The following is a 71,030-nucleotide window of genomic DNA, read 5'->3' as shown; positions in this document are numbered from 1 at the left end:
TTCTACGCAGGCGATCATAACGAGTGCAGGATGCAGTGGCCGGGGTGCTGATGGCTGTTCCTTGACACATATGCACCCAGTTTGGAACAATATGCATTCGGCTGCTGATTCATTTCTCTACCCAAATCAAGAGCGGCCATTAATCATCCCTTGTGAGTAACTGGATTCTGTCCCACAAGAATATCCTTCCTTGATTAAGACAAATGTCCTCTTTTGCATTTCTTGAGAAATCTAAGCCTGTCCTTTTCAGAAGAGACAGGGTCACCTTATAAAAATACAAATTTGATTGGCTAAGATGCATGAGGGTGTTTGCCTTACATCTGTAGTGGGAAATTTAACTGAAGTGCTTCATGATCTCCTATGATTGTTCTTCACTTTCACCCTTTTGTTATGTAATGACTTTCGGGCCTGCTGTTTACTGCTGAATCAGAACAAACGTCAGTCAGGTTTTCTGCGGATTGGCGTTTGTTCTGATTCAGAAATAAGCAGCAGGATTTCCTGGGGAAAGCAGCAAGACAATAGAAAAACCTCTCAGACCCATGCCTAGAAATTATGGAAGAACCGGAAGTGTGGCGTGAGCCCTAAGATGCCTTGTTCAGCTTTTCAGAATGCATCCTAAACGCTGCACCATGCTGCTCTGTTTCAAAAATCCCATAAAGCCTGGCTGCTTCGTTATCATGTCTATTATATTTCTTTTTGGAGCTAGTCAGGACAAGGGACTAGCTAGCAGATTTTTGTTTTCATTCCTGCTTCCTTTTACTAGAATAAGAAAGCTCAGCAGAACCCAAAGTAACATAAGGAGATACTTAAAAACGAAGGGAGGCTCTTGAGGGTCCTGGTGGATTAGGGGAGGCTTGAGGGGAGAGACTGCTGGTGGTGGTCTCCATTTAGGAGGAGAGCCCGACCCTGTTTTCTCCCAACAACCCAAGAAAATTGTGACTCTTGGAACACCAACTCTACCCTGGCTGTGAGAGTGTGCTGCCATGTTGCCATGAAAATCCTCCCCCTTCTTTTTGCTTCTCTGCAGTTACCTTACAGCAGGACAGATCACATCCATGTCTCAACTCTCACTTTTTTCTAACTTTCTGATTTCACAGTTCTTGTCCAATTCTAGTTCTCTTAGATCTGATCTCTAGCGTTTTACACCCTTCCTAGTCTTCAAGTCTCCACCTCAGATTATCATACAAGGTGATTACTGCTAGATTCTCTGAATTTAATCAGTGTTGGTCTGAATGTAATCAGGCCCATTGGGACAAGGTCTGTGGTGTGCAATACTGTCCAGCAAAGTTCTAAAGACCACAGCCATGTGTGCCTTTGGCATACAGTCATAACTCGGGTTACAGACGCTTCAGGTTGCATTTTTTCGGGCTATGGACTGCCAAAACCCGCAAGTACCAGAACGGGTTACTTCCGGGTTTCGGCAGTCGCCCATGCGCAGACGTGCTAAATCACGCTTTGCGCACGCACAGAAGTGCTGAATCGGAACCCACGTGTGCGCAGACACGTCGCGGCAGGTTGCAAACGTGCATCCCACACGGATCACGTTATAATAATAATAATAATAATATATTATTTATACCCTGCCCATCTGGCTGGGCCTCCCCAGCCACTCTGGGCGGCTTCCATAAAAACAAAAAATACAGTAAAATCACACGTTAAAAACTTCCCTGAACAGGGCTGCCTTAAGATGTCTTCTGAATGTCAGGTAGTTGTTTATTGCTTTGACATCTGCTGGAAGGGCGTTCCACAGGGTGGGCGCCCCTACCGAGAAGGTTCGCATCCCGAGCGTCCACTGTACTAGCAAATCTGGTAACAGCACACTTTTTTACTTGACTTACTTTTCTTAGTTCTTTGAATGCACTCACTGCATGTATCCAGGCTAGGACAGGTCCTTTGTTATCTGTTGCTCCACGCCCATAAAGGTTCCCTCCAGATAAAGAAAGCTCGTATTAAACTTTTAAACTTCTGATAATGCTAAGAGTAGAATTGAAATGGTACAACACAACAACAACAAAGAGACTAAGCTATGAATCAGGAAGTCCCTGGTCTGACTCTTGCCTCTGTCATGAATTTAATATATTCTCTTCAGCCTCACTACCCCTCAAACAATGCTCAAGGGAATAAGGGTGGCTCAACTCCAGGTATGGTTGTTGTTGCTGTTGTTAAATTTGTATACTGCCCAATCCCTGCAGGTCTCAGTGTGGTTCACAAGAGGAAGCAGATTACCCACATTCATTTTACTCTAGGTTTAGGTTTTGATTTAGCTCCGAAGATGGCCTTGGTAATCAGTGGTGACCTCTTTTAGGAGAGAAACAGCGGGGGAGCATAAACTTGTTGGGTTTTCATGAGACCATTAATCCACAGCATCTGATTTTATTATTTTATTAATGAAATTTATATACTGCCCTTCATCAAAAGATCTCTTCCAGGAATTCAGCTAACGCCATTAAACAGAAGCTGAATTATGAAACAAAGTTGGGGAAGGGGTGTGGGCGTGTGAAATGCATACAACATTAAAATAACCGTGTCAAAAGCAATGGTGATGTACATACCACCAATTTCAGTCAATACATAGGGATCTGTTTCCCACCCATCTGACTTTTTAGCAGGCATCACGTCTACATGTCCATAAAAACACACAGTGGGCTTTAGTGGATCTTCTCCAAGCTCTGCCAGAATGACAGGAGGTAATGGAATATCTGTGCCATTAAGTACCTGCAGAGGTATAGTGAGGCATTGCTCCATTAAATTCAAAACCTTAGGAAAACAGGAAGGCATTATGTTTTGAAACAAAGGCTTGGAACCAAAGAATGATGAGCAGAATCCTTCTTGCTCATGGAATGCGTCTTCTGAACCAGCCTTGCCTTCGCACTATCGCAACTTGAAGGTCAATCCCCCAACCCACCATGATGTGTACTGCACGAGGAGCTGCAGCTGAGGAGGAATAAGTGGAAAACTGATATATTCCCACCTCAAACCCCTTGTTACCTGCTGGACGGACATATTGACCAACATCACATTTGCTCCTAAGTCCTGGAGACGACTTTTAGCTTTTTCTACCATTTGTATCACTTGTGATCTTTGCTCTGGTTGTATGGAATCACTCTCCACAGCTACCCATTCCTTAAGAGTCTGAAATAAAAAATCAGTTATCATGTATGGTGTTATGAAGTGTCATGTAAAGCTTTAAATGAACTTTGTGGTCATTTTTTTCCTTTGTGTTCATTTTTTCCTTGCTATTTAAGAATTCAGTAATTAGATAGAAATGGCCTCTGGGTGGGACCACTATTAAAGGTGCGGCAATCCATCTTGGTAAATCCTATTTCCTTCTAATTACATCTAAGGGACCCGTCACTATAAAATCTTCCCTTTTTAAGAAGAAGAAGCATGGAAGAATCAGAGAATCAATAAGGATGTCCACCCTCACTATTTTCTCCATCCTGAAATTTTGTTTGGATTATGTAATTGCATTTATTCTGTATTGTCAGATAACCATTGTCTGATTTCAGGAACACCCATGAACACAACAGGTAATGCAAGTGCAGTTAACTTAATTCTCAGAGCCAAACTAATAGTGATGGAGACAGCTTTGTCTGTTTAGTTACATCTCTGCTATGTTCTGGTCTAAAAGATGGGGTGGGGGAGCCTGTGTTTACAAAAAAAAAGAAAAAAGAAAAGATGTGGCTCTGTAAAATTCTCTTCCCTGCCTTGGGTACTAAGAGAAAAGTATCTGTGATGTCAGTGTGTGGGCATGTAAAGCCTAGAGGTGAATGTGCCTATGAATGTGCCTTTTGTTATTAAAAAATAAAAATAAAAAATAGAACCCCACTTCATTTAGGATAGTTCAGCTGGTAGAGCATGAGACTTATTGAACTCATGATTGTGAGTTCAAGCCCCGCACTGGGCAAAAGATTCCTGCATTGCAGGGGGTTGGACTAGATGACCCTCTGAATCCTTTCTAACTCTATGATTCTTTCTTCATACTTGAATGGGGAAATGTTGCAAAATACCACATCTAGTTTGCCCCTAGAAGGATTATTTATAAACAGGGTTATTTATAAACTGTTGTGTTGTGCAACAAAGTACCATTGAGTACCTATGCCTTGCCTGTTGGTATCATTTGGTGTTGCCAAAGGAAAGAGGAAAAACAACATTTTTGTCATACCTTGCTTATAAACACCAAGCACCTTGGTAACGAAGTAACTGCCTAGCTGAGCAATTGCAAAAAAAGAGGCAGAGGAGGTTACTCTCTGCTCTGTGGTTCAAGCTGGCGCTGTTATCCTATGCAAACTCGACTGGCAGGAAACCTTGTTATACAAAAGGAATTGCTTCCAAGTAAGGAACAGTGGGGTTGAGTGGCACATTTTTTGCTAGCAGAGTTCACATTTGGCGCTGCTTTTACCTCAACAAATTTTTCTTGATGGTCGTCAATGTACTGGAAAAGCTGGTCCTCCAACGATGTGGAATTTAAAACAGAGGAGCTGCCCACACCAGAGAGCAGCATGACGAGGAAGATATGGAAGACCTGCAGGTGGTGAGAGACAAGGTTCGGCGTGTTAAAGAGCACCCTCAAGCACATGCAGCATAATAGACTGAATACTGTACACTGTTGACTGTATGGCCTGCCGTCCACATGCTACTGTTACAGAATGGAAAAGACAAGAAGGAGGAGGAATATCTGGACTGCTTTTAACACAGAGAGGGCAAATTGCTGGTTCATGGGCTGGGTTTCGCCCTGAGGTAGTGATGGGTAATGGTTTTCCCCTGTGCATTTGCAAGAGCGTTTAGTACCCATGACTGATTTTTTGCCACATGCAGTCCCTGAAGGAGTTACAAGCAGACAATGCAGCCCTCAGGCCAAAGAAGGTTATCCGCACCTGCTGTTTCAACACACACAGTAAAAATGAAAACGATTTAGCAATATTTCTACCATTACCACCCTAGTAAAGTTTATGTGCATGAGTCTTTCAGCATGGATTTTCACCAAAAGGTGAAATCATGTAAAAACATCTACTCAAGGACATCTACTCATAAGTCATATTTCACTTTCAAAAGAAAAGGGGTGGTGGTGGCCCAATTCAAACAGTGCTTCTAATGTTTTAATTTCTTTCAAGGACCATATTTCATATATCAGGCAATAAATAGCTTTGGCAGATGATTAAATTACAGGGCAAAGCCAAAACATTCTATAACTCTAAAACCCTTGCATATTCTTACTCCAGCAGTATGCTTCTCTGCAATACAAAATAAAAACGTACAGCTTCAATTATCAAGTATACTAGAATTCATAGTACAAGGGTGCTGAGATAAGACATTTGTAGTCTTTCTAATCTGTGTCTACCAGAGTTGAGAACTAGGTTCTGGGAGGAAGGAAGTATAATCAAGTTCCACACAGAGTCCAAAGGTACATCACACAGCAAGTCTGCTAAAACAGCACAAACGGGGTCTCCTGATAGTTAAAATGGATTATTATTTTTTCTGACACAGCAAGTCTCTGCACAAATACAGAGCAAGGAGTGGAACAGATTCATTATGCTTATACAGTTATCAGACTATTGATTCCTGGATGAGGACACAGTGCAAGGATAAAGACGCTCCCATTGATCTCTAGAGAACAAAGCCCCTGACTTCCAATTGTAAGAAGATCACTATCTTAAGAGTGTTTTTTTTCCTTTTTACATTATTCTCCTGAGAATAGAGAGTCCTGTTTGGCTCATGTTCAGCTTGTGGTCTACTAAGACCCCTAGATCCTTTTTACATGTACTACTGGCAAGGCAAGTGTCCCCAATCTTATATTTGTGCAGCTGGTTCTTCCTGCTTAAGTGCAGAGCCTTACATTCGCCCCTATTTAAATCCATTTTGTCAGTTGGAAGGGACACCATGGGTCATCTAGCCCAGCCCCCTGAAATGCATTAATCTCACGACAGATGGCCATCCAACCTTTGCTTAAAAACATCGAAGGAAGGAGAATCCATCACCTCTCATGGGAGTCTCTTCCCTTGTCAAGCAGCAGCAGCAGCATACTTATAAGTATTTTATTATTTATACACCGCCATCTGGCTGGGCTGCCCTCGCCCCTTGTGTGGAGCGAAAGGGTGAGCACCTTGAGCAATCCCTCTGGGCAGCTGCTTTTGGACTTCGTGGACTACACAAAAATGCGAGTCCCAAAGACGCTCCCGACGGCAAAAGAGCACAGCACGTGGCAGCTCTGACCTGGCCGGTGGGCAGCAGCCGCTTTAGACCCCCCTCAATACCATTTACGAAGTTGCTGCGCGAGAAAAAAAAGAGAGAAAAGCAGCTCGACGCCTCTGAGGGAACTTGCCCGGAGAGAGAATGCGGCACTTACTGAGGCGGGAGCCTTAAATAGAAACCGATCCTCCAATCACAAACCGAAGCCTGGCGCGGCTGGCTGTTCCCCGCTTGCGATTGGCTCCCGCCGCCTCGCGTTGGGGAAAGGAGGCCGCGCAAGCGCAGGGCTTGCTCGGGAATGACGAAGATGTGCCGCTGTCATTGCGGGCGTCCGGCGGGGCAGGGAGCCTTATGAACAGGTCCGTGGGCAGGCGGAGCCCAGGGAGCCCTCGGGCAGGGACGGCCTTGGGAAAGGCGGCTGCCTTCGGCTGAGAAACGGGCTGCGAGCCTTTATCCGCTTCCCAGTGGGAGCAAACCACTGAACTGCATAGCTTTCCGAGGAAGTATCAGAGCCCGCCCAAGAAATTTGGCCGACTGAGGAGCAGCAACAACTGCGGGGGGGGGGGGGGAGACACACACACGTATCAAGTGCAGTGCCAGATTTACATATAAGCTAAACAAGCTATAGCTTAGGGCCCCCCAAAAAACTGAAATAATTTTTTTAAATCTACATTTCCAAAATATAAGATAAAAAACAAAGTAAAACCTACATATAGCAACAGTGTTTTGTGTTGCCTAGGCTCCTACTGCATAAGTAATGGGCCCCACCTGCTAGCCTGCTCCCTAAAATATTGGTTTGCTCATTTCTATATATAGGGTGCCTACATTGTGCATGGCCTGGTTGCATGGCAACATGTGCAAATGGCTTTAGGTCTATAAATTACCATCAACACAACAAAGAGACAATTTGTTGTTGACAAAGGACAGCTGGACATATAAAGGGCCCCGTTACCTTCAGTCGCTTAGGGCCTCATCAAACCTAAATCCGGCCCTGGTCAAGTGCATACAGTATCTACCCCACACTGCTCAAAGATGTAGGTTTTGGAGTGCCTGAGGTAGTCACCTTCACCCTGACTAACCTGAAAATGGATTACATTGTTAAGCCTTGGAAGGAGCAGCATTTTCTTCTCTATATTCTCTATATTAGCTTCTCTATATTCTTTGTTTTCTGTTTTTGCCCAACACAGGAAGAAGCCTCAGACTATCTGGGTCACCCAGCTCAGTACTGTTTACCCTAACAGCAATTCCCATGCTGCCCCCACCTCCCGTGGGGAAAAAATTTGGAATTTAAATGGTAATACAATAAAAGACAACATAAGAATATTTAATGTGATCAAATAAGAATATTTCACATGGTCTTCACAATTCCATAGGTGACGTCGCCAAAGCTTTTGGTCCGCAGGCCACATTTGGGGAACTCCTGCTCTAGCTGGCAGTAGGTATCCAATGACTCAGGCACGAGAAACATCAAGAGAAGCCGGACACATCTGTATTGGAGGAGTGTGACAGATTCACCCGTATTGGGGACAGCCAAGAAGGGGCTGCAAAGGGTGCTGCACCATTGGAAAAATGGAAGGCGGGCACCAAATTCTGGTGTCACACAGGGCACCACTGAAATTTGAAAGCCCCAAGTCCACACTGTGTTTTGGATAATGTGTGAACACTGATTAAAACCCAGCACTGGAAAAACATTGAGAACCCAGTAAAGATTCAGTAGTAGCAATAAGTCTTCAAGTCTTTCCATTAATCATTTGTTCATCCCATATTTTCAGTGCATTTCTCAGTCACTTTCCAAACCACAAACGTCATTCTTCAAAAAGAAAAGAAGTGGATTTGTTGCACTAGGGCAACAGATCACTTAACCCCGTTTAAATACACCACTCTAAAGCCCCAGTATGCACGTGAATCTCTCCTGCAAAATATTGACAGGGGGGTAGGCACCTTAAATTACCCCAGCCCAGTGAGAGACCCCCATGTAAGAGGCACTCACACATGAATGTTGCACATCTGCATCACAATGCTTATCCAGACCTCATTGTCTTGACCTTATGCCATGTTTGGTGCACACAGGGACACACTTCTCTGCCTGAGGCCATTGCTTGCTGTATATAACGAGCTGGATCAGATGTGTGCCCCTCCCTCCGTATTTTAATTACTCAAGTAACACCAAAAAGTTGTACAAATCAAAATATGCTGAGTATTTTGCTGAGCAAAATAATCACCCTGTTCACTTAAGAGTGATTAATACTTTGCTTTCAGTTAACATCAGCATTCACAGAGCCATGTGGCCCATGAAAAGGTATTGCTATAAGCAAAAATATAAATATATAAATACTTACACAGCACTTTCCTTCAAACTCGATAGGAAGTTGCCCAAGAAAGTGAGGCTCAACTATTATTACACTTCAACTAATTACTAATCTAGTTCTGGTACACTTTCACAAAAATACATTCCGGATGATACATGCAGAAGAGAGAGACATAGAGACAGAGAAGATGGACTCCTTTGATAGCGTACAAGGTGAATATTTTAAATTTCGCACCCAGATGGTCTACACTAGTAATGAGGAAACTGTGACCTTCTGGATGTTGTCAGACTACAACTCCCATCACCCTTGATCTGTGGCCATGCTGGCTGAGGCTGATGGAAGAAGGAATCCAGTAACTTCTGCAGGGCCACAGATTTCCCATCCCTGTTCTATATCCAAACCCCAAGTATGGAGCTTAAAGACGACATACCATGATGAGGAGTTCTGACAGCAAAGAAGCCGCTTGGCGGTTCAGCATACAAAGCAATACTATTTCAATCTCCTGTCCTGACTGCGGATCTTCTTTCAGGTTTCTGCTAGCTTTCTTATAAAACCAATCCCACCCTGTCTTTTTATTTGTTGATTTTAAAAAAAACATTCTTAGCTCCATGTGGGAGCAGGACAAAGGACATGTCAACAAAGGCAACTGGACACACTCCCTTGTTTTATAAGGAAAGGGGCCAACATTCTATGTTCAAGTTTCAAAATAAATGTTCCTAAAACATTGCGTCTCTCGTTCCTGTTCTCCAACCCCTGCCTGTTTTTAAGGCCATCTCTTGTTTGTTCTATGTAAATACACCTGCAAGAGGGGTGAGGACCCATTTAGCCTCCCCAAAGTTGAGTGTTTTCTTTGACTTGGCCATAATTTTGATACGGAAGCCTTATTGGGACATGGACACTTGAAGTGCATTCAAAAATTGATATAAAGCAACGTTAACAATTATAAGAAACAATTTCACATTGTTCTTATGTTTCAGTCTTTGAGGATAGAAGATTATGGGAATGAAGAGCGGTCTCCAGGAAAAACAACAGCAGATCAAATAGAAAGCTCTAATGCACCAGCATCATATGCCTCTGGCAAACACTTTAAGCAGCTTTTGCAACAAAAATTCACAGCAGAAAGAGCACTGAAACCAATACTGAAGCAAACTCACCTTAGTATTCCAAGGTTCACAGGTCAACATGGTAATACATAATAGCACAATCAGGCTAGCTGCTGAGAATCTCTCTCATTAATCTCTCTCAATATACGGTACATTTTATATGTTGGTTGACAAATGGTTTAGATTCCCAGAATAATTTTATTAATGAGCAAGTGTTTTAGTCAACAATTCCTGTCACAGAACTGTGGAGCTGGACATGATCCCAAGAGTCATCTAGGTCAACCCCCTGCAAGGCAGGAATCACAACTTTAGAATCCCTGGCCTCTGCTGAAAAACCACCATCACTTAAAAAAACAAAACAAAAACCATAAGCATTAAATCACAAATTCATTACATTTTAATCGAATTTATTCAGCTCATAGATTGAAAGTAACTGTGGAGCAGATAGGGCATTTTTTCTTGATAGCCAGCAAACATTTCCACTCATACACTCCCCATAAAAGGACAGCCTTGGTTAGGCCGCAATTGCAAACACACTTACTTTGGAGTAAGTCATATTGAACTGATCTAGATTTACTTTAGAGTAGATAAAACCCGCAGAAGCTTGGTGACCCAATGTGTGCCATGTGTACCAAGAAGCCATAATTGAAGCCGCATGGACAGTGTACCTTGCCAGTAGCAGCCGGCAAGGTACAACAGGGGTAGTGGAAACACTGCCATTTGCCAAAGTAGGGATTGTCACCGCTACTTTTCTAGAAAAAATGCCTCCCTTGTTCTCTTATGACAAGGGTGTCCACCTGAGATGGAAAAAAAGCCCTGGGGATTGTGTGAGTAGGCACCAAGGATGAGGGGTTGTGGTCCAAGATGTAGGGGTCCAGAGACTCCCCATTAACTTATCCATGCCACTCTGCTCACTCACACACTTCTACTGCACTTTGCACACGGAGTTCCTGAATATGAAGCATTTTACCCTTCAGAGGTGGGGGAACTTGTGGCTTCCCCTATGTCGCTACACTCCAGCTTCCATCAAAGCCAGCGAAGATGACCAGAGGTCAAGGATGATGGGATTTGTAGTCCAGCAACATCTGGAGACCACTTCAGATTCACTTCAACAGTGCCTTTGGCAACCAGTCAGTTCAGCAGCTTGAGACATAGTACACTAACTTTGGTTAGAGCACCAGCTAAAATACAACCCTGCCGAAGTAGAGCTAATTCAATTATGGATATGCTCTGGTAACATTCTTGACTGCTTGTGCACAGGTCAGCTCTTGAAGGCTGCCCAAAATATGGTATGATTATGAATTCAGTCTTAGGACTGCTTGAACAGAATACCTCTTGCTTGTCTTGAAACAACTGCAGCCCCTACCAGTATACAATTCAAGATATTGCTTCTCATCTTTAAATCCCTATACAGCTTAGAAATCTGGTGCCTGGAGGGCAGTCTTTCTCCACATGAGTTGGCCCAAGATGTTCAGTGGAGGGCTTTGGGGGGACCCCTTCCCTACCTGAAGTGAGGTGGGTAATGGCCAAGAACATGCCTTCTATTTTGTGGTACCACAAATGTGGAATGCTCTTCCCACTAGGAACACTTGCATGAGACAGACCTTGATGCCTTTCTAGCCCTTGTTAAGCCACTCAGGCTTTTTCATGGTTTTTATCTCCGTTGATCGCTGAAATTCTGTGTCTTACTGTGAAATTATGCAGCTGCTGTTCAATTATTTCTGATTTTCGTTAATAAGCTGTAAGCCACGCTGGGAGACTTATGACTGAAGAGCTGGGATGACAAGTAACAAATAAGCAAGGCTAATTTTTTTTGCACATCTACTCTTATACTAAAGGGCCCTTATATGCTCTCAGCCATAGTAACATATAAACACTCCCAGAGTCAAATATTCATTCAACACATACCTGAGATGCCCCCAGCATGTGCTCGTATACGTATAATAGTTAAAATACTTAAGTGTCTTGTTCAGTAGTTAAGCGGGTGGAAACCACTAAACAGTTCTTGAAGTTGTTGGATGTTCAGATGACTCGGGCATATGCATCAATAGCCCAGATCCAACAGTATCAATGCATATGATCAACCCACACGTTTGGGTCAACTTTGGGGCCTTAAGGCTGCAGAGAATGCATGCCACCTGCATGTGTGGCCAAAAATGTGTGCAGCCACCACACACACACACACAACCCCACTGTCAGCTGATCTGTGCAAGGAAAGTTCCATTCGCATCCCCTGAGCTCTGCCCAGGTCAGGACTATATCCACATCACCTTCCTTTCATTTTGCCAGTGCTGCCAACAATAGGTAGGGTCTTGGACGGTGCAGAAGAATTTGCTTGGAAGTGGGGCAAATCAAGTTCCTGATCTGGGGATTAGTGACTTTAGAGCTAGTATAATATTTAAAGAGATTCTTTAGTTTCGTTGCATTTAGGAAGCAGAGTAATAAAATTCGCCAAACTTTGTACCTTGTTCTCTTACCTTCCACAGTTTTCAAGAAACAAATATTCACTTAGCATTTTGACAAAAGGATCTTTTTATGTAAGAATGTTCTTATTTTTGCTTCCTTACCTACTACACCAGTGGGCTGTATTCCACATTACCTTCAAACAGCTGAAACAAGCCAGCTTTAAACCATGGGCCGTGAAGCTAGCATGTTTCCACAGATTACTGTTAAAGTTAACCACAGTTTATTGTTTTGGCATAATACTAAGCTGCAGCTCATCGAAAAGAAAAAGCAGCTAATCTCTGCCTCAGATCCATGTTGGAAAAGGAAGGAGTGCATGGTCAATCATGATAAACCATGGCTTATGACATTCACACGAAACTCCTCTCTCATCACAAATATATGCACACACCCATGAAGATGTGCAGTCTTGCCTTTCTGATGCACTGATCACCTAAAGCTTTCTCCTTTTTAACAAGGCTACCACAGAATTAGTAGTGCCAGAGCTATTTTTTTATTTAGCAGCTTTCCACATGGAGTACAAATAATGCTTTAGAAAAAATACCAGTTCGTTGTTATTAATAGCTCAGAATATATGATGTCTTCAAGGACTGCAGAGATTCCTAACGGGCACAGGTGTCTGACGAGACACAGCCTCACAGCCAGGAGTATCACAGTGGGGAGGGGATGGATTTGCTCATTTGCCACCCAATGAAGTCCTCGCCCCCCCCACCAGATCATTAGAAAAAGAAATAAAGTCATCATGAAAAGTTTTCAAAACAGAAAACACAAGGGGTTTTGCCTTGTAAAAAAAATCTGGGAGCTGCCCTCAAATTCTGGTTTGGTAAAATTTAATGTGATAAATTTAAAGAGAAAATGATGATTATAGGAGGATGTAGAAGTGAGAGAGGTTGGGTGAAGCATTACGGGTCATTTGCTGCTACTTTGACACATCAGATTACGGAAAAATAATAGACTTCCTTTCTCCCCCACCCTTTATCTTCCGTTTGAAACAGTACATAAGTAGGTTAGGGCCTTATAGTCCTGTGGTTGTACTTAAAACTGAGCACACTATTTTTGTCGTTTGTTGATCTGCCGCTATAAAGTGCTCGATATGGAGTCAAAAATATTTCACCAGGCATCTCAGTGTGTATTAGTCTGGCAGGAGAAGAGGAGACGAAAATAGTGCACTTTTTTAAAAGTTGCAAGGAAGTAACTTTCAGGTCCCAAAGCAACTTTGGTTGAAGGAAATATAGATTCAGTCCTTCAGCTGGGAAACTTCATGAAGGTATGCACCCAAGAGCTTGACACCTTGAATATAGTTGTACCTAGGAAGAAGAAATCTAGGATTAATGGATGCAATGAAAATTCACCATCACCACTGCAAAAAATGCAGGGCACAGAAATACAGTATTTGTGTCAACCTAGAAGACCACAGGTACTTACTGTTCTGAGTTACCTCTCTTAGGTCTAGACAGGTGCACCTATAGAAACGTAAATAGCTGCCTCTCTTATGCACAATATGCCTTACCTGTTGAGTTTCTCATTCTGAGAATGGGCTCCATCGTCTGCAGAGCCAACAGGAAGCAGCATTACATTCTTGCCTGTTGCTTCTTGGAAGGTCAGGGTGACAGGAATGCTTCCTCCTTCTCTGGTCAAATCTGGCTCTACGCCAAAGACTAGCAGGGGAAAGAAAACACAACACTGTGTGCACAACACTGACAATTTTTCATCTTTAAGTGAAAACTTAACAAACGGGTAGTCAACAAAATGCCATCCAGATGTTGTTGGACTGCAGGTTGCATCACTTGCAAGCTAGCAAGAATGATGGGATCCCAGCTTAACAAATCACCTGTCAGTCAAATTCTCTCTCTTCTGATTAATATCCCTCAAGTGCTTTTCTATGAATGTGTAGAAGCACCAAGAGAATAATGCTTGCCTCTGGGACAAAGCAATAATTAATCACAACAGCATTACAGCTAAGCAGGGCATTACAAAACTGATAAAAGGTTGCTTTTCACAACACAAGAAACCCATTTTAATCTCTCTGCTACATTCCAATGGGATAGGTCTCTTTCTTATTGGGGCCATTTTGATTAAGATTTCAATATCTCACCTGTTTTCATAGCTCTTCTTCCAGCCATGTAGTGGGGATGGTTGAAATCTGAAACCCAAGGCTTTCCACCATGGCCCAAGTACACTTTGAATTTGTTGGGGCTGTGCAGTTCAGCAAACTTTTTGGACAAGTAATCTTTGACCTTTAATAAAAAAGAATAAACCTTAAGACTTCTAAGAAGAGTGGAGCAATTGCATTGGTGCTCAGTTCTTTATGCATGAATTCACCTGCAGTCAGGAAAGCAAGTTTTGAAACTACATCTGAAATGCTAAGCATCACCTTTATGCAGTTAGCCCACTTTCAGAGCAGGGACAAAACAGGAATTGCGTAGGCACAAATATTTTATATCCCAATTATGCATCTGTCTCACACTATCCTAGCATAAAATCCACAATATGCCTAGCTACACAGAAAACAAGTGATTCACCTGAATAAATTTGTGGATGGGGCTGATGGATATGAAGGAAGATTTTTTAAATAAAAAACTCCAAACCTACAAAAAACACTTAACCCATGAGGGAGTGCCTTTCTCTGTCACAGAAAAGGACCTCTGCACCTGTCCAATTATAAATTTAACAGCTGCTCTTGCTGCTAGAATAGTGCTCCAATTAATAACTGTTTGTCTAATGTGCATAATTAGTATTTTCCATATCAAGGAATTAACAGAACAATTAATTTCAACACCATTACTACCAAGATGTTTGAGAGCTGCAGCTTTATAAATACTGGAGCTCTGTGAAAATGAGGGCCTTTTTAGCATGAAGGTCCTTTACTGCCAGTCAGAACAGACAGTCCTGGAGAAGATGGACAAATATAAGATTGAGTATAAAGCGAGGAGGGACACTAAACTCAGGGGACCCATGTTTACTTTTTGTCCTATACAGAGGTACATGTTTCTGCTTCCCTCCCCCTCCCCACAGCAGAGATGCATCAAATGTTAATTATATTCAGAGAAGACCCCTTGAAATAAGTGGGCACGACTAGCTGTCATCCATTCATTTCAAGGGGTCAACTCAAAGTAGAACTTCACTGGATGCAACCTGTTCTTTCTGCTTTCCTTTTTTTCCAATTTTTTTTTATTGGTTTTCCAAAATTTTCAAACAAACAAACATACATACATCTTAATTGTACTTAATCCAATCATAGTAACATGGTTAAGTGACTTCCTCAAATCCCCCTGGCTGAATTTCAGTGCATATCATTGTAACAGTTTTCCAAAACCAATTTTCTCATAAAATTAACTTAATCACTTAACATCTTTCTTTCTTTTCATTTTAACATGTTATTCTCTAAGATTACATATTTAAATCCTAAGCCTATCTGATATTTGCAAATTTTTCCAATTAAGTTATCTTAACATATTTAGATAAATAGTCTTTGAATTTCATCCTGTTCTTTCTGCTTTCCATCCCATCGTCTTCTATTTAAGATGACTAATTTTACTCAAGAGAAGTCCTACAGAAATTTATGGGCCTAACTGACTATGTGCATTAATTTCAATGGGTCTACTCTTGAGTTACACCTGGATGAGTACCACCCATAGTGAGATTCATCTCAGGCTGGCCTTAGACCTGGATTATATCACACGCACACACACACAAAACAAACATACCTGCTCAGTCACAACTTCTGGAGTCATGTCTGGCACCAGTCTGATTGAAAATTTGCCAATCACTTTCCGCGGAATCACAGTTTTAGCTCCTGATCCAGAGAAAGCGCCTTCTATTCCATGCAGAGACAAGGATGGGTATCGCCACCTGTGCATTAATATATCTTTCTAGAAAAGGAATTGAAGAAGAGAGATGATAGGATTCTGGAAGCAGTTGTGAGTATTCAGTCTAGAGCCAGAATTAAGTCGAAAAAAACTATCAACTTACTGGGCCAATTTGAATAGAAGAAGAATGTGTAAACCATTGCGTTTGGAAGCTTACACACTCTTCCACCTTTCTATGCTAATCTAAAATGATAGCCATTATGTACCTTCTATTTTTTACATGGCAACTACTGTCCACTAAATGGCATATATAGAATTGCAGAGTTGGCCTGAGGGAGTGGGCACAGATGGTGATCTGGTCCACCAGGCCAAAAAGTTTCCCCACCACAATTTTAAAGACCTTCAATGAAGGGGACAAATTCCTCCCAGAGGGAGTGAGTTGACAGATGGGGAGAAGGCACCACAGAAAAGGTTGCAGTAGTCCAGTTAGGAGGTCACTATAGCATGGATGGTTGTCTTCAGGCCATCCTTAAAATCTTACATTGCTGGGGCAGGGAAGTGTTATGGGGAAAAATATGTAACAACACTGATTCTTCATTGCTAGAGGAAATGGATCCCAAAGATGAAGAGACCCATCACACCTTTGTTGTATGCAGCAGTCGTGTGGCTCCTACATCTTTTGCATATTCCTCCATATCAAAGTCAATTTGGTCATAAAGTTTACACTCTTCATCAGTGAGGGGAGCCACTGCATCATTTATGCCAGGGATGAGAATCTTCCCTTTCTTATCCACCAAGCAGCCTGCAACAAAGAAGACATAAAATACCAAAGGCAGCCAGAGAAACCCAAAATCTTCAAATATTGCTTGCGGATATTCATAAACCTCTTGCTTCCATGTCACATAGCTATAAATTGAACTGAAATAGCAGCCTAGAGAGTACATAGAAAGTACTATAGGCACCTGATCACCGAGGGCTGATAGGACTAAGATGGGAAACATGATCCATCCAGATATTGATGGACTACAAATCCCATCATCTCTGACTGTCGGCCATGCTGGCTCAGGCTGACAGAAGCTGAAGTCCCAACACCTTTCAGAGAGCCACAAATTCCTCAATCCCTGTGACAGAGGGAGCACAGCCAGCATCCTGTTTTCCAAGTGGTTTTAACTTCATCAGCAACTTTAAATCAAATAAATAAACTGAGAAGTCTTCAGTGCTGATATTTTCGTTGGCTTTCAGCACCGCCAGCTAAGCTATCTTCCTTACAGCCAATTCACAGAGTGGTTGTTTTGGTCAAGCCCAGACTGAACACCGTGGTGATAGTCATCTGAGCACTCCGCTGTGCTCCCACCTCCGATTTTTAGGACATTTCTGCTGACTCACTTGGCTGATAAATTCAGAGACTGAAGCAGTCATTCATTTTGCATAAAACAATGAAAGGCCTCAAATATTTCCCTTTATTTTAAGGAACCTCATTTTTAAAAGTCCTAATTCACCTTTAAGCTTGAATTAGAGCATAAATATGATAACTGCAATGTGGATTCATCTTTCCCAGTGCAGGAACCTACAGGAGGGCGGAAAGTCTTGCCAAGCCATAACAACAACAACTACTACTATTACTTCTATACCGCCCTTCACCTAAAGATCACAAGGTGGTTTACAATATAAATTAGGTTATCTGTCCACCCACCTAACCATTTTAACACATACAAACCAGATTTCTTATTAAATGCTGTCTGCCTTGTGCAAGATTTGAGTAGCAACCAGAGTCCAGACTCAACTGCATGCTTCAGCATAAACTAAAGCAGTATTCAAAAAGGTGAGAAGAAACTTGTGATTGTGCCTTGTAGATAACATTTACACTCTGATTATTTACGTATACCTTTGCCCCACAAACGGATCTTTGCCCTCATTAACACTCTGGCTAGTCCATCAATTGTTAACCTTGCTATTATCATAAACCCTAACTTGGCAGGGGTGGGGTGTTGCTTTTATTTTATCCCCAGTGAGAAGGCCTTTGAACTGCAAGCACATTGCTATTTCTTCTGCAGTTGCTAGAAGATTCCCATTTCTAAGAGCAGAACTAGGAGGTATGAGCTACTTACCCATCAAAGCAATGAGGTCCGTCATAGCCTCATGCACTGAGCCACCATAAACTCCAGAGTGAAGGTCTTTGTCACTGCATTCCACCTGTATGTCAGAAATAAACAAACCTCAAACACAATCCATTAACAATCACATACACGTCATTATTTCCATCTTTCAGAATTACCTGGTAACCACCAGCTTATTATACCATTGGGTCCAGGTAAGAATTAGGCTGTTTGGAACTTTTGTTTCAGATAATCTTTTTTTTAAAAAAAACCTACTCATTTTCAGTATTCTGCTTATGCTTAAAAGTGAAATCGACTAAAATATCGCACTGGTGGTTCTATAATTATTCAAAGCTGAAAGAATCGTCCCAAGGAACCAAGCCGCTAAAAGCACTTTTGTGGTGACAGGAATGAGCCACATTTCTGCTCAAGGATTTTCTTTTTCATTTCTCTTTGCATGGAACAGAAAACAAATTTAGAACAAATAGAAATACATTTGTCCTTTTATCCAGTTTATCTGCTCTTGAGGTACATTAATGGTAGGTGGCTGGCATGCCTTTCAAAGTTGGACCTACAGTGATGGTTACCAGGTCCACGTTTTTGCCCAACAAACAGTTTTTGCAAGGCTCTACCTGGTTTGTTCAGCTTGTACAACAGTCTTTGAAAAATCCAAAAACTTCACTGGGGCTTTCCCCCCTCTCTTCCCATGGAAAGTGGTGGTGGTGGGGAGCATCAGGAGAACCCCAAGAACAGCACATGGGGGAGGAGACAGAGGATCATTCCATTTGACAAGCTGAAATGCTTGTACACATGCTACATTTGTCAAAGTGTGACATTGAATTCCACGTATAATGTTTGATAGACACTAGAATGCCATTATTACTGTGTTACAGATGCACACTTATAATTGTATATAAATAATATTCATAAGCCAAGTGCTATCGCATTTTCTAAAACTACGCAAGATTTGGTGTTCTGCATACTTCTGTTCAAACAAGTCAACCACACAGATGTCGACTCTTCAACAATTAAAATTAGTATCTTAGTCCAAGTATGTTTTTCTCACGAGTAGATCTGTTGAAATTAATGAGCATAATTAAGTTAGGTCCTGGAATTTCAACTGGTCTGTTCTGAGTAAAACTAAGTTGAATACAACTCATAAAGTATACTTGTCTTCTTTTATAGGAATATTTGTTCTTTTAATCTTTACCTCTATGAAGTAATAGCAGATGCCCCTCAGGCCATAGGTGATACAGGGCTTCTTCTTGCCCAGCCAGTAGTTGTCAGAGATGCAAACATAGTCTACACCTTTGAAGAAGGCATCTTTCTGTGCAAAAATCAAATCATCAAGGCCTTCAGAGCCAGACTCCTCCATACCTTCTAGGCAGAACTTGACATTAACCGGAATTTCCTGTATGGAGAAAATGAAACAGGATGAGCTGAAGAGGGTGTGCACAGTGTTTTTCACAATTTAAGCTTGCAGCAGGTATTAATCAGTCAAACACATGGTTGAAGAGAAAACTTTTCACCAGGCAAGCCTCCTGGGGAAGAGCATTCCACAAACTTGAGGTATTTCCATTTTTTTTCCTAGTACCCCAAGATCCAGCAGCTGGAGCAAAGTGCAAAATAGTGGCTCAGAAAGAAGGGCAGATAAGACAGGTCATCCTCAAGTACATCAGAGTCCAGGAATCTGTTTTCAGTACCAGAATTGAGCTTACAGTCCCTTCACACAAAACTCTATTCCTGGTTTCCCCTCCCTCCAAACTTGTAGCAGCATAATTCGGGAGGTGCGAGGTGAAGGTTGTTGCTATTGTTTAGCAACTGGAAATGAGGAATGCAAATCATGTAGGGCCCAGACACCACCCCCTGGAAACTCTGTGAACTTATTAAGAGTAGCTGGCAGGTTTGGTACAGGATGGGTGATAAGGAGGACTTGAACCCTTTAGCCCCTCTGCTATGGTTCTGATCCAGATTGGGGGCGGGTGCACATTACTATTTCCATCAAGACAAAAGTTTTGTTTGCAACATTTTTTGTTGCTTGATGTACTGATGTGGCTGTCTTATATTAGCCCACATCAAAGCAGCCCTTGACTGATTTGGGTGGTTCCAAACCTGTGGATTAGAATAGGAGTGGAGAACCTTTGCCAGATGCAGCCCTCTGTGCCTCTGTATCTGGTCCTCTGGATACACTTTAGGGCCAGGGGTCAGCAAACTTTTTCCGCAGGGCGTCAAGCCCACCGTCCCTCAGACCTAGTGAAGGGCCGGACTCTAAAACAACAAATTCCTATGCACACTGCGAGGGGGGCAAGTAGTCCTCCTCCCCACCCCAGCCCCAGCTCCAGCTGCCTTCTCAGTTTGCCGCCTGCCTCATTCGCCTAAGGGCTGGCGGCAGTGTGCAAAACAAGCTTCCTCCCCATCTAGAGAAAGAAGACGCTGCGCTTACCTTCCCAGGGGTTGCCGCTGCTGCTGCCACCACCACTGCTGCTTCTTGTGAAGCAGGTAGGCAGAGCGAGCTCGTCTGCTCTGCTCTCTGGCCCACAGGAGCACCAGGGCGGCGGTGGCAGCAGGAGGAAGAGGCCAAGCAGTGGGAGCTCTGCCAATCAAACACCGCACCTGATTTACCTCAGCGCGGCATGGGGACGTCTCTGCCAATCAAACGCCTCTGAGGTAAACCAGGTGCAGCGTTTGATTGGCAAAGACGTCCCCGCACTGCACTGAGGTAAACCAGGTGCGGCATTTGATCGGAACAGCTGCCACCGCTCGGCTTCTTCCTCCCGTTGCCATTGCTGGGAGCCTTGGCTTCACGGCGGGTTCTGGCTTCGCGGCATGGGCCGGATTATGACCCAGGTGGGCCTGATCCGGCCCAGAGTCCATAGTTTGCCTACCGCTGCTTTAGGCCATATCTCTTCACTAGCCACCCCCCTCACCGGCCTTGAGAGTTTTTGCCTGCCTAGAATGTGTCCTTGAATTCTGATAATGCTGCTTGCTTGCCTGATGGAGGATACAGAGGGGTGGGGGCTGTAGAAATTAGGCTATTGTATAAAGATAAAATCGGTTGCTTCACTCACTTTTATCTCTGCTCTACATGGCAGCATGTGCCCAGAAGGTTACACATTCCTCTGGCTGAAACAGGTTTTCCCCCACCCCTGGATTAGAGGACATAATGTCTGTACCAGTCCTTGAGCACATCAGCCCGTAAGTTACCGCTCTTCTGTTATGAATAGCAAATGCCCCTGGTGGCAAATTACTCAGGACTAGAACAGCCTCACCTTCCTCCAACCTTAAACAACTAACAGAATGGGCAGTGCTTGTGTGTTTCAGGGGACATGTGCTGTGGGAGTCACTCCCCGCTGCCAACCCTAACTCGCCCTTCTCACTTATCCAGTACAATAGCATTCACTAACTTGGTCGCTGGCTGGGGCTGATGGCAGTAGCACTCCAAACCCATCCAGAGGGCAGCAGGTTGGCAAACGTTAGGGTAGCTCAGTTGGTAGAGCACGAGACTCTTCATCTCAGGGTTGTGGGTTTGAGCTCCACATTGGGCAAAAGATTACTCCATTACAGTGGGTTGGACCCCTTCCAACCCTACAATTCTATAGAACAGAACACTGAGCAGGAACTCAGGCTTGGGACCAGAGCAGCTCCTGACTCAACTGGTGCTGAACTTCAGCAATCTAGTGCTATGTGGCAATTGCAGTCATTCCACCTGGCTGCAGCTGAGCAGGGGGGAGAGGCAGCACAGCCCCTTCCACCATCTTCACTGAGACCAATTGTTGTTTGGCTTCTCCTCCATGGCCAGTCTACTCAGCCATGATGCAACTAAAAGTCTTGGGTATTCATGTCTGATTGATTTCCATCTTCCCTTCCAATACTTGTAAACCTGAGGACCAGGTCACTCTCATTTTTTCATCTTTGTATAGTGCCTAGGAAATTTTCAGAACTAGATAGGTAATGACAATGATGAAGACTAAGAAAGGGGTAAAAGGAGCAAAGCTAAAACATAGCCAGCCTAGTGTTGCCTCGTTGCAGCCTTGGAGAGCAGAACAACCCGGGGGGAAACCAAGCAAATACTTCCAGTGAGTCAAAAACCTTGCCATTCAGCAGATAACAAACCATGGCTCTTGGACTAATTCTGCATCCAGCAGGTTTAATCGTTATCTTTACTGATAACTGCTGTAGTTTAAAACAGTGAAGGTCAAAAATTTAATCTTTTACTAGCGAAGCAAGCTGAAAGAGAATTCAAACCATACCTGTTTAGTTTGTTGATAAGCCTCCAGGGCATTCAGCCAGGCAAGCACTGGGCCTTTATCATCTGTCGACCCTCGGCCATACAGCTTTCCTAGGCAGAAGGAGTGACAATACTCTTAATTAAAACCATTCACAGGCCATGCAGTTCCTTCCAAAACAGCATACCATTATAAAGTAATAAAATTAGTTATTATTATGAATAATAATAATAATAAACTCCAGCAAAACAAAAGCAGATTGGAGCAGAAAATTATTTCTAGTACATGAGCCAGGACCAAAATTAGTAGCAAATTGGTACTACTGAGGGCAAGATCTAAACCCTCAGTAGTTGGAAAATATCTGGAGTCCTTAGTTATCATAGTCTTATACATTTTTTTATGATTCTGAAGTTTCAGGTTCCCAGTTCCTTATTCAATAAAGAGCTCTGTGAACAACCTAAGTTTATTTGACCCTACACCAAAAAATGTGAATAGTGATAGTCCAAATCATGCATTTTCATCATTGGAAAACACTCCACTTCAAGCTGCATCATCATTCTCTGGGGCAAAATGTTATCTCTGTGCAATGGCAACAGCTGCCACAAATCAATAAGGGAACCCCAAAATAAGAATTGGGCCAGACCAAGTGACAGATTTGTACCACCAGGAAAATGTCCCATACAAGGAAATGGTCACTGAAGGAACCTTAGATGGAGAGCTGAAAGGAAGCTATTGTTACCATAGTGTCAGTTTGTGAAGGCTGGAATTAGCTTAGTCATTAGCCTTTGAATCAACAACCACAAGCCTACTTATTACTATAACGAACAAAATGAAATATTTCCTGGCTACTGAGCATTCTCAGTCTTTACTGGGGTTTTTCTTTGGATGGGTGGGTGGGTGGAGAGCAGGTCCATTGCACCATTATTGTATTTTTCACCATTATCTGCATTTAACTGTGTGGTTGGAATTCCTGCTACTTTTTTTTAGAGTAATGTCTAGCTTGACAGGCAATTTATATTTGCAGGTAAAAATTCATAGAGAGGCAAGCCAGCTGTCTGCATGCCTTACCGTCTCTTTCCACCAAGGTGAAAGGTTCGCTGTCCCAGCCATCGTCTAGTGCTGCAGGTTGTACATCCAGGTGTCCATAGATGCAAACTGTCTTCTTGCGAGGATCTGAGCCAAGTTTGCCCAGAATGATTGGAGGCAGAGGAATCTCTGAACCGTCAGGCAGCTAGAATTAGAGATGCAAACTGTAAATGGCAAAATGCATCTAAGGGCCTTTATTATTATTACCGTATTTTTCATTTTATAAGACGCACCAGATCATAAGACATAGTTTTTGGAGGAGGAAAACTGTGTACTGATACACAGCCTGAGACAAAGGCAGGGCTACCAGAAAACAAAGACCAAGCCTGCCCTTGAAGGTAAAAACAAAACAAAATCACCCACATAAATAAATAGAACACGCTGAGCATGATACAGCTTGCTTTGAAGACAAGGCTTTAAAGAGCAAGCAACCCCCAAGACTCCCTCCAGATCGTACAGAAATTTGTCCCCCATCAGCAGCCAAGCCATGCTAGGTCTTAGAAAGAAGACAGCAAAAGCAGCAATCTTTATAAGATGTGAAGCAAGCGCACAAATGGAGATCTTCAGGCAGTAAACTAAGCAATTGTAGCACAATTCTGGCAGCTGGGTGCTATTTGCTTCTAAGCCGCCGCCCCCCCCAGGACCAGACAAGTACAGCAATTGTCCACAGGCAATAACAGGACATAGGAAACACCCGTAACCCAGGGTGCTGTATTCAATTGAAAGCACTACCTTGGCTAATCTACCTACCTTCTGTTTTCCGATATCCTTCAACTCCGTTGTGCCACCCAGCCGCTCAATGTCCTTGGCAGCAACTTCCATCATTCGTTTGATTTCTCCCCTCTTTTCCGGCCATGCCGACACACTCTGGATAGCCACCCATTGGGCCAGCCGCTATAGGTAAGTAGTTCAGGAAAGAAGCAGGACCGGAGATGAGAAAGATAATAGAACATCTGAGGCTTTTATTTTGCTTGGCTAGGATTTTAGAGGAGGCAAGCTGCAAAGGTGGGTGTTTTGGACGACGAAACACTAATGCTCCTCTCCATTTTTCAACCGGGTGTGCGCGCGTGCAAGCACACACACACATGCCCCGTTGCCCCATTACTGGAGAGAACCAGAGACACCCCCACCTAGCCAATTTTGGGAGGTGGGGTGCAACCCAGAGTGGAAAAAGCCAGGTTTTTTTGAACAATGTCATGTGTTAAATAGTGTTTTCACTCTATTCTTACCCAGCGGCTCCCAACCCTTTTACCATTTAGCACACCTTCTGATTTTAAAGTAAAGTTGAAATCTATCACATTTGGTTATGGGCACACTCCAGCACTCCTCTTTGCATTTGCCTAGTTCCAAGCACAATGCGGGAGCGAGTAAAGCCCACTTCAGAGCCACAGCACTGTAGCAGACCACCTGATTTGCACACTAAGGATCATAAGCTCAATCCTCAGTGTCTCCAAATAGAAGTGGTAAAGACGCCTGTTTGAAATCTTGGTAAGCTACTGCAAGTTAGTGTAGACAATATCAGTTAGCCAGATAGACCAAGGGCCTGAGTCGATATAAAGGCAGCTTCCCATGTTTCCTATGACTACACACAGGCTTTTTCGATTCAGTATGGCTGACAGTCAAATGGCCCCATGAAAATGGCCGTTTACAAGGGCTGTTGTAGCTTCTGGCTTCTGTCAACAAACAACTTGTTAGTCAGCACTTAAATTGTGCTCAGAAGCTACACCCAAGGCATGACTAGGTTCAGTTCCTCCAGCCAAGTGATAGTGCTACTCACAATATATGTGCGTGTGTGGATGCAACTGCAAAACGCTGCTACCATTTCCCAGTCTTCCATTCATTTCACAAACCATCCAAGGGCCTCTAAATGAGGCAGCAAACCTGTGTCTAAGCTATACCAGTTCAGACTGCTGCTAAGGAATCATATGAATGAATGCTCATCCACACAAAGCGCGTGCGCGCACACACACACACACACACACACACACACACTCTTGTAGTCTGAACCAATACTGTCCAGATTCAGAAAATGTACACTCTCCTCAATCTAAGTAGTAAAGAATTTTGAAAATCTTCATGGAAATAAGTCATGAATTATATTAGTTTCCTCCAACCTCCTGATCATCTGTATGTGTTGTTCTCTGCAAAGGAAACAGCAACTGTAGAAGTTTCATTGTGGCCCATGAGTCTTATGGCTAATGCAGGCTTAATATTCTTTATTCCTTGGCTAGTACTATCAATGCGCTGATAGAAACCTTAACCATTGTTAAGGTGTGGTAGGTGTGGCGATATTCTTGGGTTTCTTAACTGTGAGACTGGAATAGTATGTCTGCACCAGCTTTGTGGTTTAAGAAAATTATGGAACAGGAAGCATTTAGAGATGGGTGGCTCTGCAAATGAAAACTTCCCAAGCCACCAAGGATACAGTCCTCCCACTCAGCATGTGGTTTTTAGAACAGCCAGATCAACTTTTCGGCTGTCACCTAAGACTAGCCAGCAACTGCTCTGCAACACTTGCTTCACAAGCCTGTTATTTTAAGAAGGAATTTTGCAGCTCAACATATGCATACAGGTTTGAATCCAAACTTAAGCCTTCTGTGAATAATAAGCATCTTTCAGTCAAGGGACAACTTCTGATCCAGCAGAAGGAGAATGGGGTAGGTGGTGGTTTTAATGGATTCCTCCCCCAACCCCCATTTCTAGAGGATCTCCCAACTTGTCCCCAGTGGATTTTTGGAGGCAAGAGTCTACCGTAGCACAGCAGCAAAAGTTTTCTCCTCTGCCAGTGGGATGTCCCCTGAGTGATGCTCCTATTGGTGGCAGCAAAATCAGGATGTAAGGTATAGGCTCTGCAGCCTGAGGAAGCCAAGACTGGATTTAAAATGTCCACAGAAGAGGCCACTTACCTCAACATACAGGTCCTGGTGTTTATCAACATACTCAAAGAGGGGCTCAAGGACAGATGACATTTTCTGATCTGAATAGTGCGGCTGAAAAATCTAAAAGGCAAATTGAAAAAAGAAGAAAGGGGAGAAAGGATATTTAGACTCCAGAGCTTTCCAAAAGTTTGCAGTATTAGCTGACAAGAGGGTGCCTTTACACATGAAGGTCTGCCTCTAAACTGCCTCACTGCAGTTTCAGGGAAGTCATGAGGACTTGATAAATGAAGCAGCTCACCATGAATCATTCTGCAGATCACATGATGGAAGTAAGCAAACTAAGAAAAGCAGTGTCAGCTCTCTACTGAAAACTCTGCAGTTTCAGGGGAGGTCACTCTTGTGACAAGCACCAGTTTAAGATGAGCTGTGTATATCTTGTTCCACTTTGCCTGACAGACTCCACAGTACTTGTGGTGAGCAAATCATCTGCAGGGACTGTCGAGAGGACCATTTACATACAAGAGGGATCTCGAAGCAGAGGCTCAACAGCAAGTTTCAAAATCAAGGTGTGTTCATGAGCACTCAACTAGCTCGTTCTGCAGGAGCCAGGGGGAGAGGTGAGCCAGCAGAGTTAACAGGGACTGCAGGAATTAGGAGAAGCATTGGCTGGATTCATGGTTTTTCCCACATTGTGATTCTTGCATCGGGCGTGCACACACACAATTCATGATATATTGCCAGGCCAAAAATTATGAAACTGATATGATGATATGGACTTCAAACAGGTTTTGGACAATATATCACCCAGCCCTGCCATTCACAATCAACATTTTACAATATAAATATAAAAGAAAGTGGTCATGCACATTTTTGTGCCATCTTCAGGAACATGCCACAACTAATGAGCACCAAAGGAAAGTGGCTGAGCACCTGAACTTTTAAAATTGCTTTGTGCCAGCCTTGGAAGAATTCTCATGCTTGGCAAACAGGTTTTCGCACAGTTTAATTTTTCAATTGGTCTTCTGTTATCACACAACTGATCCACTCTGGAGTGTCAATTTAACAATGGCAGTTACTGTTTACTTCATTCCTTAGTATTCCCACCCACATACACCAAGTCCTAATAGAACAATTTCAAGAACAATTTCTGCAGCCAGCAGTTTTACAGCAGTGCTGTAGGTAGAATGTCATTTAGCAGTAAATATAGAATCAAATATTCATGCTGTTTACTTTAGTGGGCTTCATCCAGATTTGAGTCAAAGTACACCACCATGGGGAGGCTGTCAAATCACTTTCCCTGTGGGAAGCAATTCCACTCCACTCTCAGCTGCAATATCTGAATGTACTACCCAATGTGGCAGATTTCTAGGCCCTTCTTCCAGGGGCTTCCTGCTCTGATATCTGGATTTGAAATGGGTTTTCCAAAGAAGTACTTTTTGCAGAAGCTTTTGCACAAGCAGGGAGGTAAGTAGTACAGTATCAGGTTCAACATGCTGTCTGAAACTCTGGAGAGCAACTGTCAGTCAGTACAGACAGTAGATGAATCATTGGTCTAATTCAATATAAGGCAGATGTTGATGTGATTTATTTTTATTTTTTCACTGAGGGTGTGACAGCTCAGCAAAACTAAATTTTTTAACTCTCTGGTTATTTTTGTTTTTAGGTATTTTTAACTGATTGTTACTTGATAACTACCTTTAAATATTTTTAAAGACATTCAGCACAGAAGTATTTACAAATCTTTGGCCATATCACTCACGCCTACAGTCTGGACTAACATTAATTTAAAACAGTTTTTACGGCTTGTGGGCATGAGCAGTGGCGTAGCGTGGGGGGTGCAGGGGGGGGCGGCCGCACCGGGCGCAACATCTGGGGGTTAGGGAAATCCACGGGTTAGGGGGTGCAAATCCACGGGTTAGGGGGCGCAAATTACTTGCCTTGCCCCGGGTGCTGATAACCCACGCTACGCCACTGGGCATGAGGACACACTGAACTAGCATACCAGGTTCTTTAGATCAAATAGAGTCTTCTAGTTTGTGGGATTCTTTTTTGTCACAGATGCCTCAGTTTTGCCAATTTCAGTAAGGTGCAAAGTTGGAGGGGGCAGCATTCTTAGAATTAGGGAAGGAATGTGCCTTTGAGCACATACTCAGCCCAAAAATTTGTTTTCAGTCCCAGAACAGAGGTCAGTCTTGTCCCACAAAAATCCAGTAATCCAAATAGTACTGCATCGTGCTATAAAGCTGTTGTGTGCATGTGTGCAAAACAGTCAGTGAAGATATACTGCACAAGAAAGAAGCAAAAGGGAACTGGAACTGAAACTGGCAGAAAGAAGGAAAGGGTACAAGAAGTTGCCACAGTGTCATTGCTACAGCGTGGAAATGCAGAGGCTATGGAAGGCCCATTCCTAAAACAGACCACAGTACTCAGCAATGACAAGAGATATGTGCTCCTGCATTCAACAAAGCTACTTTTATCTTTCTCCCACAGTTCAGCTCAGATGCTTACAATTTTAAGAAGCCTGCCTTGTTCAGTTTGTTGCGCAGGTTCATTCCACTTTAGGGCGCATCCTGCACTGGCCTGTCACTTTCAAGAGGCACTTGCTCTCCTTCCTCAGTGGCACAACCCACAGAAACCTGCAGTTTGGAGGCCCCACATGCCATTTGCCTTAAAGAGCATAAAGACACAGCAGCAGCAGGAGGCAGCAGTGGGGAATGAGATCCTTTGAGGTGCAATGTAACCAGGGCTGGCCCAAGACATTTTGTCACCTGAGGTCAACCACCACATGAGGACCCCTCACCTCCCTGCCAGGGAAGGAGGAGTGAGGAAGTATCTAAGTCAGGCAGATAGAAGGAGGGGCGGATAAAGATATACAGCAGCTACTGCTACCCTGTGAATCCTGCCACCTGAAGCAGTCACCTCACCTCATGGGTGGGCCGGCCCTGAGCACATCACAGCCCCATTTGCAGGACACCTTGAAGCCCCTGAGAAAGCAAAGGCCCCGCCCTTCGCCCTTTTGACACGCAGCTCCCAAGGAAGCAGGGCGGAGACCCACCAAGGCCGAATTAGGCCCATTCCACTCCCCAAAGAGGAACCCCCCCGTCCCGTCCCGCAGCCGCAACACCGCCCTGCTGGAAGCAGCACCGCCTGGATGGAGCCCACTCACCCTGCGGATCGGGGCGGGTCTCCACCTCCTCGCGCGGCACCCAGGGCGGAGAAGTGCCCTGCAGCCCCTGGACAGGATCAGCGCCGCAGCCATCGCTGCAGGGTGGCGGGGGGAGCGAAGGGAGGCCCGCCGGGGATGGGAGGGGACCAAGGGATGAGGCGACAGGCGCAAATCCCCTGCGGCTCCTCCTCGCCATCTGCCCACGATGAGAAGCGGGCGGCGGCGGCGGCGGTGGGGAAGGGAAGCGGATCCCGGCAAAGTTTGCCAACTCGGCACCCCAGATCTGCAGCCCCCTTCCCTTAGTTTCTCCCTCTCCCCCTTGAACCTGCTGTGCCGGGACAGAGCCGCTACTCACCCCGCGCCGCGTTCCCACGTGCACCTTTCGCAGTTGCCGTCCAGCAGCGATGGAAGAGCAAGCAAAAGGCACAGAGCTCGGATCTTAAAATCCTTTCGGGAGCCCGCCCCTTTGGAACCGCGCGAAGGCCAATCAGCGCCCGTCCGCGCGGCTCGGTTCGGAATCATTGGCCGCGAAGCAGGAAGGAGAGAAGGCCAGAAGGGAAGCGAAGCGGGCGGCGAGGAGCCCCAGAAGCCCGCTGGCCCAGCCTTTAAAGGACTCGCGTCGGTGCTTCCCGGCCGTAAGGTCTTGGGAGCCGTGAGCCTTCCGGTTAGGAGCCGGGGAATATGCCGACCTGTTGCTAGAGCCACGTCAAGGGGCTGCCGCAGCGGATCTCAAGCATGGGAGAGACTCAGAAAGGGAAGCCTCGCCCACGGCACACCCGGATTGTGGAACAGATTGCCCAAAATTTAGATATAAGTACCACCGAGAGGCACAGACTGTGGAAATAATAATTTATGGGGTTCGATTTTGATAATATAATGTGTGTGTGTGTGTGTGTGTGTATTGTGCCAAACCGAAGACTCCGGTCCGCTTGCATGAAAATTATAATTTCACAAGAGGATGTTTCTAGAAGATATGGGGTTAGCTGAAAGGGAGAGGCAAAAGGATGATATCTTCCAGCAAACAATTTCTGGGTTACAAGTATAGTAAAGGAGCAAATCAAGGAAGCTGTAAAAGTAAGAAGGCAACTTTGGCAAAATATAGACTTGCAGAATTGTAGAGTTGGAAGGGAACCTGAAGGTCCTCTAGCCCAACCCCCTGCAATGCAGGAATGTCAACTGAAGCATCTATGACAGAAGGCCATCCAACCTCTGCTTAAAAATCTCCAAGAAAGGAAAACCTGACACCTTCTGAGGGAGTCAGCAAATATTAACATATAAGAGAAAAAAGCATGCAGCAAATTAACACAGTGAATGTAAATTAAGTACCCTGGTTCTTAAGACAGCTCCGTAATATGTAGTCATATTTTAAACAGAAGAAATCAGAGCTCATATTCAAATGCAGCACCCAAAAATCTCAGCTGAGATAACTGAGCAAGTTTTCTGCATACATTTTTCCTTTCGGGGGAAAAAACAAAAAACCCTGTGGTGTGTGATAGCAGGAACAGTCCACAAGGTGGCCTCTTGTTCCAGCAGTGAAAACAAACTAAAAATAACTGGTTTTTCATCTTGAACCAAAAGAAATGTATATGTTTACTTGCAGTAAGTTCCAGGCTTCGTAAGCTATTAGAGGGTTTAGATCTCTGCATTTTATAATGAGATGCTGAACTTTTCAGTATCACTATCAAATCAAACTTTGTTGCATCAGTAGCAGGACCTCACTTTTAAATTGGTCTCATTCCACAGGTCTACCTTTTTCAACATAGTTAAATCCTGGGATCCTTAAACAAAGAATCAGAAATCACTGCCTTGCTCACTTTTTCTGAAAAATTGAGGACCAAGCAGGTGGGCGCATAAGATCTCAATCCCATGCGAAACAGGCAATGTCAGCAATATGAGGAGAAGAAGAATAGGAGGAGGAGTTTGGATTTGATATCCCGCTTTATCACTACCCAAAGGAGTCTCAAAGCGGCTAACATTCTCCTTTCCCTTCCTCCCCCACAACAAACACTCTGTGAGGTGAGGGGGGCTGAGAGACTTCAAAGAAGTGTGACTAGCCCAAGGTCACCCAGCAGCTGCATGTGGAGGAGCGGGGACAAGAACCCGGTTCTCCAGATTACGAGACTACCGCTCTTAACCACTACACCACACAGAAATGGTGTCACACACAGTGTTAGATTTGAAATGCCTATACTGTACAGAAGTAAGTCCCATTGGCTTCCTTGGAGCTTGCTCCCAAGTGCTTAACTGAGTAAGCCCACTGAGAACAGTGTCTCGTAATTCTGAGTAAACATGCATGGGATTGCACCCTAAGGCTGCATTCTATTTCCACTTACCTGGAAGTAAGTGCTATTGAACTTGGTGAAACTCACATCTGAGTAAACGCAACTAGAGTTGTATTGTTATTGCAAGAATAACTTCTAATCTTATGTGTTAATTTTGAAAGTGTGTAGTCCCAGGGTATGAGCTGAAAACACATAAGAATACTGCCTTCCTGAGGATAAGCAGGTCTGGGTGTGCTTAGTGGATGGGAGACCTACATGTAGTTCTTTGCTGAATTCCATGACTGAAGAAAGATGGGATATAAATGTAAGAAAAGCAATTAAGGATGCCGCAATAAACACATGCCTAGAAGCATTCCCAGCTCTGAGCAACAATAATATTTTTAAAACTGCAAACTTGTAGAATATTACCTGGTATCCTGATGGTAATAGTGTGTTGTAGTGAAAGCAACACACTGCATTGGGTCTAATACTGTATTCTAGATATAAAAAAGCATGAAAGGGGCCTGTGAGGACAGACATTGTGAAAGCTTAAATTGTTGGAAGGCCACTCTGTTGCCCAGAGTGATAGTGGCATTCAGCATTCCCTGATCAGCATTCAACACCCTCCTGAATACCGCCTAACTCCTTTGTATAGTTCTGTTTCGGCTTGTGCATAATGCTCTGCTCTTACTAGTCAACTGGTTTGCCACTTCTAGATCATATTTTTCCTAGCACGTCATAACTGTACAAGTTTGCAACCTACTCAAAAGCCATCCAGGTATGTATTTTGATGATTGCACAATTTACTGTGGCTTTTGGATATTTATTCAGGCATCTATCAGAACACCCATTAGTTGTCTGAACCCAGCAATTGAGAGGGATGTGCCTGGCTTTAATGTAAGCATTAAAAACAACTGTCAACATGAGACGATCTTGTTCTTAATGCATTATACACATGGAGCATCTGGGCAAAATACAGAAGAAGACATCTTTGCAGTTCCTAAAAGCGTGGTCCCTCCTGCTTCTTGTTCAAGCATCAGATGAAAAATGGCATCTCTTTCAGATTTTTTTACTTGCATCTCTCGTATTGCCCACTCAATGAAACTATCTCTACATTAGGATGCAGTACAGCTTCTCTAACAGCTCACAACAGCTTTAGTGCTTATTAGTGGCATTAATGAGCAAGATACATGGTTGGCTCATCAAAAAAGATTTCACTGCCCAACTGATAACACTCAGACATCTGCCAACTCTTGTGATGTTTCAGTTTGGCTGCCAGATATCAGAAAGAAATATTTATATGCTAAATGTATTTTTAAAAACTGCCTCCCGGTAGGCGGGTTTTTTTAGGAAAGGAAATAAGTTTCATGTCATTTCTATATAAACAAGAGATCCATTCGTTATGAATGCCAATAAGAGAAATACCTCATTTTCAAAGGGCTGCTTTATTGCTTTATGACTGATGAGACTTCAAATATAGGGAGCAATGGGCTGGTATATTCACTCATAGGGAGCTAGAATGTCCCTTGCTGCATGAGTTCATCCTGTTTCATTATTCTGCTCTTGAAGAGACAGCTGTTGTTAACCATAGTGATTTAATTTAATGAAATTGGGAATGCTTATACCAGAGGTTTTTTGAGTCCACAGCTTTTTGAGTCCACAGCTCCCTTGACCAACAACATTCTTTCTGTGGCTGCTCTGTGGGGCAACATGCTCTGAGCCTCAGAAGCCCAGTTCTTTCACCCCTTGTCTGCAGAGGCGGCCACCCCTCACCCCTTTTTGAACACCCTCACTTGTGGAATGTTCCCTCAGCCTCCTCCCCACTCTCCTTGGGAGTCTCCAGGGCAGCTGCCGCCACCCCGCCCCTGGTCACTGAGCTGCCCCCCCCCCGCCCCAAAGAGAGGTGCCTCTTCAGGCCACCCCACAGGGGCCTGGGAAGAGGAGGCCCCCAGTCTTAGCAGCCTGATAGAAACTGGTCAAAGATGAATGTGAGGCCAGCACCTTACCTTGGGAGGCGGCAGCAGGTACCGCTGGGCCTACATGGTGGGATGACTCCCCTTCAGCACCAGGCACTCAGCTCCCAGGCTGACATTGCACACAGCAAGCATAAGAAAGGCCAGTGTGCTGCCTTCCTGCCTGCTCGGCCTCCCACTTGTCCATCTATTCCCAACAGCAAGGGCTGCTGGACTGGCCAGCAGGACTCCCTCACCCACCTGCTTGCTTACTTTGAGGCCACCTCAGCTCCTGGCAACCAGCACCCCCTTGGCAGCCCAAGAGGACCTGGGGCACTTGTAGCCAGGGCTGATGCGACAAACAGCTGCATAAGCCAGGCATAGGCAAACTCTGCCCCCCAGATGTTTTGAGACTACAATTCCCATCATCCCTGACCACTGGTCCTGTTAGCTAGGGATGGTGGGAGTTGTAGTCTCAAAACATCTGGAGGGCAGGTTTGCCTATGCCTGGTGTAAGCCTTTGAGAGGCAGAGAAGCAAGAGGGCATCAGAAGAGAGAGGGAAGGAAGGAAAGAGGGACAGAGGCCAGTGTTGCCCTCGGCCCACCTGACTCTCATTCAAGGCACCCCAGGGTGCCACGGCACACTGGTTGAAAACCACTGTGTTAGGGGATCACATTACTCGTGCAGATCTGTCAGATTTCCCTGCAGTTTTTCCTTTCGTGTGGTGACACACAGGATGAGGTTTTGCTAAGTACAGTGGTACCTCGGGTTAAGAACTTAATTCGTTCTGGAGGTCCGTTCTTAACCTGAGGTACCACTTTAGCTAATGGGGCCTCCCGCTGCTGCTACGCTGCCGCTGCGCGATTTCTGTTCTCATCCTGAAGCAAAGTTCTTAACCCAAGGTAGTATTTCTGGATTAGCAGAGTCTGTAACCTGAAGCATATGTAACCCGAAGAGTCTGTAACCCGAGGTACCACTGTACCCCTAGATATAAGAGTCCTGCTATCAGGATGGCAGAGGGGACAATCTTGCTTTCCCAGGTCATCTCCTTTGCCAGAGAGCTTTCTGCATTTTGGATTTTGTGCTAATGCAGTCCATTTTGTAATGTGCACTCAGTTCAAAATGCAGCATCTGTCACTGTGGAAGAAAGGGCAAAATAGAGAGCCAAACAGTAATATTGAAGAATTCTGGCTCAAGAAATGGAATGAGCCTCAGTGTATGTTTATATTAACACCCATCCTCTCAACTACCTTAAGCCCCTGGTTTGTTTATATACAACTAACAAATGCTGACAAGATGTAAAAGAGCCCCTGGGTATTACGGCCTCAGCTCTCATTAATTCTGTAAATAGTCTGTGGTGTTCAGGTGACTGGCACAAAGAATTCCATTTGAGCATGGGCCTTGGGGTTACTCAAGACAGTGAGCCAAAGTATGTCTAAGCTACGTTGGGTCATTGTGTCTTATGGATTCAGTTTAGCAGCCTGAATGAATAAGCTCCAAAAGTGTGAGCTTTTGGATATTGTGAAGCTGGCCATACGTGAAACCAAAACAGACAATGTTCCTCAGCTCAGCCTAGCCTCAACACTGCAAATGGGTGTGATTGCAGGATGAGCATGGGCAGTGTGGGTTGTGCAGTGGGTTGTGTGTTTGTTTGTTTTTTGTAGTCAGCAGGGGTAGAACTATTCCTACCCCACCCCCCTTCCCAACCATTGATATACAGAATGCTTTCCTTTACTTGTTTGACAGCGCCTTCATAGTCTACTGTGTTATGTTCTGGCTGGGTATTATGGACTCACACCAGAATGGGTTTCTAAGCAGTGGCCTGTGGAGAAATCTCACTCCTGACCTTCATTCCATCAGTCAACCTTTATTTCAGGATCAACCATATTGTCTGGTAGCTTGGAGCCCAATTCATGTGCAAGGAGCTGTGACCACACTCGTTTCCTTTGGTTACCCACTTAATTGCACATCAGCTGATGCCATCAATTCTGTTGTGCTGTTTGTTTAGACTTGGGTTTATTTTATTTAATTGCACTCACATTTTAATCTCGATAAATAAATGAGCACATAACACACAAGAAAACCCCAGGACAGCATTAAAGTCAGTGTGGTGTAGTGCTAAATAAGTTGGTCTAGGAACAGGGAGACCTGCCTTCAGATTATTACTTAAGTTCTTGCTGAGTGTCTCTCACATCTCAGCCTTCCTCATAGTATGGGGGTGGGAAGGCACACAAATATGCTTTCTGGAGCTCTTTGGAGAAGCGGTTGGGTGAAAATGTAAGAATGCATAAAATACATAGGTATTATAAATAACAAAATCTGTGATGTTCATGTGACTAGAACAAATAGTTCCCAGTTTGTATTCAGTACCAGAACACAGAAAAAATCCATTTTAGTTCCCACAGCCATTTGTTTTCCTAATCTCACCGCCTAATTAAGAAGGTGGAGATGCAAAAGCTTGTTGCTGCTCTTGTTGGAAGTGAGGAAAGCTTGGTGATCTACTGCAAATCAGCCAGAGATCTACAAGCAGATCCTGATATACTACCTGTCTATTCCTGCGTGTAAGCAGTGTGTCAGGGGCGAAGCTAGGCTTTATTTTAGCAGGGTCAAAGACCCAGTTTGGCACATGCACATTTGCATACACACACAGGCTGGGATTCTCAATGGCTTCATTGGGCAAAAAACCTGGCTAGCCCCCCACTTAGCTGTAGCACCGGCGTACCATTTAATATGTAGAAGATCCTCCACCTTACCAAATACAGTTGTTTTCCATTGTCTTCCTCTATAGCAAAAATTGTCAATGTGGTGCCTTTCAGATGTTTTGGACTACATCTTCCATCAGCCTCAGGCAGCATGGCTGGTAGCCAAGGACAATGGGAATTGTAATCCGACAGTGTCTGAAGGGTAGTCTGCCACCTGATCCGACTGCCACTTGAAGGGTAGTCTGCCACCACGTGCTCTGTAGGGGGTGATATAACTCCATTGCTTGAATCATCTGATCGGGATTGAGGATTCAGCTATGAAGTCTGATGTGGCTTTTTGGTTGATTATTAATCTATATTTCCTTATTTAAAATGTTTACATATCACTTTCCAATTGAAAAAAAAAATACAATTTGTTTAACCTAACGACTTTATGGCTGCAACATCTGAGGTGGCAGGGAAACCAAGGCAGCCAACGGGCTGTTTAATAATGACTTTTTAAAAAGCTACAGGCAATAGACCTATTATTTAAATAAATCAATGAATGAAACCCCAATCTCTTAAACTCCTAGCAGAACTAAAACCTTCTGTTTTATAGCTCTCAGACCTTAGCGGCTCACCAATTTTGCCAATGCAAATTTTTGGATTTAGTATGGACTTTATATATCATTATCAAGGTGGCTGGATTTAAGGTGTCAAGTAAGTATGCAGGCTGCAGATGGGAAAAATGAACGAAAGAGTGTGAAGAGGTTCATAAAAGACCTCTAGACTGAAGGTAGGGGGGTGAGAGTGAAGTGGTTAGTGATAATGTTTCAGCCTCTAGGGCTTCTTGTGAGAGAATAGTAGAGCTTTTGTTTTCGCCTCTCACTTCCATTCCTCCTGCCAGCCTCAAGAAAGCTTTAGATCTTATACATCTCATGGGTAGCATGTTTAATCTTCTTGCTGCCTTGCTGCCCTCCACCATCTCAGGCCTTTTAAATGCCGATATGAAATCCAGCTCTTGCATCCTTTTGTAAGGCATGTTTCAGGGAGGTTGCAATGCTTTGGTTCTAGTAGTTCCATCCCTGTAGCAAAGGAACTGCAATGTCCCTGCAAGGAACAAAGCAAGATTTGTCTGCATTCACAGACGCTCATCTTTTTTAATGGCGAAAGAGCTCTTCTGTTTAGTGGGTGTCTAAATGTGATGCCACATATGTCTCATTGGGTTTATTCTCTGCTGCCTTTCTGCATGTTTTAGTTAGAAAAGCTTGCACAGCCTGGCTGAGACTGATGTAAGTTGTAGTCCCAAACACATGGAGGGCCCCAGACTGGAGAAATCTGATCTTGCTTATCTGCAGTGCAAAATGGAATAAGGTGCTATTTAAAATAGAAAAGGTCCCTGAGCTAGAATAGTATTGAGAAGCTTCAGACAATCCACCTTTTAGATTCAGCCACTCCTTAATTTGTAATATGAGTATAGCCCACAGTGTGCTACTCTACAGGGATGTTGTCAGGAGCGCTGTGTACATGTATGGCTTGTACTCAGCCATAGCTGGATAGTGTTTGCTGTCACTGGAATGGGGATTAACACCTAAATAACTTGATAAAGATGGAATTCCAGAGCATGGCTGGAAGGCACTGTGATCTATTGATACTAAGGAGGTTGATTCTGTAGGCTGTTCCTATGTAAGCTACTCCAAGCTCTTGGGAGGGAGGGAAGAGTGTAAATCTCTGAATTGTACCCAGTGTTACATGAGAGTAAGCCTTGTTGAATATAGGAGGACATACTTCTGAGTAACCTTATGTAACACTGTGCTACAATTAATGGAATTTTGTTGACCAGGAGGTGTCTATGTGACCTATTTGACGTGTTACCTTCTTTGCATTCAGATTGGATGTTGCACTAGTAACAGCAGCACGCTGACAGTAGTATCCTGGATACTGTGGCCAGAGAATATCTGTAGAATAAGTGATATTGATATTAGTGAGCCGGCTTGGTTGCCATGTATGCAACCAATCGCAATATTCTGGGATTATCAGTTTATGCTTCTGTAATTCCAAGACTGTTGTTGCCCTTTTCATTTCCCAAGCCTATAATTCAAGTGGAAAACTTACATTGGCTCTATAGGATGTACAATGAATTTGAAATTCTTTCGGCAACTCTCCCCCCCCCCCGCACTTTGATAACCTTCTCGAAACCTCTCATTTGTGAAGACAGCCTAATATGCCCTTTGGCTTGTTTGAACAAGATACAGTACAGCAATGCCAGCATTTCTTCCCCATAAAGGACAAATTATACTGACAGGCTTGCAACCATCTATGGTTTGGAGGTGTTAAGATAGGAAATTAATTAAGATCAGATCATGGAGGAGAAGGGAGAGTGGCAGGAAGGAAGGAGTCATGGAATTGTAGAGCTGGGAGGGACAACAAGGGTCATCAAGTCAAGGAAGGAGATAAAAGTGAAGGAGGACCATAGAAGAGCAAGAGGGAGGTAGAGTTATAGCCTTGCAGGGGTGCCAACTTGAATTAAATATTGGGGGGGGGGGGAGGTATGCCCCGCCCTGCATAACCGATCACGTGATTCCGCACAAGCACACCTTTAAATAGCAATGCCCATCCATTTGGGGGGGGGGTCCAAGTCCCCTCAAATCTTTTATTGGGGGGGGGGTCTGAAGGATTGGCTCCTTTGTATCCTTGTCTTTGTAATATGCCTTTTCATTTAATTTACGACGCCCATCTCATTTGGATATGTAAGTAAATTAGTATATACTACTAAAATACAGCTTATAACGGAAAGCATATCGGGCTGTCAAAGTCCCCAAGGAGTAACTGAATAGGACCGACTTGCATGTGCACCTTCGAAAAGGAGAGCATTCTGGAGTCGCCCCTTTCAAAGTGTCCATCAACCATCTCGATTTTGAAAGGAACAGCGCTGCGGGAGGAAGCGCGCTCTGTCTGCCTCTCCCTCCTTGCGGGCTTCCTCCGCGTCGGCGAAAGTTTGCCGGGCGGGCGGGCGAGGAGGGGAGCCGTGCAGCTCCTGTCCGAGGGACGCGGCAGACAAAAGGGAGGCGGACCTACGTGGCTTCCCCTCGAAAGGCAGCGCTGCTGCTGCGCCGACGACGACTGGTGGCCGCGGGCGACTGCGAGGCGGCGCGCTGGGAACCAGGCGAGGAGCGCGGCTTCCCCGGAGGTCAGATGCGCGCCGCGGGAGGCGCCCGCCACCAGACGCGCCCGCCGCGCTCCGCCCGTGCGCTTGGCTCTTGGCTGCGCGTTGCAAGCCGGGCGGGCGGTCAGGTCGCGCTGGAGACTTCGCAGGAAGCGGGGAGGCAGCCCGGGGAGCGCAAGCGTCGCTGATGGATCGCCGGGACACTCCTGTCGGCTGCACGGGCTAAGGCGGGAATCCCCTGCAGTAGCAGCAGCAGCAGCAGCAGCCCGGACGGGCGGGCGGACGGAGTGTGCAAGGCATGCCCGCCTTGAAGCGCCTGCTGAGAGCCAGGCTGGGCAGGCGCTGCTCCGCCGCCTTCTGCCTCTTCTGGGCGGCGTGCGGGGCGGCAGGGGGCGTCTTCTTCTTCTTAGCGCACGGCGGCGTCCTCCTCTCCGGGCGCTGCACCGACGAGCAGAGCCACAGGATCCTGGCCAGGCTGGTAGGTGGCCGGGGGCGGCTGCGGAGGGGAGAAGGGGAGGGTGGCCCGAGGGCGAAGTCCAGGAGAGCCCCCTTCAGACCGAGCAGGAGAGACCCGTAGTCGGGGCCAGGCTGTTTTGCGCCCTAGGCGAGCCCAACTACTTGCACAGACAAAGCACACACCGGGGGGGGGGGGGAGCTAACTACAGTTGCCCAATTGTGCAGGGCTTACCTGCTCCCCTCCTCAACATTTTATTCAAGTTGGCACCCTTGGATAGAACAAAAACTGATCTGTATAAAAATGTGCCCCTCTAAAGTGTGCGCCCTGGGCGCTGCCTCGTTGGCCTCATGACAGCATCAGCAATGCCTTACTATCTGAGGCCAGGAAGCCGGCAGACTGGTGAGCGTGGTGGAGAGGAAGGCAAGGAATCCCACCATAGGCATAGTGGCAGAGGCAGTTCTCGGTTTGCCCCTATCCTTCTCCCTGCTGAATTCTACTGGGACTCAGGAGGGAGAGGAAGCTGACAGGCAGGACCACTCCCTAGACTGGTTGCTAACTAAGAAGGCAGGCAGGTGAGGGCAGACCTGGGTGGCTGGGGCAGGGCCTCCTTGGCCCAAACTGACCAACCTTCATTGACTCCACTACCGAAAACGACATAAGGCTCGGCCACACTTCTTTTCTGGTCCAAGATTTGGAACAAACGTCAACTAGCAGAGAACCAGTTTGTTCCAGTTCAGCACTGAATGGCAGGTTTTCCCAGAAAAAGCGGCAGGACGTGAAATGGCCCTTTCGGACCTGTGCCTCAAAGTCATGGGGCAAGCAGAGGAAATCTCAGACAAAATAGGGGTGGCTGAGCCTGTAGATGCACCTGTGCGGACAGATCCCACCTCTGGATGAATCCTATTTCAGAGCCAGGCGGGCTAGTAGACATCATGGGAAGGAGGTTGAGTCCTGGTGGGCAGCAGCAGCAAAAGGCCAGGTTGGATCAAAGATGTCAGAATTAAACATTCCCCCATGACATTTTCTGGATGTTCTGACCCATGTGCCTTATAGATTGCTTTGCGGCATTTATTTCCTGTCTTCCAAGATGGCCTGTGTGGTTCTCTGCTCTCTTTTTTATCCTTGCATTAACCCAGCAAGGCAGATTAGACAGTTTTATGCTTAAACATCCTAGTTTAATAGAAATAGGAACCTGCCTGCCTGCCTCTCGGGGAAGGGGCGCAGCTCAGTGCCAGAGCAACTGCTTTGTATCCAGAAGGTCCAAGGTTCAATCTCCAGGTGAGACTAAGAATGAGCCCTGAAACCCTAGAGAGCAGTTCCAAATAGACAATATGGAACTAAATGGAGCAATGATTCAATCTGGTATAAAGCAGCTTCCTATGTTTATAGTCCAACACTCTATCCGCTACATCATGCCACTTCTCTATTGCTCGGGGAAAAGATGGAGCTCAAGGCCAATTGAACTTAGTAGGACTTCACTTCTGAATAAGTGATCATGGGATAAGCTGTAGGCATTGATTTAACAGAAGACTAAGAGTGAAACAGGAGTGTGGATGGATAAAAGACCATGAGGGGGGTTAATAAAAAAAAGTGGGTGGAAAGCCTAATATTTTTGCAAGAATTTTGAGCACTGTGGATACTTACTGTGGATACAAGTGCTTAATTTGTAAAATGAGAGGTGCCTGGAGTGTTTCATGATTTTTGCTTGAGAATAACTTGGTTCCAGGTGTTAGGAGCTGATTGTTACAACTCAGTGGTGGGGAAGGAGGACATCTCCACATGCTGCCAGAAAATCCAGAACTCCTGGATTATATGCAACTGGCAGGCATAACGTGAATGTAAAACAAAAACAAAAATCCTATATACACCTATACATCTAAATAAACTTTATTAATTTTGTTAGATGTTGTAATACTAACAGTGCAATCCCATGCATTTCTACTAAGAAGTAAGTCAAACATAGTTCAGTGTGACTTTCTCTGAAGAAGGTGTGCTTCAAACTGCAGTGTTCTATCGATAATTGACATTCAGAAGTGCTTTTTATAAACCTATCCGTTGTGTGTCAAGTACCAAGAATTGAATGTATAAATGCAATCCGGAAGTGGTGAGACACAAAACGATACAAGGGCACACATTATCTAAAATCTGTTCCTTTATCAAGGTGGACTGCATTAAAGGTGTCTCTCACGATTAAAATGGCACACTCAGTTTTCAAAGGAGCTATGAATTTTGGTAGAGACTGAGACACATGAACTTTCTGTGCAGCCAACCATTTGGTACATCAACTATGTACCAAATGTTGGAGAAAAGTGTGTGTGGGGGGGAAATAATCCCCACCTTTCCAATAAAGCTAATGCAACAAAATTTTCTCTTGGATTTTTCTTGGATCCATCCTTGCTTATGCATGTGCATGAGACAGCTGAGTTCAGGACTGCTTTCTGCCAATGGTATCTGAGTCTCCAATTGTACTTGTTCCTGGAAAAATCAGACCTAACCTCAGACATTCATACCTTACGATTCAGTTGCATTATTCAATTTGTAGTAAGTCCAGTTGCACTCAAGAGGACTTGCTTCTAGATATGTATAGGATCGCTTTGTTAGTCATTCCCCCCCTTCAGGTAGATTGCTGCAATTCACTCTACATGGGGCTGCCCTTGAAGGAAGCCTGGAATTTGGTTCTGGATGCTGTAAAATGTCTGAGGATGGCAAGATGGGCTGTGTTAGGCCATGTTAGGCAAGAGGAACTATAATGAAGCGATTATTAGGATCGTGTTAATTGCATCGACACAATCAACATAATGTGTAGCTTGGCCCAGAGTTAAGCACTTATAAATCCCATTGAAATAAATCGGATATAAAAATACTTTGGGTTATATCCAGTGTTAGCCCTGTTTAGATCAGACCCCTTGAGATTAATGGACATGGGTAAATTAGGTTCATTAATTTTATTGAGCTGCATTGAACTGAAGTCTTGTGCTTCCAGAAGCCAGCACAAGTCCCACCAGGGCAGCAGGACTCCTCCTTCCCTATGCAACCTTTACCCATGTTGCCCACCCCAAAATCTCTTTGGGAGGGTCGGGACAACCTGCAGAACAGGACACAGAGCAGGGAAGGGAGATTGCTCCACCTGGAAACAGTTGCCTTAGTGAAGGGTTTCCCAAACTTGATTCTCCAGCTGTTTTTGGACTACAACTCCCATCATCCCTAGCTAGCAGGACCAGTGGGGTTTTTTTGGAATTGTAGACCAAAAACAGCTGGAGACCCAAGTTTGGGAACCCCTCCCATAGTGTGATATTTAATTCCACCCAGTGGGTCTGCTTAGTTGGATACAATCCTTTGGTTTGGCTGGGTTAAAGGTAAAGGTAAAGGGACCCCTGACCATTAGGTCCAGTCGTGGCCGACTCTGGGGTTGCGGCACTCATCTTGTTTTATTGGCCGAGGGAGCTGTTGTACAGCTTCTGGGTCATGTGGCCAGCATGACTAAGCCGCTTCTGGCGAACCAGAGCAGCATACGGAAACGCTGTTTACCATCCCGCCAGAGCGGTACCTATTTATCTACTTGCACTTTGACGTGCTTTCGAACTGCTAGGTTACGTTTTCATAATTTTGTAGTGCCAGTAGCATAGTATTATTGGCGGCAATTGTTCTAGGGAATAGCTTGTTCCACATTCACTGCTTAATTTTAAAAAAATGGGGAAACATGTAAGATGCTGTCACCATGTTATGCCACAAGGTGCCATGCCATTCCCTTACCTCCACTGTGCCATACCATAGTTAATAGATTATATAGCCAATTCTTGGTTGGTGGCCCGTAGATGATAAAGGATCATGCTTTTGAGTAAAGACTAATGGGAGCCAATGAATCCTTTATGTCATGAATTGGAGATTTGTAAAAGTATTGGCATGAAAAGCACTAAGAGACGAGCAGCCCATGCTGATGGAGTTTTGCCTGTGCTTTGAGGAGGGGGGGGGGGGTGCGTGAGGGAAACAAGCCAGGCTGCTGATTAAGGGAATCGTCTGCTGCTTGCAAAGCATTTGCCACTGTGACTGCATCTTACACCTTTGAGGCAGCAGTTACTGTCAATTAAAGAAGACAGAGCATTCAGCTGCCAGGTCTAGCTGATAAAACGCAGTAAAAGCGGACAGGGGGGGAGGCAATTTGTATTTTCTAGTGAGTTTTCAAGGCAACTGTGTAGGTGGGCGTTAGGCTGCTCAGCTCGAACATCTGCAGTCAATATCCATTAACTTCCCCTGATAAAATAAGAGGATTTATTATTTTAAGATAGCTGGAGGAAGGTTTGCTCTGTTTTGTCTGTGCGACAACACATATCTAGAAAGTAGGAAAGTTATTCCAACGTTTTCCTAGCTTTCAGCTGCATAGTGCATTCTTCCTGAGCATATAATATAATAAACAGCACAAGGGGCAAAATAATTTCTTGCTGGAAATCTGCTGCAGCCTATAAAATGCCCTCTCTGCCCAGTCTACACCCAGATTAAACCAGAGCACCTGTGTGTCGAATTGAAGTGTTGTTTTTGAGCTGTGACTTACAAACATTTTTGGACCAAAATATTGTGTAAGGAATTGTCTCTCAGCTTTACAAGATGAGCATAGAGGGTTAAATAACAGTCCAAATTCCTTTATTTGCAAAGGGCTTTTGTCGAATGGGAAAGGAAGCCTAATGGAAATTAAATAATCTATTACGGTAGCAAGCTATTGATGACTATAAATTTTCCTGTGTTGTGTATAATAAACGAAGACAAATTATGTGCTTCTGCAGCCTTGCCAACTTCTTGGAAAGAGCAAGAGGATGAATTCTTTCTATCCCTTCTCCGTGGCAGGCAGCTGCAGTGCTGGATACCTCTGAGATACAGAATATTTTCCATTTCCTCCGGAGCTCTGCTAGAGCTCCAGAACAATTTGGAGGTATCTGACATAGCTTTGGGAATCACATCTGCATTATTCCCTTTGGCCTGTGTCCTAACCTGGATTCCAGAAGCAGAAAAGTTATTTGCAGCCTCATCCACAAACCAGATAAGCCAGAGCGCTGCACTAGGATTTAAGCCAATTCAGTTCTATTAACTCCAAATAAACTAATTTGGTGGGGTTGGGGGGTGCCTGTAGCTCTCTAGTTGTCATTGGAGTAAATTCCCTCTCATCCCTGACCATGCTGGCTGGAGCTGATGGAGTCCAACCACATCTGGAAAGCCACAGAGTCCCTATCCCTGAACTAAGTTGTCTTACATTCTAACAGACCAATTTAATTGGTTCCCAATTAATCCATGGGAAACTAACCTTGTGTTTTTGAAGTCTAGTCCTCAGAGTGGTTGCATGATTTCTTTAAGAGAGCTTTGTTGTTTACTCCTGACTCTTTGCGATTGCTGGGAAGCTTTCGGATCTGTTGTTTATTGAGCATTTATGCTGATATGTCCACATCAAACTTATGCGGCGGTTATATGACTGACACTAGATGTTTATTGAGATTCTTCCTGATATGTTCGCATGGAGGCCACACAGCCAGTGAGAGTTATCCCACCCTTTGCAGTGCAGTTTTCCATCACTTTTATTATAGGTTTTTCAGTTAGAAAAGTGACTAGATGATTGCACTAGAAAGGGAGGGAAAATTTGTGCAAATAAGCAGGCTCCCTGGAAGCTTCCTCTTTCACAAGTAGGGGTTGGGGAACCCTCCAGATGTTGTTGGACTCTAACTCCCATCAGCCGCAGCCAGCATGGCCAACGGTTAGGGATGATGGGAATTGTAGTCCAGCAACACCACAGGGAGAGATGCCAAGGGAGCACCAGCTCTTACAAATATATAAAAGGGAAATGGATTGCTTTAGCGATTGGCTATAAAATGGATATTCTCGAATTTACTTCCATCTGTCATGTCGTACTGCTTGCATTAGTGAATGGCTTCAGGCAAAATCAGTGCTACTATTTAAATGCAGTTTTTCGAGTCTCTGCACACAGAAGTCTTTGCAGGCGTAAGTAAGATAGCTTTTACAATGGCGTGTGCTGCGGTACTCACATCCATTTGGTTGAGCTACAGGCTTTCGTGACCTTAGGAGAACTTGGCTCTGGAGATAAGTAAAGTATGCAAATTTCTCTCTGAAAAAGGCTGGGACGCATAGCGATTTGATATGCCCTAGATATGATGGATGGATATAACATTTCAAATGATTGTCGGTGGTGGGGATGGGGGAGAGGTGGAGATGAAGAAGGAAAATAATACCTGAGCTCACAGGTGTTTGATAAAACCAACATGCCAGGCATTCAAGACAAGCTGCTTTGGGTTGTATCCCGTGAGGACTTGGTGCTGCTTGAAAGCACTTCCAAAGTTGGACACTCATTTTGTTGCCAATTCAGCCCTGATGGCTGAAGAAGCCTCCACAAAACAGCATGGGATGCAGGGCTACAGTGGGAGGTATGGTGGAATTGGTGGACATCAGGGTTTTGTGGAAGTGTCAAGCAACATTATGTTCAGCCTTCCTCCCCCTTTTAGAATTGTAGAGTTGGAAGGGACCCCATGGGTCATCTAATCCACATTCTTGCTCTTTGGAACTCGCTATGATGGTGGTTTTATTGCCCATCCTTCAGCCTAATGCCCAAGGTGGGTTACAATGATTTAAAACTCAGTTTCAAAACACAATTAAAACACACACATACACATACACAATCTCAAAAAAAGAAAAAAGGCTGGGTCCTGAAAGTATGCATATCACAGGTGTTGAAGGTCAGGATTAAGAGGTGCTACAAACCTACTACAGAGCATTATGATGGCCAGTTAAAAGTATATTTGGGCAACCCAAGCAAGGAAAAGGAATATCAGTTAATTTACAAAAGTTGGTATTCAAGTAACCAATCACATTGTAGTTACAGATAGGTAGCCGTGTTGGTCTGCCATAGTCAAAACAAAAAAATTCCTTCCAGTAGCACCTTAAAGACCAACTAAGTTAGTTCTTGGTATGAGCTTTCGTGTGCATGCACACTTCTTTAGATACAATCACATTGTAGCCATTTATTTGCTATTTTGCGACGATGGTAGCAAGGCTGATCCCAAATTTAGAAAACTTGGGGCATTGCCGCCACTGGTGGTGGGTGGTGTTCTCTTCAAGATATAGCTGAATGATCTGGTTATCAGGAAGAATATTTCACCCAGGGGAGAAACTTGGCAGAGCACGCGACAAGTTCTGCTCTACTATTTGTGGCTCCCAGAAGGACTCAGGAAATGGTATAAAGCAGTGTTTCTCACTGTAGCTCCCTTCCGACCTCGTTTCCTTCCTGTGGCCCACCCCCTGTCCTACCGGTAGAAAGGTAGCTACTTAAATGTTTTGTTTGTAAATAGAACATTTTATTTATAATTTTTATAATTTATACAAAATACAATTACATTTTAAAAAAAATATTTTTAAGCATTTCTCAACCAATGGGACCCTTGTGCTTATTGACCAGAAACAAGCTTTTTCATATCCGGTTCTATTGTGTGAGGGATAACTGAAGATCACCTCTGTCCATTTTGTTAAGGCGGTTCTGCATGAGGCTGAGTAACTCTTGCATGCAGCTATGCACCTCCTTTCACAGTAGTACTTGCATGAAGAAACAGCACACCCGCATAACTAACATTGCCGCAGCCATACACCTTGCCTGGGACAAACAAGATGTGGGCAGCTTAGTGTGTGCAGTGGTAGGGTGTGGAAGTGGGAGAGAGAAGGAAGCAGATGTGACATTGCCACAGAGGGCACATGGCACTGCATCCACTGAGAAGCATGTTCGTTTCTCTGTTCACTCTACTTCTCTGTTTTCTTTTCTCGGTCACTTTTCTGTTTTCTTCACTTCTCACTTTCCTCTGTGGCCTCCTAGTCTCATGCCATCCCCCCCCCCATTTATGTGTTTTTCACCTGTGGCCCCCTTGGAATATCAGGGGTGGGTGGGCAGGGGACCATATGGCCCCCAGTTAGGAAACACCGGTTTAAAGATAACTGATAGCAGTTCCTCCATAGCACTGTTGGAACTATTTATTGGCTCTCTCATAGGAGCATGCAGGGTTTGCTTCCAAACTTGTAACTGGGAGGCTTTTGTGTGAAGGCAGCATTTCTATGCGCTGTGTGTGGAAGGGGGTGGCGAGGCATAAAAGCTGACACACCATCGCCATTGTTGGAGATGAGCTGAGGCAACTTGGCATCTGATAAATATAAAAACACGGGGCAGTATTCAGCTCCTGTATCCCTTCAGCACAAGGATTTCCGCTTGCATAATGGGATTCCCTCTCTCTTCCCCTGCAAGGGCCCTGCACCCTCTGCTCCAGAGTGATGGGGGAACCCCTAGAACGGATTTAGGGGTTGCACAGGGGGAGAGCATTCCATTGCACAAGCAGAAATCCTTGTACTAGCAGAATGTTTCATGAACCCTGTGCTGGATTCTACCCTTATATTCTGTACGTAATCTGTGCCATTTGGAACTGCTCCAGATTTTGCTCTCTCCATCAGAGTCCATAGCCAATAGAATGTAAGCTGGCAGAGACCTGGGAATGGGATGAACTGGCTGGAGAAATATGAGAGAGCCTCGCGGGCCTTGCATTTTCTGGGGTCCAACATTTCTCTCATGTGAAAATATATTGTGGGAAATTCCTGGCCTAAAGAATGGGGTGTGTGGAGGGGAAATTAACGCAGAAGTTGGTATCAAGCCACTAACTGGCTGTCTGATTTTCTTCATCTTCCACCCTAGCCCACATCGGTCATCTTCTCCTCCAGAGAGTTGCCTGGAATAGACTTTGCAGCTGCAGTTCTGGAAGGTCTGAATGGACACAGTTATGCAGATTGCTTATACTCTTAGAAACAGAGGGATGGAAACAATTATGGCTGGAGGAAGGGACTGGCAGGGGAAATCCTGTTTATTTATTTTGGTGCATTTGAGATGACCACATAACTATAGCGTCCTGATTTCTTTTTTGTCTCTTTGGTCATGAACTGCAGAATTTGCAAACCACACAAATATGTCCCATCATACCTTTTGTCAGTGGACACCAAGTGACTTACCAGCAGGTCTTGATTAAGAGACTGCCCAGCTTTGTTGTACAACAAGCATGTGTTTTTTGTTTCGTGTTACAAGACCCTGCATATTTTCAGCTTGGCAGATAACAATTGCTTTAATGACGTCACATCTTAGGATGTACAGAGGCAGACTGTAGCTCTGAATTCTGTGTGGTCACAACTCCCCATGCATTTCAGTTTGTCCCACAAAATGTTTTTATAGCAAGTTTCTCCACCACCATAAGAAAACCAGTATCATAATGCCTTACAGCTGTTTATCTTTATCACTGCTTTTAATCATTGTGTAAAATTTTAGGCTTTCCGGCAGCCAGTTTTATGGGTGGCAAAAAAAGTTGGATGTGTCTGTGTTTTGAAGCAACAAGCTTCATATTGCTGTCTATGATTATTTGAACCCTCAACCACCATCTGGGTGTACAGCAAAGGTGACAGGCCCAAACCAACAAGGCACATTTTTATGTGTCTTTACACATGTGGCAGAGAGAAGGAGAAAAACGTTTTCAAAAGTACAGACCAAACTCCCCGCTGGCATAGGATCCAAAGGAACTTGAACTTAGGGTGTCTCCTGACAGTATTTTGTGGGAGGGATTCAAGTGCATACTAGAACTTTAGAAATGGACTTTCTGCATGTAGGAAAGTGACAGGGAAATGCATTGGAAAAAATTGGGTTGAATGAATGGCTAACGGGCAGATGTCAGCCCATCAGAATGAATGCTCAATGAAATTCGGATATAAATTAACCAATACACAGCCTTTGTGTAAGCAAATCGGGATGAATGCTCAATAAATAGGCCATCTAGAGGGAACCCTTAGAGCAAAAGTACAGAGCTTAAACAACCTGAGATACAATTTACTGACCTTTGTGGGCTGTCTGTTTATGAGTTTGCTACCCTTGAAACAACAGCTAGCAAGAGTTTCCTGGGAGTTTATGACCTGTCAGATCTGCAGGAAAGATGGAAGAGCAAACATGGGCAAACATCTCCCTCAAACTTTCCTGACACCTTTGCTGTGTGTTACTTTTGTCTGTGTCATGGAGAACTTGAGTATGTAAAGCTCCTGCAGGGATTTGTCCTCTTCCCCTACTCTTGATGTGACTGGAAATGGTGGCTTTCTGCTGTCAATTGATTCTTTCTTTCCACGTTTCTCCAGTGCCTTGACTATAGAAAAGGAGCCTTGACAGGAGACCTTTGCGAAGACTTGTGTGTGGCACAGAAGTTGATATACAAGCGCTGCCTTTATTATGACAGAGGTAAGAAGGTCATCCAAGCTGACTGGAGAGGTCGCCCAGTGATCCTGAAATCCAAAAATGAAATCTTCTCTAGCTACCACCACCTTGGCTTTCTGGAAGAAATGGAACCGCAGGGTATTCCAGAGGCAGAGCTCCTCCTGATGGTCGCTTTGGAGATCAAGAATGTTCTGGGTCTAGAACTTCCTAATAACACTGTGGTGCCTTTGTGGACGAAGGGGAGGGGCCCACACTGGAAAGCGCAGCTGGCTAGCATGTGGTCCCTACTCCAACAAGAAGAATATATTTACTTCAGTGTGCTACAAGACTTCAGTAAACATGTCCTAAGGGTCATTGGCTCCTGTGGCCACTTCTATGCTGTGGAGTACTTGACCGCTGGGCATACCTGGCAGAAAACTCTCTTTTCTGTGGAAGATGCGGTTGGCGTTTCCTTTTCCGGAATTCAAAGCAAGGCTAAGGCCATCACCGAAATTGCCATCAGCTTCCTGGATATGGTAAAACATTTTGACAATGACTTTTCTCACCGGCTTCATCTCTGTGACATCAAGCCGGAAAACTTCGCCATCCGAAGTGATCTGACGGTAAGTGAGGACCTTGATGTCATAACTGTGGTTTGGGTACATGTAGCATGCAACTCATAACCAAAGGAGGTCTTCTTCTCCATTGATATCCCATACGCAGAGCCCTGTGTCGCACAAGTGTTCCCAAATGTTGACTGGCCTTGGAAATTTGTCTGCTCAGAAACATTCATACCATTCATTTAAAGCACATGGGTTCTCCCCCCCCAAAAAAACCTATGGGAATTGTAGTTTAAGGGTGCTGGGAATTGCAGCTCTGGGAGGATAAACTACAGTTCCCAGGATTCTTGAAGGAAAACCATATACTTTAAATGAATGGTGTGGATGTGAGCCAATGACTGACTTGATGAATCTATCACCTATCTTGTTGTCGGAAATCACTTGCCTTCTGCAAGTGGGTCCTGCATTTGAAAAACTGCCTCTTTTGCAACAATATGTTCTGAACAACACAACAAGATGTTTTTTGACCATATGAGCTATGTACCCAAAATCAAATAACATATAGAACAAGTGGGACTTGCAACAAAATGTTGCAGTGTGAAGTACTCCTGTTCTAGCCTTTCCCGGGATATTCTCTTCCCCCACTCTATTTTTCCCAACAGAGACTTAGTGTCCTATGGTCACTGAGCACACTTGATTTGTTTTCCCTCCCTGTTCTTTAGTGTTTTCCGCCCTGAAGATTTGTGTGTGTGTGTGTGTGTGTGTGTGTGTGTACTTCTGCTAATTTCCAGGTTCCCAAGCTGATATCTCCATCTAGCTGGTGCTGTTTTAGCTACAAAATGGCTAGAACTTCCATATCTTGGAGAGTCAAGTACTTGCCTTGAGCATCTTCTAGAAGTCTGCTGGCTTATAGCTGACATACAACATCGAGATCGGGGACAGAGGATGCTTTGAGAAATTTTGTTATTGATTTGATCCATAGTGAGCCTTTGGTGAATAGAAATCCAATTCAATACTGGCCCTCAGCTTATATTTTTGTGTGAAGATGGAGCCTTCTGTAGAAGGCTCTTCAAATCATACTCACAGTTTAACTTGGAGCAAATTAATTTCCTCCTGTAGAGTGAAAGTAGAATATGTTCATTAACACGGCTGCCAGCAGAGCCAGTATTTATTAAGTATGCACACAGAACTTTGCACTAGAACGTGCTGTGCAAAGGTTAAGCATGTAGTGATTTAAAGGCATAGGTGTGTTTTTACTCTCCAATTTATTTTTGTGATTGTTCAGGTGCATAATTAGAAGCTAGGGAATGGGTGGGAAGCAGCAAAAAAGTGTGAATTATTAAGTGAAAGAGATTTTGTTTTTTAAAAAGCTCTGCTTACCATATGTTAAATCAGATTCAGCACTGTCACTATATAGCACCACTTCATTCGTTTGAGGACGTCTTCTACCTGATCAGATTACAACAGCATCCTTCCCCCATAGGGAACTGCTAGCTATTCACCAACGCCATGCCTACATGGTGCTGACAGTCCTGCCCCCTGCCTGCCCACCCTGTCATGTCCCTCTTCAAGTCAGAACTGTTAGTTCGCTGGCTGCCAGATAGTGGTGGTAGCCAATGACTGCCTCCTGCTCCATGCTGTGCTGGTTGTGTTGCTGGTATAGTCCTATTGATTGGACCCAGACTGTGATTCATTGCTTTGTAGGTCCGTGTCTGAGTCTGTCCCTGAGTCATAGGGCAAATGTCAGCCTTGGTGCCATCGCATCTCAAGCTTATTCAGAGGGAAATGAGTGGTGGTCAAGTTAGGCTTGATAGCGCTGCCAAAAAAGTCCTGAAGAATAGTGTGGGAAAGCAACCAGTCTCATGAAAAACGTATAACTTATTCCAGCAAGTGCCAATGCCTCGCCATTTGCATTAATCTAATATACATCAGGATTTGCAGTTGGAGGGCAAACATGTAGAGATTGCTCTTGATTTCTGGATAAACCTCCTGGGACTAATACCAAACTACTGATGACTTCCTTGTTGCATCTTTGTTGTGTGTGACTTTTGTTGACTGCTTTTTGGCACACAAATTGGCCCTGAGGCGGCTCCATGCTTGGCTAGTCTGCCAGCATGAGTCTTCTGTGTGTAAACTAATGGAATGGCTGGTATATTCTATTTCTTTTCTTCGGCAGCCTGTATAAAGCTGAATTTCAGCCAGGCTACCTCACATACAGAAAATAAAAGTCAGGCCACACACATTAAGAAGTTCTGGCCCAGTTATGTGCCTAATAACAATCCGCCAAACAAAACCCAGTAGCTGGATTTTTTTTTTTAATCAGTGGACCCACTTAAAAAATTAGGAGCTCGATGAAGTTAGAGCAAGCTGCAGAATGCTACAAACTAGATATGTTTCTGATATTGCCTGCATGAACTTGCGAAAGGCCCCGGGGTGTGTCAGTCTTCTAAAGCTTTCCAATAAGTCTTCCAAAAACGCTTCAAGCTGAGGTCTGCTCAGAAAATGAGAGGGCCATTTCAAGTTCAGTACTTTCACCCCATCACTCAGAGAACTGTGGGTTTGAAAGCTGCCTTTTCTTCTCTCACTCCCCATTACTTTAAATGTTGTTTTTCAAGTGCAAACTGTAGAAAGTGTTGTACTGACAGCTTGGAGACTAGAATTCACAGTTCACATTATCCACAGAATGAACATGAAGTTGGCAGGCAAATATCATTAGAAGCACTATTATCAACTCCTTTTGCTTTAAGGGTGTAATCCTATACTGAAAATCTGCTGGCTGAGGGGCAACAGGATTTTGCGGCAAACCTTTCTGTGCTGGCTGAGTGCCAGGTATGCCCCTGAAACCCTCAGAACAAAGTCATAACAAACATCACCACTACCCCTCCAACCAGCTGAACTGAAGGATTCCCACCTTCTCAATCTATTTGCAGTTTGTGGTGTATTCTGGACAAATTTTAATCTTTTTCTCCCCTTTTAAAACCAAGAAAGATGTGCGCAGAACAAAATGTTAATATCAATTTTGTGAAGGATGGCTATCCCGGCCCTTCATACCTGGCATAGTCTCTCCAAAGCAGAGCCCTTATTCCTTCTGTTGTTTGCAAGCACACACTCACACACACATTGTCAAAAGACTTGGGTTGATGAGGCTCACAGTTCAGCAGTAGTCCCACCTCAGCAAGTTGCAGTTACCTACATTTCTAAAGCATGGAAACAGGTGAGGAACCCTTGGCCCTCTAGACGTTGTTAGTCTACAGCTCCCATCATCCCTGACCATTGGCCAAGCTGGCTGGGGCTGATGGGAGTTCCAACTCCAAGAGCATCTGGAGGACCAGAGTTCTCCTATATCCCTGCTTTACAATTATCCCAGTTCAGAAGAGCAGCACTGATGTAGGTATGTGTTTATTAGGGGATGTTAAATTCAGGTTCCCACTCAGCTCTCACAGCGTATTCCTGGTTGGTAATAAAAAATGGGGTCAAAGGGTATTCTGCTTTGAGCTCCTTGGAGGAAAGGTGGACTATACATAAAATCTCTGCACAAACCTTTGCTAGAGGGTGGAAATAGCTTACTTATTTGGATTTTAAATGGTTTTCTTGTTGTTGCTCCACAGCGATGGAGAGTATCTGGACTTGGGGAATCCTCAGCAGTTGATGCTACTGACAATGGAGAATGTAGCATCTCAGAAATAGGTTAAATACTTGAAAAACAGACGTAATGGAGCAGTTCATGAAGCAATTTCATTTTTTCATAGAAGGAATGAAAATATTTTATCTTAATAAGTTGAAAATGACCAAAACTCTAAGTTTACCTGGTGGCATGGTGGTGACTCCAGAAGACCAAAAGGATGAGGTCTGTGCTATAGATGCACTAGAAAAAGAAAGTTAAAAACCCACCCATAGTTGTCATGGGGACAGTGGAAATAGATTCACAGACAAACACCCCTAGGCAAACAAACAATAGCTGCAGCCACAGTAAATGAATGAATTTATAACATGAAATTCTGCACTTGATCAGATGCTGACTTTATTTTTATTTTTTCATGATTGCCAAGCTTTATTTTAACGTTTTTGCTCTAATGTGTTAGGGATGTAGCAGATGTAAAGCATGGAACAGTAGGAGCCAGAGGGGAAGAGAAGGAGAGAAATAACCACAATTGGAAGCAAATACCGTATTATTGTCTCAAGGGGGGTAGCTGTACGTCCACTAAGTCCAGCATCTAAAATTATCTAACTGCACACAATGGGTGGGCCATTTGGTCACCTGAACATAGGAAGTTCTTTTATACAAGGTCAGGCTATTTGCCCATTGAGCTAAGCCTCTTATTTTGTCTCCTCTGACTGACAGCAAGACTCCAGGCCTTAGGGAGAGGTCTTTCTGATCCTTTTAAATAGGAATATCAGAGACTGAACCTGAGACCTTCTGTATGCAAAGGATGTGCACTACCGCTGGGCTATGGGAAGGGTCAGCTTACTAGAGCAAATGGAACAGAATTTATGTCATCACAGAAACCACTCCCCTTGTGAAGGAGAATTGACCTACCTTATTCCAAGGCTGCCATTTTCTCAGGGATCTCCGAGAAGAACTTCCCCTCCTTTCACACCAAAGTTGTCTGTTACTCATGCAATTCTGTTTCAAGCCTTGGTGTTGCAGAGCTAATCAGCGAAAGCTCTTCCACTTGTAATTTCTAATTTTCTCTTGCATTCATCTCGGAATGCTTGAATCAGCAGTCTTTAGGGCTCAGGAACAACGAGAGCAGAAAAGTGGCAATTTGCACGGACTGTTGTCACCCTTGAATGCATTATTCTGGTTTGCAGGTGGTGGCTATTGACGTAGACATGGCTTTCTTTGAACCGAAAATGAGAGACATCCTTGAGCAGAACTGCACAGGCGATGAAGACTGTAATTTTTTTGATTGCTTTTCAAAGTGTGACCTGAGGAGCAGAAAATGTGGAGCAGAGAGAGCCAATAACAACCTCCAAGTGAGTGGCTACGGGCTTATTTGTCTCCCTTACTGGATGCATGTCTTGACTTTAAAATACCCATGAAAGTGCAAGTTTAAAATAAATGATGCTGCGAGCGACTGTCACTTAAGGACTTATTCACACATGCATGCACACCACTCGATGACTGCAGCTCCAAGCAGTAGCTTCCATGGATGAACAAGCTTTCACAGATGTAATCAACAGAGGCAGAGTTTCACATCTTGCCACATCATCACCTCAAGCAGAGTGTGTTTCAGTGAAGATGAGTGACATCTAAAGTGGCAGCGTTCCATGGCTGGTACAGGGTTGCTGCCAAAAATGGCATCCCCATGGCAAATTTTGCTTACTGCCGTAACATCAAGTGATACCACATTGATGCAGTGTCACTGCTTTGTCCAGATAGCTAACGTCCAACAGTAGCCAAAGGTGTTGCATGGAGGGTAGGAAATCTCACATTGTAATGGCATTGCATCACTTGTCAAGTCCTTCTAAGTCCCTTTCACTCATCATAGTAAAGCTGGGCAATATCTAGTTTTCAGCATTGTGATATGTCATCTGCTAAGTGTCACAATATAACAATATATCATGATGTTGGAAATAAGGATGTACAATAGCACCTTGGTTCTCAAACTTAATCCATTCCAGGAGTCTGTTTAATTCCTGAAACCATTCGAAAACCAAGGGGTGGCTTCCGATTGGCTGCAGGAGCTTCCTGCATTCAAGCGGAAGCTGCGTTGGACATTCGACTTCCGAAAAACATTTGCAAACTGAAACACTTCCAGCTTTGCAGCGTTCAGGAACTTATTTGTTCGTTCAAGTTCCAAGGTACCAATGTAACTATGTAGAGATGAACAGAATAATGTGCTGGCAACTGCTACTACTTAGGGGTGTAAAACTGATACATTTTTACTTACTTTTAACATTGTTACAACTATTATTTTGTAGTACAGTGGTACCTCGGGTTAAGTACTTAATTCGTTCCAGAGGTCCGTACTTAACCTGAAACTGTTCTTAACCTGAAGCACCACTTTAACTAATGGGGCCTCCTGCTGCTGCCGCACTATTTCTGGGTTAGCGGAGTCTGTAACCTGAAGCATATGTAACCTGAAGCCTATGTAACCCGAGGTACCACTGTACAAAGCAACAGGGGCAGCAGGAATCATGAGAGAAGCAATAACCAATTTTACAGTTTTCCCCACATCACAATATTTTACATAGCACCCACACCCACATTGTGATTCACGATATGTGGCCATATAAAATATTATGAAACCATGATCACAAGGTGGACTTCAAACCGGTTTTGGATGATGCATCAATACATCGCCCAGCCCTACATTATAGCTCCCGCGTTGCTCTACGCAGAAGGGGGCCCACACTGAGCAGTGGCACCCACATGAACAACACTACATGGTAGGCATGGACCCTTCACACCCTACATGTGTGAAGGCATAATTGCTACCTAGAACCCTGCATGACTGCACTTCTGGATTGCATGGAAGCCTTTGCACATATCAACTGCACATTCAGAGGCTCCAGATGTCCACATTGTTTGTGCAGATGGTAGAGGGCTTCCTGGTGTTCCTTTGCAAAGTAATAGGGGAACGATCGGGTGTGAAGAGGATTCTAAACAATTATGCCAGTGCTGCTTAGGGTGGCATTCCCTTTGTAGGTGTACCATGTAGCCCAGCTGTCATCCGTGAGATCAACTGATGTATGGACTTGTGTGTGAACTGGTGACTCCAGCTATGGATGCTTTTTTGGAGTGGAAGCAAATGGGCTCTTCTACCTATCATTCTGAATGAATTAGAAGCCTTTGTTGTCACTAGGGATGGACAGCCTTTGTCGGTCCTCTTTTATTCTTGCTGGCACTCATAGGAAATAATAGGAAATGAATATTCCTCATGAGACCTTCCCACTCAACATGGAAAGATCAGCAGGTGATGGGGATGGGAACATGGGAGGCAGGGATGGTGTGTGTGTGTGTGTATGTGTGTGTGTTTGCCCACAACACACCTTGTGTCTTCATGCATTCCTTAAATGCCAGGAGAGAGCATATACACTCCTTTTGCAAGTAAGATGACAGAGTGCCCTATAGTTTGCAGTTGGTTTAATCAACCAGAGAGTGCAGGTTTCCTGCTTCCAAAGAGCCAAAAACATTAGAACTTATTACTGAACTTAGATAAATTATATGACTTAACAATAATCTAGTCACATCAGCAAAATATATTTTGCATGAAGATCTTAACCTTAAAGTTGGATGAGACTAAAAGATCCTGTGTGTGAATTACTGCTTCTCTCTCTCCCTTTCCATAGGTGATCTGTGAAAAAATATTCCGTCCCTGGTTTTCTCTCAACTTCATGGGATCTGCTGTCTCCTTTCCCCTGCAGCTGCAGTTACAGAAGGCAGTGCAGGATTGTGCAGAAGCCAGCGCCAAGGACACTGGCCATCATCAGAGCCATTCTTCACATTCTCTTTCTGAGTTATACCATTTGCTTCAAGCTAGTCAAAAGGAACTTCAGAAATCCAGTAGCTACCCTCATCAAATTCACCAATGATTACTATTCAGGGAAGAAGGACTTTATGTTTTTTTCTTCTTCCATTCAATAGAATTAATTTCCACTTAATGACTTCTGACTGTGCTTTTCAAAACTGTGATTTGAAGAGGTAGCGTGTTTATTATTAATACTCTTGGAAATGCAAAATCATTTTTATTGGACTCTGTTTTTGCTTCATTCCTGAACCCATGCTGCTTCTCCCCTGCTGTTATTTTGCATTATATTGTTTATCCAAAAAGCAGCAGCACCCGTCCAAACTAATGTCTGACCCAAGGGTGGAACAACATTTAAATTTCAGATGTGCTTTGGAGATGGAGGGGGGAAGGGAGAACAGCTTTGTAAGATTAATTCAAATTTGAAAATAAAAAGCTGGGGTGGAGTGGTCACCTAAATATGGTAATTTATGTTTTATTCAATAGAGATTATGTAGACTAAGATCTTTGTTAGCAAGAAAAGGAAAAGATATTGGAACAAAGGATAGTTTTCTCGCTGCCTGCCACCCATCACTGTCTAAGTCAGAATAGACTTACAATAAAACTGTTTTGCCCATTGATTACAATAAAACAGCATCAAGGCTACAAAGGTTGGGATCACAAGGCAGGGGTAAGCTACCCTGTGCCCTCTGTTGGACTACAACCCCCATCAGCCTCAGCTAGCATGGCCAATGGACAAGGATGATGGGAGTTATAGTTAGATTAAGCACAAAATTGGCTATCCTGCGTACCTCATCCCAAGTTCAGCCTGGGCCATTACTTCACTATTTTAGTGAAACTGCAGCACTGATTGAACCAAAGGAATTGGCTCTTCCTCAAGGATTGCGACCAGAGTCAAGAAATAGGATACCTTGCACTTGGCTTGTCAGGTCATACCCAGAGTGGTGGTCTACCTTAAAATCCCAGGAAAGGTGGGACACTCAGCAGTTGTGGCTTCTTCCACCTGTTTCTTTTCAGTCTTTTTAAACCCACCTCTGTTCCTCCTGCTGTGGATTATAGAGATCAAGTCCTGCTTATTACAGTAGGTGGACAAGAGGTTTGGTAGGGTTGAAAATCCAGACAAAGTTGTTGAGCTTTATGGGAAAAATAGGAAAAATAAAATCCATTTTTGAGCTTTTTTACAAAATGGAAGATAGGCAAAAACGGCACCCAGATTTTCCTGGACATTTGACACTGTTGCCGATTGCAGTATTCAGGATATGTCTGGGAAATTCTGGACGTATGGCAACCCTAGGTTTGGGCAGAGGAGAAGACATGGCTGCAGAAATGCCTCTCTAATTTGGAATTAAACCATCAAAGTGAGTTTCAGCCTCCTGCATCTTAGAATTGTCTGGGACAGCAGTTCATCAGAAACCACCTGAACATCACAGAATTGCCACCAGTGAACCTCTGTCCAAACAACATCAAAGGGAAGTTTGCATCATTATATTGTTCCCAAATCGCCTCAGACCTCCAGCAGACTGGAGAGGTTCAGCAAACGCTTGTGCACAGGGTTTTAAAGAAAAATGAAAGAAAGCATGCATTATGACAGTGTGGGTTGTCTGGTAGGGAAGAAGGATTGAGAACCGTGTCCCACCATGTTTAATTGTCAAGGGTAGGCACTGGCTGTGTATTGCACTATCATCTTGATGGCATTAATCTGTGACACAAATGAGGGTGAGAGAGGATGTCTTGGACTGTGAAGGAATATGTTGCTGACATAGCATAGCAATATTAATAAACGTACAGATACTGCCTTCTAGGGAAAGAAGCACTAGGTTTTTGGACAGGCTACTGGGGAAAACCCCTAATCCTTCCATATCCCTATAATATACATGAGGCTTCCTCAGCCTCAGTCCTCCAGATGTTTTGAGACTACAATTCCCATCATCTCTGACCACTGGTCCTGCTAGCTAGGGATCATGGGAGTTGTAGGCCAAAAACATCTGGAGGGCCATGGTTGAGGAAGCCTGATATACAGAGTGCTGTTTTTATGCATGCTACATCTCACATGAAGCATAGATGGAAATGCTATTGTGTCTAATTTAACTGTGGAATTTGGGGAGAAGAATGAAATCTGTGTGCACAGGGGTAATTCTGATTCTAAGGAACACCAGCGGCACCATCCTAAGCACATTTAGTCAATGGCAGTCGCTCTGAGTCAAATGGGGCTTACTCAAAAGTAAGTGTGCCTAGGATTGTAGCTTAAAAATACTATACCAAAAAAAAAATGACACTTGAGTTTTGGAATAAAATCTTCTGTTTTTCATAAGATCACCAGTTCTTGAGAAGATTTAATAAGTGTAATTACATACGGCAAATTTCTTCAGCGCCTTGAAGGTGTAATCTGAACAGTGTCACCTCATGGGTGTAGATTATGGCTCTGCACCACAAATTCTTTAGGTGTATTATGTCCACTCCATCTTGCCATTTGTTTAGTCCATGAGCACGGTCCTGTTAAACTATTCCTCACAAACTTTTCATTAGCAAAGCAAATTAATTTTTTTTTGTTACTGCAATACCAAACTGGAATTCACTGATTTTTTAAAAAGGAATTATGCAAGTTCCAATTGTTGAAAATGTGAGCTTCATAATAGTAGAGCACTTGGCTCAGAAAGCACTCTGTTGCCTGGTGGAAAATAATAGAGCAACTCCAGGCAGCTGCCTGGAAGACTTGGCTGAAGAGAGGGCACTTGTCACACTTTCCACCAGACGAGGGATTGTTTCTTGAAACTGATTAGGTTCTTTGGCACTGTGCACATTTGTGAGTAAAGATCATCTTAATAGCTGCCAGAACCTCATAGAACCCAGACGCAGGCCCAAACAAGACATGGGATGAATGTTTTTTTTAACCAATATCAGTCTCAGTAACCTTTGAGTTTGAGCAGACGAATAATGGAAGTGGGTGGGGTTGCTTAACCCATCTCCTCTGGCCATTTTCTTACTCAAAAACCACACACCCCAGCTGTTTTTCCATCTGCGGAGGAAAAAATATGCAACGGTGTGCTTGATTTTAATATGGGCCTTAGGAGATGAGTTTCATAGAATCTTAGAGTTGGAAGGGACCCAAGGGTAATCTAGTCCAACCCCCTGCAATGCAGGAATCTCAGCTAAAGCATCCATGACAGATGACCATTTTCACCCTCATAGCACATGAGCCCTTGAACATCTGGGGCTTCAGCCAGCAATTGACCGGAGCTGTGTTTATGGTAGACTCAAGTAGCGGCAGGACTCCAGGGAGAGAAAAAAGTGAGAAGTGTCTAATAAATTTGATTTACTTGGAGAAACAGAAACAACCAGTCTAAGCTTGGCAGTTGGATTGTGCTGAGTGCTTTTCATTCTAAACTGTTGAAGCCTTTGTTTGATCAGATTTACCCACACAACTTTTTCCAGGGCTGGCCCAAGACATTTTGACACCTGAGGCGAACCACAAAATTCTCCCACAAACAGGAGAAGGAGAAAAGATCTACATCAAGAATATGTGTGTCCTCTCCCAAGGGCAATGAAACCTCCCCTGGCTTCTGTAGAAAAGTAAACCTGTATGGACTCTTATTCCAATAAGACTTTCCCACTGATACAATCACAGGTTATTGAGTACATTAAATGTTACATTGAAATAATCTCTAAGGAAGAATAAACTATCTTTACCCAATGGATTAATAGATGACATGAAATTTGAGAAAGGTATTTCCCAGCCAACAGCAATCTCTCCTTTTGCTCGTTCAGGTACATATATCTGGGTTAGGCAGCCTGGGCTTGTTGCAAGATTCTATCCATTTTACTGTCTAAGTTGCAGTGATGTCAAAGTTCCAGACCGCAATCTTGATTTTCAGGTTCCTATTGTCTGTCTATAAAAACAATAATCATCTGAAACTGAACTGATCTTTGATGGCAATGAACTTTGTCACAGCTGGGTAATTGAACTCTTACAAAAATAAATCACAGTGTTTCAACACACAAATCTGCAGAGTGAGACAGATAGACAAAACACACAACATTCAAACTGTGCTAGCCTGCCTGTCTATCTAGCTGCCTTGCCCTGGAGAAAAGCTCAGGGGGATGATATTTTTAAACAGGAGCCCAGTTTGAATATGAACACTCTCCAAAGTTGGCTGCAACACTGTTTATTTCTGTTAGGATCAATCGCTGTCTTCGTTACTTTTTTCTCAGGCATCTGGAAAAGATATGGCATATTCTCTGTTTATGACTGTGTTAACTGCAAACATGCCCCAAGAAATCTTGCAAGGGATTGGTCATAAACGGTTTTGTTGCCACTGAATTGCATGTTAATCTCTAAAGTGGGTTGGGGAACCTTTCTCAATCCAAGGGCTTCATTCTCCCTTGGCCGACCCTTGGGGGGGCAGATTCAATTAAGAGTTCCACGAGCAGAAGCCTGTTCAAGGACTTCTGCTAACAAAATGGGCTTTCCTCCCCCCCCGCTGCCACCTTTTGTGCTTCCCAAATTGGCTGTGGACGGTTTGGGAGAATTCCCAAAAGAGCTTGGGGAGAAGAGAGGGGATCGTTCTGTCTGGCAAGCTGAAATGGTTGTGCTCGTGGAACAATTGCCATAGTGCTACGTTGAATTCCTTCCTGGGTGTCATATGCCAATGGTGATCAGGGTCAAAAAGAGATGAGTGTGGCCAAAATGGGCACAGCCATGCCCACACAGAGAAACACATCCTATGAGTTTATATGACATCTAAGCCTGACCCACATTTATTTTTTGTCTATCAGTTTAAAATGTTTCCTGGAATAGCATCTCCTGACCCTAAAGGGGGATTTCTTCCCAAATGCAAACAGCAGCTTCAAAGGAGGGTTTTTGGTTAGAAAAGCAATAGGAAGAAAGGGTTAAATTATCCCCCTTGGTTTCTGTGATATTGATAATTATCAAACACCCCCACCCCAGCTTCAATTTGCATAAAACAAAACAAAACATGCATGTTTACTGCAAAGGCATGTTTAATGCTGCTTTCTATAGTTTGATCCTCGGAAAGGCCTTTAAAAAACAAACAGGAAAATGCAAGATTTGTTCTGCTGGCCTTGGTGCTACTGGGACGTCTCAAACCGCTTGCTCAGATGGGGCCCCACAAAACTGATAGATCACATCACATACCAAGTGATTCAAGAGTGCAACCTAAATATAGCAACACATTTTGATGTTCAGACCATTGAGTTTTTATCTCACTCGTTTCATTCCCTCTTAACCCAATGAACTGTGGCTGTTTCCAGCTTCTGGGCTGAATCCCTTGACTGTAAAAAACGTGCACAGCTCCAGTATGAACAGAGTGCCAGCTAGCAGCTACTTAATAAAACTGACTCTGTAGAAGGCAACTTTATATGTTCATGACAAGTATCTGCAATACCTGTGTCAGGATCTTTTAACGTGTCCTTATACTTAATCTATATCCATCTGGTTTGAGCTGTTTTAAAATGTCTGTGCTGCAAAGGCCAAATCCAGCATGCTAGGATTTAAGCAGTGACTAAACACCCTGATCCTAAACATGCTTTTCAGATATGTCTGTCGAAAAAGCCCAAAATGGTACCCTTTTTTTAAAGGACTCATCCTAAGCATTTATATATGCTATGGCAGAAGAATCAGGTCTCCTACCAGGTTAAAGTTTACTTCATCTTGGTTGTGGATCAAGAAATTTCACAAATGGCCAAGAGTGCTGCTTGATTGATCTCTCATCCACAACGTGACCCTGAGAAGAAATGCGTATCCCCATTTGTTAAGGCCTAGAGCAACATTGCTATACGCAGGGCGAGGGTGATGATGGTCACGATTAAGAATAAAGTTTTATATAGCTCTTCCAAGTGTTCAAAGCACTTCCAATGTATTCTTGAGTTATAATCTTCTGTAACAGTCCCATAAGTCAATATTCTTTGGATTTGCAAATGGGAGGCTGCGAGTGAGGCTTACCTTAGACCACATGCTATGTTCATTACAGAGGTGAGATGTGAACCGGGGATCGCTATACATGCTGATGCAGGGTTGCTTCCCCCAAATCGACACATGGGAGACCTGCTGTCATACCATGGATCTGCCTTCTTTGGCCAGGCAGATGAAGGCTGCGATCCTATGCTTACACCTGGGAGTAGGTCCCATTTAACTCAGTAAGGCTTAGGTTTGAACAGACGCAGTGCAATTTACATTAATTCCTGTTTGAAATCAATTGTATTATTATTTGCACAGATGTGTGCTCTGACGCTGAGGTACAATTAGCTGAAACCCAGAAACTTTAAAACAATGAAGCCATTCCATTCAGCAGGATGTAAATTATACCCTTAGCGAATGCTAATACAAAAATTCATTGTTAGCAGCTTTTAAAAGGCTTTTCACAACAACTTCTCTAAAGAAGATATGGAAGAGGTAGTAAATTTAAAAATAATACTGCACATGAAATGAGAAGGAGCTGCTGACCTTGAAAAACAATTTTTCCTCAAGATGAGAAAATAATTGATTTTTTTTTTTGAAAAATATGCTGTTAATCTTTTTTTATATAGCATTTTGTGGTAGTGAAAGCACTTTTATAGCACTTACAGCATTTATCCACACAAGCAACCATCTGAGCTGGGGTAAACTGAGAGTTGTAGACCACCCAAGTAAGCTTTATGGTTAAGCAGGGATTTAGATGCAATGGAATTTATTTCTGTGGGAAGCCACAAGAATTTCAAGATGATTTCTTTCAATACATTATTAGGGTTACAAGGACAAACTGGTGCTGTTAATCCTAAGCATCAAAAACGTCTGAATGCCAGGCATTAATGAACGTTAATTTGTGAAGGTAATAACCTGCCCATGAGAAAAACGTGCAGATTCTTGATGTATTTCATCTATGAATGTACCTAAGCATGCCCATTTAGCACACCAGCACCTCTCTCTGTTATATTTCTGAATGTTGGGTTCAACCCTGACTCTTCAATGAATTGCAAAAGAAATGAGAGCGATTAAAACACCTGTCCAGTGATCCTGTGACTTGCTGAGTTAAGAACTGTAGCACTCTAGAACCATTGCTTTGAAGGATTATTCGCAACCACCTAGTCCAATATGCTGGTCCAAGCAGCAAATCTAGAGCAAGAGAGCCCGTAATAGTGCTCTGATCAGCCCTGAGTGCTCACTGGAAGGACAGATCCTGAAGTTGAGACTCCAATACTTTGGCCACCTCATGAGAAGAGAAGACTCCCTGGAAAAGACCCTGATGTTGGGAAAGATTGAGGGCACAAGGAGAAGGGGACGACAGAGGACAAGATGGTTGGACGGTGTTCTCGACCAAACTGCGGGAGGCAGTGGAAGACAGGAGTGCCTGGCATGCTCTGGTCCATGGGGTCACGAAGAGTCGGACACGACTAAACGACTAAACAACAACAACAACAGTCCAATATGCTGGTCCAAGCAGCAAATCCAGAGCAAGAGAGCCCGCAAGGGTGGCCAAATCTGCCAATGTCCATGCCAGTTTGCAAAAGTCCTTGTGAAAATTCATCTGCGTTGTAGTGTGAATTTCTCCTGATACACACATTTTTGTATGCACTTTCCCCTACTACAATATACTTCTATGTTATTTTTCCACAAATTTATACACTTTGCACTTTTGTATGCATTTTTGTATGTGCAACGCAGGCTAGAGAATGACATTCCAAAATATGGAGAAGCGTAAATTTTGAAGGATGGCTATGTTTTGCTTCCCATGTTATTATTTTTTTCCCAGAAAGTGTGATTTGTGTATGTTCACCCAGCGCCTTCATTGTATATATTTTAGGTGCCAGGTGAAAAAGTTCCTCTTCAACCAGGCCTTTGGCTGATTAATATCCTACTTTTAAATGTGTCTGTGGGAATAAGGGAGGTTATCGTTTTTCTGTTTTGTTTTACTTATTTACTTGTTTTTATCCTGTATTTTATTCTGTGAACTGCCCTGAGATCTCATGATGAAAGGCATTATTATTAAAAACAAAGAAAGAAACAAACAAAAAACATACTAATAGTAATAATGTGAACCAAATCAAATTTCTTCTCCATCTCTAACATCCTTTGCTTGAAGACCTCCAGCAAACAGGAGACTACTCTTTCCTTCAATATGTTCCTTCTAATCAAAAGCTACCCTCCTGCATGTACAGCACACATCAGTTTGATTACTCCAGCTGGCCTTGTTTTCCCCTGCATCTACAGCTTGTGTGTTTAATGGCAAAAACTTGTTCTTTGAGACTGCTTGTTGTTGCTTTCTATACTCCATAATAATTGGAGGCAAAGAAGTTCCTGAAGAAGAAAAAGTGACACTTGTTCCTCTGGTCATCCCTAAATAGCAACCTCAAAGAAACAAATGGCCAATAAATTGTGGTTGCCAGGATATAGCGAGGCATTTGTTTGAATGGATTTCCCATGCTGAAAAGCAGATTTCCACTCCATCCCCAGTGGAACTGATGCCCTCACTGCAGAGGCTGGATGACTGCAGAGTCTGGATCTGGGGTGGGGAGGGGGGGACATTTCAGAAAAACCTGTTGTAAACCTCAAAGTGGGAAATCATGTTGGCAAACGAAGGACACCAACAGCGCCATCTGGTGTCACAGTATTATAATGCATTTAAAATGCTTTTCCTTTACTAATGTAGCTCAACACACAGCGAGTAACTAAAAGCAGCCCCTGACCAATGGAGTTGGCTTGTGCCAATGCTCAAAATGTTAATATAAAACAGACATTGATTTTTACAGGGGTGTTTCTCTCCATAAAATTCTTGCCAAAGAGTGTTACATTTTATTAAGAGGCAAGAGTGGGGGGAAGATTCTGCTATTACGTGTTTGCGAAGGCTGCTATTTATTGTGATATCAGCGATTTTCACTGCTGTGTGATTACTGTGCCATAAAGCCCAACGACAACATTTAAACACCAATATGAAAAGAGTGCTGAACTTTTTGAAGCAATAAATCTCAAGGAACCTGCTCTGGTTTCTCTTCATTGTGTTTTCCTTGGCATCTTTCCATGCCTTTGAATAATCTGCTCTGACAACTCCCATACTGGCTTCCTTTAAAGTTTTCCTCTAATAAGTCTCAAATCCCTCACACAGTCTCTCTGATACCGTATCTGGTAATAGAATCAATATGGGGTTCCTTGCTGCAAATGTGCCAGCAGAAAAGGGGAGAAATGTGCTTCCGATTATTTCTAGGGTTTCCTGTCTTGTTTTCCAGGTCTGTATTTTGTCAAATTACAGGTAACCTCATCAGTAGCCAGAGAAAGCTGTCAATTTGGGTTTCTCATTTTTCCCAGTCCTAAATTACGGTAAGTTCCCCACATTCCCACATCTGTTTGCAAATTCATTTTAAAAGCTCCTCATGAAAATTCATCAGTATTTTCCCTAATATAGTGTGTGTATGTGTGTGTGTGTGTGTGTGTGTGTGTGTTTGTGTGTGTGTGTGTTTTCCAGTAAAGAGGAGAAAAACTCATATGCTTAACAGCACAGAAATAACCAACACACAAGAGGGTGGAAATCCCTACAAACTAAGAAATTCTTGCATGCTATTTTACATTTGTGTGTGTGTTACTTTCACTCATACTTAAATTTGTATGCACTCTTTCTCCTAACATATGCATTTTTACACATGTCTGGGGGTAGGAGAAGTGCATTGTAAAAGTCAAAGAAGTTTGACTTTTGAAGGATAGCTGTGTTTTGGTTCACATATACATATTGTTTCAGAAACTACATTTTTCTTCCATCTTTTCAGGATGCATACCACCAGAAATAAGGGATTTCCCCTGCCCCTCCCTGGCAACCCCTGATACTTATGTTTCTCTTCCTTATGAGAAGTCAGGAAGAGCCTGATACTATGAGGAGAGAAATTCAGACAAGTGTTATTGATAGAGGGGGATGAGGAGAAAACAAATCAATTTATTGCAGTGCAGTACAAATTCACAAAGCTTTTAGTGACTGCTATTGCCTGAACACCATGCTCAAACTTAGAAAGTTTTGAGAAAAACTATCCTATCCTATACCATCAGGAATCACTAGCATGGTGTCCATGGAGGCAAGTGTGTCTGCCAGTACCTTCTATGGTATCTGAGAAAGGCCTCAGTAACTATCCACTATGTAGGAAGACTATTTCCTCTTCCTGCAAACAAGCATGCTCTGCCACATTGATCATGTGCCCTCAAATGTGCCCACATTCATGGGATGCCATCCACCTTTTCTTCTGTTCTGAACAGATGAGAGGTGCAAGCAACTTTTCTCCATGAGCGAACACAGTGGTGGTGCCTTTTCCTATTGATTCAGGAAGGGGTGTGATGTGCTGCATGCTTGCAGCTTTTTGTGGTCCTCTGCTCTTTTAGAAGTGGCTGCCATTTTGTATCACGGCACATGACAGCCATTTTGTGACTGGTCCCACTAGCCCCAAATGGTTGGCGGTCCCTGTTCTATTATGACTAATGACAGGAGGCGGGAAAAGTCAGCTGTTTTATCTATACAGCTACTCATGCAAGGGAATCCTGTGCTTTCAACTGTAATTTGTATCTTAGTTCCTCAGCTGAGGGTATTGACTCTCTCAGTAAAACCATGTTATTATGTGCAAAGAACCTTGCTGCATATTTTGAATGTTTGCTTGCCTATGTCTCTTAATCTCTGAGTCCATGAACTTTGGACTTGCTACCTCACAGGAAGGCCTGCTGTCAAAACATCTGCTGAGGTCCACCTCCGAGGGCCTTCTGGCGGTTCCCTCACCACAAGGAGTGAAGTTACAGGGAACTAGGCAGAGGGCCTTTTTGGCAGTGGCGCCCTCCCTGTGAAACTCCCTCCCATCAGATGTCAAGGAGATAAAAAACTACACAACTTTTACAAGACATCTGAAGGCAGCCCTGTGTCGGGAAGTTTTTAATGTTTGACTTTTTATTATGTTTTTATATGTGCTGGAAGCTGCCCAGAGTGGATGGGGAAACCCAGCCAGATGGGCAGGGTATAATAATAATAATAATAATAATAATAATAATAATAATAATAGCACAATCTCCATACACAGATTACTACACTCATAATAAGCCAGTGTGGTGTAGTGGTTGAGAGCGGTGGACTCGTAATCTGGTGAACCGGGTTCGATTCCCCGCTCCTCCACTTGCAGCTGCTGGGTGACCTTGGGCTAGTCACACTTCTTTGAAGTCTCTCAGCCCCACTCACCTCACAGAGTGTTTGTTGTGGGGGAGGAAGGGAAAGGAGAATGTTAGCCACTTTGAGACTCCTTCGGGTAGTGATAAAGCGGGATATCAAATCCAAACTCTTCTTCTTCCTTTAAATGGCTGACAACCTTGATAATTTGAGAAGTTCAGATTCTAAACTAATACTCAGGAATGATGCATTTGACCAGTGCTTACTGACTTCATTTTTTTTTTTAAGTATCAAGTTTCTTTACTGACTTGCCAGAATATAATACTGTAAAAATCTTAGCAAGAAATCAATTCCTCATTTATTTATTTATTTATCTTGCTGTATCATGTTTTTAAACTTTGCATTTCAGGATTGAACAGCAACCCCTGGGACTAAAAAAAAAAGTGTTCTAAAAGAGATATATCTTGGAAGAACTGCTCATTACTGAATTAAAGGGTACTTTGTTGAGTAAATGTATCTCTTGACAGTCTGGGCCACGAAGGGACTCAGAAAATCAATTTATGGTATCAGATTACCTGCAGCATAATCCTGTCTCTGGGTTTATGGTCACTAGGCAGGGTAGGAACACAAATAACTTCTGCTTTGTTAACAGAATGACGTCGCAGTGGCACAGTAAAGATATACTGACTTTGCGCCACAAATGCCAGGAGAAAATCTGGGTGAGGTTGTGAGTGTTGCAGGAGTGCAATGGAGCGAAGTGCAGGTTTTGTGCTTGGTTCTCACCCTGACACTGGCAGAATATTAGACCTGCTAAAGAGGTAGCATAGCATAACACTCCACTAAAGTTAATGTAGAAGCCCAGGCTCGAGGGATAACAGTACGGCACGTAGTTCTGAGAATTCCCCCCCACCCCCAGCAAGAGTAGGAGTAGGAGTAGTGGTAGTGGTAGTGGTAGTAGTAGTAGTAGTAGTAGTAGTAGTAATAATAATAATAATAATAATAATAATAATAATAATAATAATTTGTTATTTATACCCTGCCCATCTGGCTGGGTTTCTCCAGCCACCCTGGGCAGCTTGCAGCAAAATATTAAAAATACATTAAAACATCAGTCATTAAAAACTTCCCTAAACAGGTCCATAGCTGTCAACGTTTCACTTTTTTTAAGGGAAATTCTCTTATTCCGAATATGATTCCTCACAAGAAAAGGAAAAAAGTTGACAGCTATGAACAGGGCTGTCTTCAGATGTCAGATAGTTGTTTATTCCTTTGACATCTGATAGGAGGGCGTACCGCAGGGCGGGTGCCACTACCAAGAAGGCCCTCTGCCTGGTTCCCTGTAACTTTGCTTCTCACAGTGAGGGAACCGCCAGAAGGCCCTCAGCGCTGGACCTCAGTGTGGGTGGAGACGCTCCTTCAGATATACAGTACTGGGCTGGAGAGCAGGAGAGATGCTAGCATCATTACTTGGCATCCTTAGGCATCTGCCAGGACCCAGGACCCTGACGGTGACCACTGGCATTGATAATTGCCCCACCCTGTGCACCTTGACAGATGGCTGGCAACAATGAACCATTTAAATCTTCCCACAATGCCTTGGAATAGTATGATTCCTGTGCATTTTAATGGCAGCCCATCCTGGAACACACTGGGGCATTATGGGAAAATTTAAATAGTGGTCTCCACTCGGTGGGGGAGGGGTTATAGGAGGGATCCACAGAGTGCACTAGGACTCAAGTATAAAGCCTGGCTAGGAGAAGCCACAGCAATGCGGTCTTCCAATGCAAT

The 71,030-nt window shown here is 43.8% G+C and overlaps 3 protein-coding genes and 1 long non-coding RNA gene across 6 annotated transcripts in view; 1 reads left to right on the top strand and 3 right to left on the bottom strand.

Annotated features, from left to right (window-relative positions):
* Positions 1–9,123, bottom strand: part of LOC310848196 (beta-Ala-His dipeptidase-like) — a 16,612-nt gene extending 7,489 nt beyond the window's left edge. For both annotated transcript variants that reach the window (XR_014566203.1, XM_083746953.1), the window contains exons 1-5: positions 8,929–9,123; positions 4,403–4,525; positions 2,989–3,132; positions 2,553–2,715; positions 1,839–1,927 (exon numbers count right to left, since the gene is read on the bottom strand). Coding sequence is in view for 1 of the 2 variants with exons in the window: in XM_083746953.1 (XP_083603079.1) it covers positions 1,839–1,927; positions 2,553–2,715; positions 2,989–3,132; positions 4,403–4,525; positions 8,929–9,108 (699 nt within the window). In the remaining variant the exon portion in view is untranslated. The remainder of the gene's footprint in view (positions 1–1,838; positions 1,928–2,552; positions 2,716–2,988; positions 3,133–4,402; positions 4,526–8,928) is intronic.
* A 3,411-nt stretch (positions 9,124–12,534) lies between these two features.
* CNDP2 (carnosine dipeptidase 2) lies at positions 12,535–29,975 on the bottom strand. Of its 2 annotated transcripts, none has more exons than XM_083746965.1 (12): positions 29,682–29,975; positions 26,188–26,280; positions 24,032–24,175; positions 23,264–23,426; positions 22,220–22,308; positions 19,180–19,380; positions 17,982–18,066; positions 16,515–16,675; positions 15,772–15,936; positions 14,160–14,301; positions 13,575–13,722; positions 12,535–13,371 (listed from the first exon to the last, which is right to left on the bottom strand). In XM_083746965.1, the coding sequence occupies exons 2-12, from the start codon at positions 26,248–26,250 to the stop codon at positions 13,302–13,304; spliced, it is 1,431 nt and encodes a 476-aa protein (XP_083603091.1). In that variant the 5' UTR covers positions 26,251–26,280; positions 29,682–29,975; the 3' UTR covers positions 12,535–13,301. The 2 variants fall into 2 exon arrangements, with proteins under 2 accessions (XP_083603091.1, XP_083603090.1); XM_083746964.1 differs by having other exon boundaries at positions 29,327–29,755.
* Positions 29,976–39,129: 9,154 nt separating this feature from the next.
* DIPK1C (divergent protein kinase domain 1C) lies at positions 39,130–61,406 on the top strand. The gene is made up of 4 exons (XM_083746990.1): positions 39,130–39,865; positions 50,039–50,716; positions 55,466–55,630; positions 57,950–61,406. Exons 1-4 carry the CDS (start codon positions 39,686–39,688, stop codon positions 58,190–58,192), a joined length of 1,266 nt encoding a protein of 421 aa, XP_083603116.1. The 5' UTR covers positions 39,130–39,685; the 3' UTR covers positions 58,193–61,406.
* Positions 61,407–61,803: 397 nt separating this feature from the next.
* Positions 61,804–64,687, bottom strand: LOC310848270. The gene is made up of 2 exons (XR_014566253.1): positions 64,085–64,687; positions 61,804–62,338 (listed from the first exon to the last, which is right to left on the bottom strand). It is a non-coding gene; the product is annotated as an uncharacterized lncRNA (long non-coding RNA).
* Positions 64,688–71,030: the final 6,343 nt, after the last annotated feature.

Source organism: Podarcis gaigeae (genome assembly GCF_964106915.1).
Source record: "Podarcis gaigeae genome assembly, chromosome: 7".
Taxonomy (NCBI): domain Eukaryota; kingdom Metazoa; phylum Chordata; class Lepidosauria; order Squamata; family Lacertidae; genus Podarcis; species Podarcis gaigeae.
Note: the sequence above shows the minus strand (reverse complement) of the source record. Positions and strands in the feature narration are given on the sequence as shown.

Bases quoted from the DNA above. Each gene is read 5' to 3' on its own strand.
- CNDP2 (XM_083746964.1), bottom strand. From the start codon at position 29,419: ATGGCTGCGGCGCTGATCCTGTCCAGGGGCTGCAGGGCACTTCTCCGC. The intron at 24,176-26,187 runs GTAAGTGGCCTC...ACTTACCTATAG, and splicing joins ACCAGGACCTGTATGTTGAG to CGGCTGGCCCAATGGGTGGC. The intron at 22,309-23,263 runs GTAAGGCATGCA...CCTTCTGCCTAG, and splicing joins CACCTTGGTGGAAAGAGACG to GAAAGCTGTATGGCCGAGGG.
- DIPK1C (XM_083746990.1), top strand. From the start codon at position 39,686: ATGCCCGCCTTGAAGCGCCTGCTGAGAGCCAGGCTGGGCAGGCGCTGC. The intron at 50,717-55,465 runs GTAAGTGAGGAC...TCTGGTTTGCAG, and splicing joins CCATCCGAAGTGATCTGACG to GTGGTGGCTATTGACGTAGA. The intron at 55,631-57,949 runs GTGAGTGGCTAC...CCCTTTCCATAG, and splicing joins GAGCCAATAACAACCTCCAA to GTGATCTGTGAAAAAATATT.